Below are 72,089 nucleotides of genomic sequence, written 5' to 3' on the forward strand. Positions count from 1 at the left end.
TTATTGTATATTTGATGTCATAACGCACTTAAGCTCATTAAATGACACTGCCCTTATACATTTTATCTGCTCTTTAGGTAGAATATATCGACATCATATACACCGAAAACTGATAATAATGTCCTGATGGTTTGGTTGCATTTTGAATGAAATTCAGTTAAAGGTAGATTCCAGTAATATTCTCTAAATAATAGAACATATTATTGTCACGCCTTGCTATGATTCATACTACATGTAGTCGATAAATTCAGTCAGCGGTATATATATTATCTGCAAGCTGTCTCGCGTCTATGACACGAGCTTCAACATTTTTGCTATATATATGCATGCAATATTAAACAGCGGCTGCAGCGCTGCCGAGTGCACACTGCTGTAGAATGCGAGCAGTGTGTGTATTTACTAGACTGTAACCATCACTGGTCCATGCAGACATGTACGTTCTTTAGAATCATGTACTTGGTAGGGTTTGTGAAACCAGTGTGTGTGTTGATCTGCTCGTTGAAACTAATACAGACATAGTTCTCAATGAGTTCATGCCTCAGTTATAGGTACTTTTGATAAAAACTTTAAATGCACACCCAACCCTTCCCTGGCTGGATAAACCAAAATTACAAGAAATATTTTTTGCAATTTTCCCAGTCTAAAAACAAACCCGTTTGTAATCTGATCTTACACGGACTCTTTACAAGGTGTCTTCAGTTCGTGTTGAAACATATTATCTGACAAGGGCATGCCTTTGACGAGGCCAAACATTTACTTTGAGATTATAACAATATTCTTTTCATAATCCCTGTACATGCCACGGAGTGGGTCGGGTAGCAATCTATAGCACCTTATTTGGTTAATGCAAGTCGTGTTTTAAAACTATACCCTGTCACAGCCATCCCTTGTAACCAGTTCACTCTGTATAGTGTAAGTATTCATCCGGAAGGGTATATTGCTTTTGTTTCATGTTCGCCAGACTTCTGTGTCAAATCCAAGGTTTGAAAAACGATTAGGTATGATTAAGATATCACCCAAGTTTGGCGTATGGTTTGGGGAAGATACATTTTAAAAACATGTATTTCTTACTGAAAAAAAGTTTAACAAATGGTTTTAGCGATAAGATCTATTGAGACACAAATCATTTTATTTCAAAGATAAAAAAATGCGGAAATTACAAGTCTGTGGAAGAGCTGTTTTTAAAAAAGAAAGAAAATTAATTAATTGGTGTTCATATTTGCAGTGACAGGAAATCCAAGCTCTTTGAGTGGTTCTTTCCGTCCTTGGATGAAATGGTACAGAGCTCGTCATTCAACTTCCTCCTTCTTGCATTACACGGACGTAATTAATCTTGTGTGTTTGTTTTGTTACTATGGTGTACTATGACGACCTATGTAGATAACTTTTATACCTATGTCGTGATAATATAACAAGGAAGTTCACTCGTACCAGGAACATACCAAGAACCAGACTTTGCATACTGACTGTAACCAACACATGAAAGGGTGGCAGTGACGTGATGATAAGATTATACTTATTACCATGTGAAGTAATATGTTCAGCGGGAAACTGTTGTGGACGTTGTTTCAGTCACGTGTAACACGTAGCGCCTGAACCGTGAACACCCCCAGATATCACTGTTAATGTGTAACGGTCACTATGATAAGTAGGTGTAAACTAGATTTGTTTGTTCGGATCTGTTTATGAGCCACGACATCACATTGTGTGCCCTTGATTTATGTGAAGGGCGTGACAATGGATACAAATGAGTAAAGATTAAATTATATATTTCATGTGTACTGTGGGGGATGTGTAATACTAACCAACTGAAGTCTGCATATATTTTGATTTAACTCTACAGTGCCTATCTACCAACGCCCATGTAGAATCCTTTGAATCCAGCAAACCATATCTTCACTGACGTAGTGCATTCAAAAATATTTGCTGATAAATGTCACACATTCAATAGATCAATGAATTATTTATTTCAAACAAGGAAGTTTTCCGTGTCCACTGAAACATGAATTTCAGTCGATAAATATAAATTGTTTGACAAGGAAGCGGATGATATTTGTAACAAGAAGATAAGTGTCATGTAAATATATATGAATGCATTTCTATTGGCCTGTTAGCTAACAAGGAACCGAATACCTAGGAAATGAGCTGCACAGTTGTGACTGAAATGGCGTGATATGACGGAAGACAAGTATCATCCACTTAACATGCTTAGGATGCTTCCAGCATGTTCATGTAAGCGAGGTCTACAGATACACACATCAACACTGTTCTGTACACATGCTGTTTTTGGTTGTTGTTGTTGTTTAACGCCGCACTCAGCAATATCCCAGTTATATGGCGGCGGTTTGTAAATTATCAAGTCTAGACCATATAATCCAGTGATTGACATCATGAACATCGATCCACGCAATTGGGGCACGATGACATGCAATTAACCATGTCACCGAGCCTGATCACCCGATACATTTAGTCGCCGTTTACGACGAGCATGGGTTGCTGGGGGCCGCTGTACCCCACGGGTTTGTACACAACCAGACACCGACCACCGGCTGCATATTGCACTACGGGCGTGGCATGTGTATCCATAGTGATAATGTTTGCACGTGGCGTATTTAGAGACTTGGGGAGGCTTCTAGTACACGAAAGACACTTGTTAAAAATCATCAGAAAATAATACAGACGTTCGACTGCATGTGACTGTAATTTGACCACTATAATACTTATAATCCCCAATACCTTGTCAAACACCGATACTAGTACTATACATGCATGTGGACACTGGTATCTTAAGTACATTTTGACTTGTCAGTATACTTGGAAGGAGACAATACCATTGCACATATTTATTGGATATTTATGTATAAACCAGTCTTTTCTGATGCTTACATTGATACGGAACAAGTAAAATAATTACTCTAACGGACCCCTCTTACCAACCCTCAATATCAGCTGGCAGGCACCTGCATAACCGACTGTGTGCATAGGCCGCTGATTAAACATTGTAATCTTATCAGAACTAGAGTAATATTGGTGTTGGTGATTCAGCCATGCATGGTGGGGGGTATTGTATCAGTTCGGATGGTCTAGATATGATTCTGCATATCACCTCATTTCAAAAGGTACCTAAGAACCGTTATTTTTTCAAACACTGTTTTAAAAAAATAGTAAATATAACCAAAGTCGAAAGTAACTTAATGTAACTGTATTGATAACTGCAGACTAGATGGAATTAAGTTGATATGGACTGTATGTCTATATGTTGTCCAATAGTGTAACTCTGTACACACAAGACCTTGGCACTAGAGGCCATGGTAGCTAGGGTAGTGAAGAATCACAAGATGATTAGATATGTATTAAGACAAATATTACTGCCTTCAGCAGCTTCGAATCTGTATCCCCAGTAGTGCATATAAACACAGACAGAACGGGAAACACGTTCTGTGCACATGCATTAAATACGAGCAATATCACATCGGCATGGGAACGAAACAAATCTGGGTCATGCCAACCAGTGGGTGACAGCATGACCAACGATTGAGACACGTTGACACGAATTGGTTCAGTCACACATTGTAGCCATATATATGTTGGTACTTGCTGTTACCCTGCCTGGCGCTCGACATTAAGGGAATAAGACAATGACTGGTTAGTATATATATATGGCAGGGTAACATCAATACCAACATATATTGCAAGTCACGCAAGCCACTTTCACCTTGCAATGTAACTCGCTTGAAATGTATTTAATTATCATAACTCTGGTTATTCATAGATAGTTTGAGGAATATATGCCACTTCGGCAATAACACTCAGATAACACGCATAATTTTCAGACAACTATCAATCCAAACTTAGGGAAATATTTACTCAGTTAAAGGAAATATTTCTCAACAATGATTTAATAACAATCAGGAAAAGGTATTGTTGAGGATATAAATGTAATCTTCTGTATCATAACACCATCTAGATTTACAGCCTACACATGTTAAGTGGGTTTGGACGGATGTGTGTGTGGTGGTAGAGGAATGTCGAGTGTCTATGGGTAGAGACGATATTAAATTACGAAAACTACTGTGTGGGGTATTGGGTTTCGGAAACAAATCACAAACCACAGAATTGACGTGTATTCATCGTCACCATTGTGGGACAATATATTCACTCCTCGTGTATAGATTATACCATGAAGACGATGCTCCGTGTGGGGCGTACGCAGCTCGCATATCACCTCCTTTCAGGGTATCATCTTAATTCGTACATCGATTCGTGACATGATTGTGCCATAGAACGGGCTGTGAAGGCTTGTAGGCGTGCTTTTATTCTTCCAACGTACATGAATTGTCTGGCCGAAGGAAGGGGATTCCCCTTCTCATCCATTAAAAGAATCAATTTACGTTACTGTTGCATGCACACATTACGACCTGGCATCGGGATCCAGCAGAATATATATCGACTTCTTTGGCACAGTTCTGCTACATTGCCATAGCTACGGTCAGCTAAACACGACGTCTACAGACTGATTGACTGTTGCCAAGGTGACGAGTAAACAAGGTTACGCCCTGCACATGACGCAATAATGAACACACCACGAATAGAATCGATGCATGCTGTTGATATATCAGACTAAGCGAGCAGTGTTTCCACCATTCCAGTCGGACATATTTTGTCCTGGCTGATCAGTACAAGATAGGTTCTTTTCACAGGCCCACAATCATTTTAGTATACATCTCTACATCATCCTTTTATGTTTTCATTCTCCTGGGATGTAGTTTATTTTTTGCAGTCTGCTACCTCACCATAGCAACTACATGTATGTGTATACATGCATACAAAAGATAGTATATCATTTATGATATGTCCCAGGTAGGGCAACCACGCCATGTCAAATGAAATTGAATTGTCCAGAATTGTGGTAAATCTGTTTTTAGCCGACACAGCAACATGCTTACTTAACCTGATGTGTATGAATGTAGAGCAGAAAAAGGCCATCACAAATTCATACACACAACATGCTAATATCGCATGATTATAGTTATTGTCTGTTGTTGTGTAACTGGACACCAATATTCCATCTATAGGAGTGCAGCCTCTAAATGATCCAGTCTTGACCAGACAAACCAGTCACTGATATTACGAGCAATGATCCACGCTGTCAGTATACCGACCAAACCATGAATTCACCGATCTGTGACAAGCCTTGTTTGCTGGGGACCAGTTATAACCCCACAGGACTAAACACAGATCGATTCATGGCAAACCAGTGGTTGACAGTGTGAGCACCAATCTACAACAGAGACCTTGACCTTCCAAACCCCCTCTATCACATTGTAATCTACATTAGTCAACATTAATACCTACAACCCCATGACATTCGTCTCCGACAGCTGTTGCACCTCAACTTATTGACAAGTTATTCCATGAACATGAAACTCAGCCTCAGGAATTCATCATTTTGGAAAGTTCCATTATGTTTTAATGATCTGTTATCTTAATCATTTAAGATAAAAATATGTTTTTCATATCATGTTTAAAATGTGGATGTATAATAACAATCCACATCTACACAGACAACACCTGAAGTGCTCAACATACCCTGTACCTCTTCAGTCTTTGTACACAATCCACATCTACACAGACAACACCTGAAGTGCTCAACATACCCTGTACCTCTTCAGTCTCTGTACACAATCCACATCTACACAGACAACACCTGAAGTGCTCAACATACCCTGTACCTCTTCAGTCTTTGTACACAATCCACATCTATACAGACAACACCTGAAGTGCTCAACATACCCTGTACCTCTTCAGTCTTTGTACACAATCCACATCTACACAGACAACACCTGAAGTGCTCAACATACCCTGTACCTCTTCAGTCTTTGTACACAATCCACATCTACACAGACAACACCTGAAGTGCTCAACATACCCTGTACCTCTTCAGTCTTTGTACACAATCCACATCTACACAGACAACACCTGAAGTGCTCAACATACCCTGTACCTCTTCAGTCTTTGTACACAATCCACATCTACACAGACAACACCTGAAGTGCTCAACATACCCTGTACCTCTTCAGTCTCTGTACACAATCCACATCTACACAGACAACACCTGAAGTGCTCAACATACCCTGAACCTCTTCAGTCTTTGTACACAATCCACATCTACACAGACAACACCTGAAGTGCTCAACATACCCTGTACCTCTTCAGTCTTTGTACACAATCCACATCTACACAGACAACACCTGAAGTGCTCAACATACTGTGTACCTCTTCAGTCTTTGTACATAATCCTCATATACACTACCCAAAAGAAGTTTAAGAACCCCTGATTCTTTCACATGACTATATTAAAGTTTGCAGACTAAACATGTGATGAATATTTTCATACATTGCAATGAAGTGAAATAAGCAAAAGAAAACAAAATAACAGTAACAATGATGTGTAATTTATTAAGCAAATATATAGCAGCAGCATAGGAATATAAAAATAATGTCAATAATGATACACTATAAAGTGTAATATTCGTTACATTTCCAAATACTATAAGAATGGTTTGAACAAAGGATTTCTTTTCAAAGTCTTTTCATAGTCTTTATCAGATGTATCACAGCATTTCTTTAACAGCAAACTAATGGAAGAATAAAAATAAAATAATAAAACAATAAAATATGTGTACATGAATAAGATCATAATTTTCTAAGATATAATAATATGTTACAGATCTCTATACATGTCTCTTCCTCACCCATTTATCTATTTTTTGAATGTTTTTTGAATAAATTGAAATCAAGAATAAATCCTTTTTGTCATTTGTCATTTTCCTGTCTGAACTCAGTTTGAGGATAACAGTTTGTCAATGGTATAAAAATCACTGTTATTCCCTTAAAACTTTTATTTTCCTTGAATAATTTAAATATACATTTATAAAAAAAAAAAAATAAATTCTTCAACCTGAAAATCGTAGATACTGCATAACTTGCAAATGGTCCTCAGGCCAGATGTTTTTTTCTTATAGTTGAGCCATTGACAACATAACAAAACAAATGCTGTATTCAGTGGAATCTTTTCTTATGAAGTTTTACTTCAAATTAATAATTTAGTTAAAAACCATTTCTTGAAAAAGAAAACAATTAGCATAGAAACACATTATTAGAAACACAAACTTTCCAAATGATGTTCTGAGCTCTTGTCATCAGGTTGACGAAGGGAGAGAGAGAGACATATATATATATACACAGGCATAAAAACAACACCCTGATATACTAGTCCTCTAAATGTCATAATGAGACCAACCACTTAATATATGAGGGGAGTGGTGAAATCTTTTGTCAGAATAATTTGTCACTGCTTCAAAACATAGAATATGTTTCTCTGATAGGAGCTGAATAATGACTTTTTGCACAACACAACTGATTTTTGTCAAACCTGAGGCGAAATTATTTCATAGATTGTTTTCTGGAACAAATTACTTTTTAAAACGCAATCCCAGTCACCCCAGAATATTTACTGGTCACCCCTAGTGTAGTTCACCAAAAAATAATCGTTATGTACTATACCTGGCCAATATTGACACACTTAATAACAAAAACACTCTTTATCAATGATATGCTTATCAATAGAATATGCACTGGAGGAATAAAAACATCCAATGTATCACCATATTATAATATATATATATATATATTTACATACACACAGAACTATATCTTAACACCGGGATAGAAACTCCATGGAGTGAAGCAAGACATGTAATTATGGCCAAGTTATACACAGATATTGACACAACACAATATTATAACACCACGTTAGAATAATGTCTTCATTCAGAGAAGCAAAACACCTATATTTATAAGGGAACACACATAGACACTTCATGATATATTTTTAATTCACAGAGAGTAAATATAGTAAGTAAATTATTAGTTCCATTTAAATATGAAAACCTGGACAAGTAAAAGGCTTTGGGACTGATCATTGATGTTTAGGGGGGGGGGGGGGGGGAAACTTAGCTACATCTGCAAAACCAAATATTTTTTATTTCTTATTTTTTTCAAAAGGACAATTATTTTATTTCAAAGCACATTCTGGAACAATTAATTTTTTTCTCTCAAATCCCAGGTCCCTCCCGTACAGTTCCCAAGTTTTTCAAATAAAAGGTCTCAGGACAGAACTTAACCACCATTCTATGGCCGGATGAGTGAAAGGCCTGTGACTTTTAAAGTCTTCAAATAAACGATCTCAGGACAGAACTTAACCACCATTCTATGGCCGGACGAGTGAAAGGTCTGTAACTTTTTAAGTCTTCAAATAAAAGGTCTCAGGACAGAACTTAACCACCATTCTATGGCCGGACGAGTGAAAGGCCTGTAACTTTTTAAGTCTTCAAATAAAAGGTCTCAGGACAGAACTTAACCACCATTCTATGGCCGGACGAGTGAAAGGCCTGTAACTTTTTAAGTCTTCAAATAAAAGGTCTCAGGACAGAACTTAACAACCATTCTATGGCCGGACGAGTGAAAGGCCTGAAACTTTTTAAGTCTTCAAATAAAAGGTTTCATCCAAATGTCATCAAAACAGAATTTTATGTGCTTTTGGTAAAATCCTGTGTTCAGCAGCATTTCAGCAATGTCACAGTCGTTACGTCCAACAGGGATGATGGCACAAATGAGTTATAAAGCCAAATGATGACCAGAATCCTTGCACACAGCTCATAGAGAGATAGCTACCGGTATATATATGCAAATCTGCAATAAAATATCTGGAATACATAACCATCTGCTTATGAACAGATACTGATCTTTGACTGAGCCTGATTCAATACTGACCAATTCAAAATAGACTCTATGGATATAGTAACATTGTATGTAGCAAATTATGTCATATGAAAGCCACTTCCAATCCATATGTATGTATGTACGTATGTCATACATAGTTTGTCAATTATTTCAAATTCAACAGCAATTGTGAAGGTTGTGTGGCAATAGAGAAAATGTATTCATTGTACAAATGGTAAGATGGTGATAACGTAAACCAATGTTTGAGCAAATATAAAATGTATAACATATGACTAAATGACTAAAAGTATCAAGAAATAATAATATGCATACATATAAAATCATATATTTATACCCCATCATGGATCTTATCTTTCCATTTGGATCTATTCTAATTCTCTCTGTAGAATATGCATGGTAGGTACAAAAATACAAATAAGGAATGGACGGATATCAGCTACATGCATGACCTAAGATGTGATGGATTTCCATTCCAACTGAGTTGGCCGATATTATGTCTTACATCACAATGATGCAACAGGTACCCTGACAGACTATTGAGAAAAATGGAGGTCATCATCAATCAGAGTTCATGTTCTGCATCAATGACCTAAAATATTTTATTCCACTTTATTCATAATATTTGCTGAGCAGTCATGACATATAACAATAACATATAAATATTCTAAAAATAACAAGACAAAAAATAAATCAATGAAGTAAAAAAATCTGAACATGTTCAACAAAGTTATCTCTGACCCCCACCATTTGAAACATGATTGTAAGATCACAAAATTATGTCATATACCTATCATACCAAACACGATTAATTCCCAAACTTGTGAGTACAACTGACATTATGACTGATGACTAGACCAAATAGCTCCCTCTGTTCCGTGAATGCTTTCAATAACTTCGTGAATTGATAATGGCACTTTTCAATTGACGCAGCTTTTCGTTTGATAGCAACATTGTGTATGAAATAAAAATATATAGCATAGATCTGGTTCCTTACAAATCTCTCAGCCTCAAGAATTCATCATGCACTAAATTTCATAGCAGCCTCATGCATTAATATCATATTATAACCCCTCAAAATCAAAGGCATATCTCTGATAGAAAGAAAACAAAAAAAAGTTATCTAAATATTATCAAGAAGAGATTCTTCAAAAGCTACAAATGTTTGTTTTTGTTTCATAAACTGTTCCTGTACTTGAATTATCAAGTCAAAAAGCCTTTTGGTGTTTGAACTAAATTTGACAAAAATAAAATGTCCTATTAAATCATGTTGTAACAGTTCATCATGATGTAGTACAGCCTCTCACTCATCACTGTCTCCTGTTGGATTCATCGGTTGATCGCTTGATTCTCCTCCTGCCTCATTTATATTTTTCCTTTTCTTTCTTTTCTTCTTCTTTTTCTTTGGTTCTTCAACACTTAGTGGTTCCAGATGAACTGTTGGGTTAACAGCGCTGTCACTAGCAGGGTCAGATGTGGGGCTGGGTAGAGCTCTCGGTGTAGTGGAGCTTGGGGGGACAGGTTTTCTTGGGGAGGCCATGCTGGGACGGATTGGTTGAAGAGACCTTGGAGCTGGAGTTCTGTGAGGAAGATGTTGTAAACAAACCAATGACATCTTAACTTAATTACCCCTTCAAACAAATAAGGTAAACCAGATAACCAAATGCCATAATAAGAGAAGCTCACTATATTTAGGAACTATTTTATGAACTATTGCAGAACTATGAGTGTAAAAACTGACCTCAAAATTCAAACATAATACAGTCAGTCCTCATTTGTTTATAAAGACAGGTGGAATTTTGGGGAGGGTAGTAAAACATTGTACAAGCATTTAAGTGTTTCAAAACATATAGTTTTATAACAAATGGTCACAAGAATCCATAAAAAGGAAAAGGACAAACATGTATTTGTTTGGCAACATTTCAATAAATAATTTTGATTTTGAGCCAAAAAATTTGGCCCCTCTTCCTATAAATTTCAATTAGAAAATCTAGGTAGTCAATTTCTTTATACACGAAAAGGGTGCAAACTTCAAAAGTTCCTCCTGTTTATTTTCCAACCCTTGAAAGGTAATGGCAATACAAAATGTAAGTGTTTGCATAACCTTAAATGTGACAAAACAGTGGGGAAAAGGCATATACCGTTATATACACAAGCTTAAAACATAGGAAATACGATCTGTAATGTAGGCTGTAGTTAATTCATGTTGGTATGACATGATTCATCACTCTGATAAATCCACTGAAACAAATCACCAAAATACTTCATGTACAATAAAAGCAAATAAAACACTTTCCAATTATAGTAAATCTCTGCTAAAAGCTTAGTTCATTAAATTTCAGATACTATCATAGGTAATGAATCACTATGTTAATGAATCACTATGTTAATGAATCACTATGTTAATAAATCACTATGTTAATGAATCACTATTAAACAGTGATGATGCCAGGTGTTCATGAAAAGGGGAGCGTATCCTGCCCTACCGTTGGCACCCATCACAAACACATGCAAAAGGAAGTAAATTTTTCACCTGAAAAAAACATGGGAACATATAGAGGATCTCACCGGAGTGTGTTTTCATATGAAACATATCAACATGAGTCACTACAAGTTTCCATCTCCGAGGCTTGCAGCGATACCTGTTAGGAGATAATGCCTGATCTCATCCAAGCAATATCTCCTGTGGAAGCCAGAATTGGATGATAAATGGTACAAGTCAAAATAGGGAATTACATCAGACATCATTTTCGTGACTGATACTTCAAATTTGGAAGTGTCCTCCACATGTCTACCATAGAACTTTTTGAAAGCTCTACTAAGGCCTTGATGTTGTAGTTCTGAACAAACAAATTTTGAACAAGAGACGTTTGGCGCTCTTTGAAATCTTTGTAGAAAGAGCATGGTCCAAAGCAGGGGTCCGGAAACGGTCATATGCGCCGGACATGTCTGATTGGGAATCTAAAATGTCCATTTTAAAATATTGCTTACCGGACATGTAAATTTTTCTGTCTGGACATTTTAAAAAACAAACGGGGTCCAAATAATTGATGAGCGTTATCATATCCCTTCAGTGAATTCAGGTGAATAAACAGGTATAACAAACTTGGTCAATAAAAGTATGAAATTTGATATAAAACATCCCTAGACATGATGATTTACCATATAAAATGTATTTCCTGCTCTCCAAGGCATTGTTTTATATGCAGAGATTAAGATTACCGTGTATATTTTCTCGTAAAATAAGCCGGAAATAGCAATCAGCTTTGCACATTATCCTCCCAATCTGTGATTCAGTTAAAACATACCCAATAACACAACTTCAAAGAATTTTGATGCAATGGTCGGAAGAAATTTTATCTGAAATTATTATTTTATCAGGAATAATATATTCTAATATCGTGATATTTTAGTTGTAGCTTCCACCATATATACTTAAAATTATAAGAACCATAAGCGTTGCACTATATGGAAAACACACAACAAAACATGTTTTTGAGACTACCTATTACTTATATGATATCAAATATTTCATTTATACAGGGAATCTTGATAAATGTCTTTTTGTGATGGGCAATACAACATACATCAAATTTCACAATAATACATACATGCAGAAACAGCTTAGTGACAGTCCATAATGGCAATTTCAATATGGCTGCCACGATGGCCATACTTCGTATCTTATCTCAATTCTGTAATCACAATTTTGAGACACTACTACTGCGATCATCCATGCAAAGTTTATATGAGGCCTTATGGGTTTTAAAAAGAGATCTTGAAATTGTAAACAATTACAACTGATGGGGGCATTACAGTCAGACAACACACCATGATATAAGCTTATTCAAACTTTCAGTTCAATTGAGCTAAAATTCTAGCTATCATGCATATGAATTCTCTAATGATTGTATTCTACTTTTCTCCAAATATGAAATACAATGTGTGCCCTGTCCATGGTAACACAAACAAATTATAAACTCAAATACTGTAAATCTTGAAATTAACGAGAGCGTGAATTAAATGAGAAAAATGCAAGTGGTCTTTGTTTGCATTAATTAACTTCGCATTTATGTCTCCAAAATGACTATCAACAATAAGACGGCCTCACTGCACACTTTGGATAGCGGAAATACCAACTTGAATATAAACATATACAAATGTATATGGTTTATTGAGTAGCATTGATACCTAGTCGCATTTTTGGCTAGGGGTCAGCAGTCGTATCAATTTGGAGACGCATTTATTTCCAGATTTACAGCATATCAGTTGTAAACACTGAAACAGTTTGACCAATGTGACCCTTTCTTGTTGGCCTTATATATTCTTTTCTATCTACGAAGATTCAGCTGTTGAAGCATGATGACATTATCTACCTCTCTCCAACTGGATGTCTGAAAAAGCAAAAAAACCCACGTCAATGCAACAGAATACAAGTAAAAATGGCAAAAAAACCCCAATTACCCTGTTTGTCTGTATTGAGTATGATGAGTGAAACTGTAATGTATACAGTACATAACAAGTGGGTTAACATAATCTATTAAAGATCAAAACAATGGACACAAATTCTATGTCAGATTAGCTTAATAAACCCTATTTAAGCTGAATACTGTTTTTAACAAACTCATACACATACAGTATAGACAGTATAATTCCATATGGAATTGTCTGTAAACATTTTTCCAAGCTTACTAATCAATGGTACATTGTAATACATCTTTAATCAAATGTTTTCAACAATAATCATCAGGGTTTACAGACCAGTGGGGTCCGAACCAACAACACAGTACTTCAAAACTTTCCAGAGTTTGGAATTAAAAAAAATAAAAATTGACAGCTTGATATATTGACAAGACATCTACAACTATTTGAAGAGAGACAAAGCAAAAAAGAGCAATGTAATGACAATTAATGAAATTCCTACACAGTTCCACGACAGCAGCAGCATAACCATGGAGAAGGATCATCAGGCTTTGCACACATCCCAGATGTCCCAGGATCAGAGGACTGAGGACAACAGCAGCAACCTGTTTATATGAAATGAACTCAACAAGTTAAACTGCAATATAAGCGATCTGCACTCAGTAAAAGTAACAATAACCAGATCAACTAACACATGTGTAAACTCTGACACAATTTAGATATACATAGCCCAACTAAAGGTAGTGTAGCTCCTCTAACTAGTTGTGTACCCTCTGGAATGGTTCAGTTCCTCCCAATCTACCGTGATTCAGTTAAAACATACCCAATGATACAACTTCAAAGAATTTTAATGCAATGGTCGGAAGAAATTGTATCTGAAATTATTATTTTATCAGGAATAATATATTCCAATATCGTGTTATTTTAGTTGCAGCTTCCACCATATATACTTAAAATTATATGACCCATAAGCATAGCACTTTGGTACAGATGGTATGCAGGATATATTTTGACGTATGGAACGATTTTGACCAGTCATCGTAGGGACTTCCTGTGCTACATGTATTTTGATTGCGAAAACGTTATGTTGACATTTGATAGACAAACTGCCTCAAATATGACATATAGCGTGTCATAGTACAGCATTTATGATATGTGTATCCATTCTCTTGCAACTTAAGTTTGTTTCAAGGCATCAATAGCGGTAATCTGAGTGTGGTTGCTGTAAATAACGGTGAGTTGTGCGATCTACTGATCAATTTCGCCTAAATTATTGTAAACATTATTATAATTATTGAATGAAATTTTGAATATAATTAAGAAAATATATTGCAAACATTAGTCCAGATAAACAATGAACAAGGTATTATAAAAATAGGGTTAGATTGCGTACTTCAGTTCGGATTTGTTGACTGGTATTTCCGGTGTTACGTGATTGCAATTTCTGAGATGGGGGAAAACATTGTGTCATTGGAAAAGTTGAGTTTATTTTAGGAGCCATGCTTTATCGCACATTATAAACGAGTTAGCGCTATATTGAAGCGCTCAATAACGAGGGAAAGCTGTACGTAACAACTTGTAATGTGTGTGAAAAATCGTACTAAGGGTACTCTATTTGAAGGGGACGTGGCCTAAATGCAAATGTCTGATTGGGATTTTAAATTTTCCGGACCTCTGGTCTAAGCTACCATAATATGTGCACCTACACACACAAGCCTAAAGAGATGCAGGTCTTAGATGTCTATCACTTTGGTGAAACCCACAAGCACAGGTATGGTGCTGACAAACATAGAAACATGACCAGGGTGAATTTGGAATTTGAACCCAGTATCATAGGTACTCATCAATTGCAGCGCTTTAGACAACAGTGCCACCCATGGACCCCCTGCATTAAAACTGAAATAGCAAATCATTCTTAATTGCCCAACTGGAGGGCCCAGATATGAGCAGGTTCGTCTTGGGTTTGCTTACAAATGAAGTAATCTCACACAATAGCAGTGACAGTATTCACTTTGGATCAAAGTATATTACTAGGTGAATGAGCAAAAATTACATTTTCAAAGTCAGAATGAATAACGGACAATGCATGAAAATTGATATGACCAATGCATGCATGTTTGCAGATACTCACAGTTTTGTATAATGCATGTTTAAATAATATTTCTGCATTTATGTTACCTTCTCTGTCACTTCACTTTACAGAAAGATTTGCTATAAAATAAGGAACTGCACACAAATTTGAACCATATTAATTTTGTAGACATAATTACAATTGTCATTTGTTAGGATAAACAGTGGTCCACAAAGAAATAACTTTAGGGACCGAATTTCGTTCAGATGACCAGTAGCACTTCACTTCATGACACTCTTGCAATCAATTTAGAAATCTAAAGTGCAAGTTTGCAATGTCAAAATTGTGTATTTGTCTTCAGCAATAACAATACATGGATATTTACCATCTTGCTCCACATTCCCTTTAACCTCCCTCCACATCAACATTAACTGTTGATTCCTCAACATGCATATCCCTAATGTATCAACCATACATCACTGATATCCACTCATTTAGCCCCCTAGTGTTGTACTTGGACCTTACCATTGTCAGCTACTGGTACAACACACTTGGTGGAATGTCATGGAATTGTAACAGACTGGGTCAGCAATCCCCCATATCAGCAACAGATCCATGACATCAACATTTAGTCAGTATGCACTGATACATCATTTAGAAATGTTTGTAATGTCAGCTGTCGACATATTGTTGGCGCCCAAAAGTAATTGTTACCCAACCTTAAAGAATAGAAAATGAAAGCAGTCAAATATCAAGCATACCTCGTCTCCATTTATTTTTACAGACAAACTATACTTACACAAACACATAACAATGTTAATAACTCCAGTAATCAGGACGATGATGCAGAGCACAAGAACTGCAATAGGAAGACACGCTTCCAGGCCTGGATTGGTAAAAAGACAAAGAATGAAAATCATTTTCTTAGAAACTAAGTGCATCAAGTGATAAGTAAATGCAACAGGGACGGGGTACTCAGACTATCCTATTTAATTCATGTTCACAATACAAATATACAACATCATTTGTGACTAAGTAGAAACCTCATTCCTAAAAGTGATCTTATCATCCCACGTTGTCTACCTCCCACGCTTAAACATGGAAACACGATAGTCTTAGTGCAAAGATCAATTCTTGGCAAATGATTCTGGTCAGGAACATTATATTTGTTATCAATTAATTGTATAGCTGCAAAAGAAATTATATATTTTCTTAAATACGAACGCTTTCCATGTTATCCATGAGGGATTATGTCCAATGATGTGATGGAATTGGTAAGTTCAGTAGATTAGGAGAATAATTCCTCAACTTCAGTTATTAGAGAGATGGAAGGAAGGCAATGGACAAGGACCACTCACACTCATGATGTTAGAGTGAGTGAAGTATCTAGTTGTGAACAGAAGGATTTTGTGAATAAACATTGAAAGATTTTAGTTATGTTACAAAACTCTTCCCTGGAACATAAATAATTTATGCATAATTTTTGCAAGACACATACAATGATACCAACTAACAAAAGCCACTTCACCACTACAGTCATGGTATACTTACATTTAGGGTAGGCTAAACATATGACAATAAAGAATGTCACTCCACAGATGGAATTGATGATCCCTTGTACGAAGCATATCCAATACAAAATGTGCCTCTCTGAAAAGGAACAGCTGCAAAATGACTTTTCAATTGAGACAGTAATAATGATGCTAAGTAACATGAGGATCATGTGTGTACTGTAGGCCCTGTCTCAAACATCATTTAAGTGCATAAATCCAATCATATTGAATTGTATCTTCCAGAAATGGGAAACATCTTCACTGGAAATTTATTATTTCCTATGTCAAATCAGAGTGTGCATGCGTGCGTGTCCGAGTGCGCATAGATGTACTAGTCTGGACTAATGCAGTTTTTATAGTGCTAGCCCACTGAACTGAGATACGATGCCACATTGTAACATGAACACCCCACTCAGACATAGTATTCTGACTCTAAGCTGATCAGTCCTTATCTTATCCCCTTAATGCTGAGCGTCAGGCAGGGTTAAATCTTTTAACATTTGTTGGTATGACGCCTCCAGGGATTGATCCAAGGAACTTCCGCTTTGCAGGTAGATGCCCTATTCACTAATCCACTAGGGCTAGGACAAGTCCAAATTTATTACCCGGGTACCCACCCACCTATTACCTGACCCTACCCGGATACCCACTGTAGGTCTCAAGAGATAGGTACAAAATGTCTGATTGGGAATAGTTTGACTGTATAAAACGATCTGGTCATGCATACACTGAAGTTGACTGAAGTTTCATCTTTATTCAAACATATAAAAGTCTGGGTTCAGAGCCAGAAAGAAATGCAAACATTAGTGACTTGTAGTGTAACCATCTAGTTCAAGATCATTTTTGTCATTAAACAATATATCACATGACCAACCACAGGTCCGGGTAGTTCTGTGGGTACCCGGGTTCTTCTCAGTACCCACCCGACCCGAGTACCCGAGTTACCCGTCCCAGCCCTATAATCCACGGAGGCGGTCCACATAATGTGATAATTGCACCCAACTGATAATGTCTAATTTGACTAGCTGCTGTTACACTTGCTTCTTGAATTTTCTTAAAAAACCCATCAGGAAGTCTTCACCCATATGAGAATCTTATGCAGATCAAAATATCAAGTAATGTAAAATTGTTCTACTTACGTCTGTCACTATCAGTGATCTGTTTGCATGAAAAGATTATGCCTGAAACATATAATCATACGTCAGTCAGCTAAACAATGTATAGAAGTTAATATTTCATACTAACGGCAACAAAACTGGTTTCTCAAAGGTTGATTAAAGTGAAAAACATTGACTGCGATTTTGTTGTGATTATCAATTTTCTGAGATACAAAGAGGATATTTCATGTGTTGAGTGAAATATCATCTTTCTCTCATCAAATGATGGGGTAAAGGAGAGAGACACTCATGAAAATATCTCCTTTTCTCATTCGATGAGAGAAACATGATATTTCACTCAACACATGGAATATCCTATTTATCATTCACTTTTTGTGTAGTTGTCTACCGGAAAATTAAATTATTTCCTTACAAATGTAAAAGCTTGGAACATTAATTTTCCCTACCCAACACACAGGGACGGGCCACTACCCCTTGTATTTGTGACTTCAAAAGTAGTTTCATGTTGGCAAAATCTTAGAAACTATATACAAAAGTAACAAAATATTTAGGGTCATGAAAATTCTGTATCATACATGATTATATACAAAATCAACTTTAACAAAAAAATATTTTTGAAAACCTAAGAGACCCCACTCATGTATGCAATTGTTGTTACTGTTAATCCTCTACTGTTAGTCCTCCACCTACTATATATATTCTGTACTATGTCCCTCATTCAGTCTTGCGTGACAACGGTATAAGGATTTATACCGAAACGTAGCTTTTCACAGTATTAAAGAAGTTGTTATCCATAAAATTGTGTCTACCATGTTCAATCATTCTTGTTCTTGTATGTACAGATTGTTATGTTCTTTGGGCATGTAGTCTGTAACTAACTGAATAAAGGTCTTACACATATGTATAGATAAGAAAACAAAGTAACCTGTTGTGATTGCATTAATGTGTTACAATCATTGTAATAATTTGTATTTTTCTACAAACGACAACATTACAATTTACAGTGTGTCAAGGCCCATGATGATCCAGGGGAGAATATGTCTTCAGCAACCCATGCGTGCCTTAAAAGGTGACTTTCAAATCGGGTGGTCAGGCTCGCTGACTTGGTCGATGCATGTCATTGTATCCCAATTGCATGTATTTTTGTTTGTGATATCAATCACTGGATTGTCTGAACTCAATTATTCAAAGGCTGCTTGAATATTGTTGAGTGCTGCTCTAAACAACAAACAAACAAATACAGTGTGACAAATTTGTGATATATTTCTTCTCTGGTACATTTAAACTATGATCAGTGACCTTCGTGTAATACACAATCTAGCATTAGTCTGAAATGATACATTGTTACAACTTCATCAGTGATCTCATTCCACAAGTCTAGTAAAATCTAAATATTTTTTACATTTGTATACTTATCCTGCATTACTCCGTATTGCATTTACTGCTGTCTTTGACAGAGAGACGAACTGTGTGAGATCCAGCTGCTGAAGAAAGTTGTCCCAACCAGTACAGGAAGCAGTGCCCTCTCACAGTTGGCATGTGACCAAGAAGTCATGACGTCACACCAAAACACATAACTGCTTTAAACATAACATCTGAAACTTCGAGGGGAGGCAGTGTAGCGAAGGGAGGGCACTTCGTAATGGAGGATAAGTATACAAATGTAAGAAATATTTAGATTTTACTATTTATTTTAACTTATCCTGCATTACTCCGTAGTGCATCTTTATCAGACGGCATGGCGGGTGGGCATACCTTCAGATGTGATCCATACAAGTGATGACTGGAACATCTACGACCATTCCTGTCTTCAGGAAACAAGAGTCGTAGCAAAAACGAAACACCCGATAAGGTAAACGAAATAGAATGAGCCAAAAACTAGAACTTACCCTCTAATGTGAGGTGATAAACACCAGAGAGTTAGATGGGCCCCCGCTTGGGGTATCAAAGAATCAGCGGCGGCGGCAGCAATATCCACGACCATTCCCAAGAGCGAATGCGAAACGCAGGAGAGCCCTTTAGTCGAGGAACACCGGTGAGGTCAACGGGCACCGCTCAGGGTATCGCAGAATCAACGGTGTTGGCGTCGGTACTGGTGTCAACATCTACTACCATTCCTGTCGTCAGGAAACGAGAGTTGATGCAAAATGTAAAACCAGGATAGGTGACAGAAATAGAATGAGGCGGGTAGCCAAAAACTAAAACTGACCTAAGAGCGAATGCGGAATGCAAGAGAGCCGTCTTGTCTGGGGTGATAAACACCAGAGAGGTCGACGGGCCCCGCTCAGGGTATCGGAGAATCAGTGGCGTCGGTGATAGATGACCTGTTGCGCTACAACCAGGGACCAAAACTATGAATGCCGGCGACATCTTCCATGGCTACATCACGGAGGTAGTGGTTTGTGAAGGCAGTGTCCGATTGCCAAGAACCGGCTTCCATGAGTGACTGGATGGAACAGTTACACTGTGAAGAGCCATGGTAAATGCGATCATCCTGATCTCATGTGGGTTTATAATAGCCTTGGGGGGAGGGCGTGGAGCTCATTGACCCGAGCGGCAGTAGCCCAAACCAGTAGTCTTCTTCCTTAGGTCGTAGAAGGAAGACGAGTGGAGTGGTTCGAAGGGAGCTGTCCGTAGGGCGTTTAACACAACATTCAGATCCAACGCAGACGGTCTGAAGTTGGCCTTCTGGTCTTCAAGACAAAACGAGTGCAGCCCGGCCTGTAGTTCGGAATTTTCGTCATTCTCAGATCATCCAGGCTGGCAAGAACAGAGTTGATGGCGACCAGGTATGTGGAGATGGCAGAGCCTTTAAACCGGTGGGTGCTGCGTAAGTACAGAAGGAACTGAGCCAGGAACTGTGGTGATGCTGTCATTGGATCCTGGTGTATGTCTGAACAAAATGCAGTCCCCGTGTAGATGGAGAGTGGGCTGAAGCAATAGCCTTGGCCGCTCTAGCCGAATAGCCCTTGGCTCATGGGGCTTTCTGCAGATGTGCCAGGCCTGCAGACCAAACCCCGTGGGTTTTAGGGAGTGGCAACCGACTGTGTGGATGGAGCAGAAGGTTGGGCCACACTGGATGTTCAAGGGGTTCAAGGGGTTTCGGAGGTTGATAAACCAACTTCTGGCCAGCCACCAAGGCCCGACCAAAATCAGTGTCAGGTGCCGAGTGGCCTGGATTTTTGAAGAACTGTGGGAGGGAGAACCGGAGGCGGAAAAGCTTACATGTGTAGGCAGCGGCCGGATCCGCCATCAGTGAAATGTAGCTCAGAGATGTGGCGAACAGATCAATGTTTGGGGTGTCGGTCGTTTGACATAGTCTGTCGAAGACCTCTGGATGGAGCTTCCATTCGGCTGGAGCCACCTAGTTAGGCCTGAACAGAACCTGTGACAGATCATGTTCTCAACCTGGTGAGTGCAAGAAAAGTTTCTTTTTTCTTAAAGTACAGGTCCAGGAAGCGGAAGGTCTGGTTTAGCAGGGATGGAGAGTGGAGAGTACCCTGGTTCACACTATGGTGATGTTGTCAGTGGACATGATCAACAGGGCCTGACCGAGAATTCTCTGCCAGTAAGTAACGTCCTGGATAAGCAGCTTTTATCTCAAGGCTGTTGCTGTGCCAATGGTGTTGATCTCTGGATCACAGTCGGTCACAACGTGGGCTGGGGTGGGCAATCCCAGAACACTAGACACTGACAAGGTGGAAGTGGAAGAGCAGAAAGTCATGGTAAATGAGGTCGTCTTCAAGACCTCAAAGTTGAAAAGTCAGCAACAGGGGTCTCCAATTGTGTACTGTCGGGACGATACGTGGGGAGGTGTGCTCACCTGCGAACCAAACCCCATGTAGATGAAATAAACAATCGACCACCAAGGCATCGACATAACCGGGTAGTAGGAAGTCGAGGCAATATGTTGAGAAGAGAATGAGGAAATCTGTAAAACTGTGTTTCGGGTAGACCGCACTGTACTGCATAAAGCGTATTAGAGCTCCTGTTCAAGGTGACGATGAAGGACAACATGATACTAGGCAAGTAGTCAACAGGGGTTGATGGAACGGTCGTGGGACGTAGTATAAAATCAAGGCTGAAGATATGAAAGTGTGGCAGTGGAATAAAAGATCAGAAGGAAGGCGATCTTTACCATCCCTTGAACGCCGTATACGCACTATCGCTATAGCGAGGCACTAGAGCAGGGTAGAGAAGCGTTGGATGTTGTCGTCAAATGGTGGGGCCAGTGCAGAGCGATATGATACACCCTGATATGCGAGACCAGTCAACCATGATCCCAAGAAGTGCGTACCCGGTAGCCTATGACAAAGGGGTCAAGCAGGCTTAATGAGCCTGAACAGTGAAGATCTGCCAGTTCTGATATAGACATTGTCAACTAGAAGCTCTGTTTCGATGGAAACCCGCATGTCATCTCTCTGAAAGCATGGCGGTTTAAACAACAGGGTTAAGGAGAACGTCACCAGTGGGCAAGTATTACACCAAATGTCTATTGGTTGAAAAGATTCCTCCAAGGAAGTTGAGTGATAGTCATGATCCCAAAGACCTACGGGGGAGCAGCAAGACAATTGTTTCACTTTGCTTCTCCGTGTGACGATCTGTGAGATGTCAGTAATAGAAGCAGATGTCAATGGCGCTGGAGAGGCAATTGCTGATGGTGCCCCTTATGCCGAAGCAGAAGATCGGTTGAGATACTAAGCTTGTTGATCTGAGCGCCGGGGCCGCTGGAGAGCTTGAGGCGCCGGAAGCTCGGCTGAGCACAGCTGGTGTCAACATAGATGGCCGAGGAGACGGAAGGTACGATGCTGTCGATAAAGGTGACGACAAGAGCGGTGTAGAAAGACCGCAGTCTCCGAGTTGAAAGCCATATCAGGGGGTCAACGAACACGTTGAGTGAGGTGTTTCCTGGATACTCGTATCGAGTTGAAGGAGCACAGCGACGAAGGACTGCAACATCGGCACTGCGTTGTGAAAGTACAGGGCGTTGTACAATCACGGCAAAAGCAGCCCCGACCAGATTTGTTCCCGGGGCAACAAGTGCAGCAAGGAAGAAAATCTGGAATTTAAGCAAAACATAACTTTGTGGCAAAACCACTAAGAGCTGGAAGCATAATGTAACTCAAATTTTTTGTATTTTATTGAAGTTTATGAGAGCAAACAATTACACTGAAAGGTAGCGAAAAGGCAAGGCTTTAAGCCAACAAAACCAAATACATAAATGTAATGTATTACCCAAGATAAAGGAAAGAAATCAAATGCAGAACATGAAATTACATGGCCACGTGGTGAATGGCCAAAATGGCGGGAACAACATTGTGCCCGGAAATTACTGGACTAGAGCCACAAACGTTACAGATTATGAATGGGAAAACTCTGAAGGTCACAGCCAATAAACAGGTAACAAACGATGAATGTAGAAACACGCAAAATATAGAAACAATAAGTTTTAATTTCCACAAGGGATACAAAGTATGTCCGTCCGTGGAGGTGACAAAGCAGTTATGTGTTTTGATGTGACGTCATGACTTCCGGGTCACATGCCAACTGTGAGAGGGCACTGCTTCCTGTACTGGTTGGGACAACTTTCTTCAGCAGCTGGATCTCACACAGTTTGTCTGTCTGTCAAAGACAGCAGTAAATGCTATATGGAGTAATGCAGGATAAGTTAAAAAAATTAGGAAGTAGATTGGTGATTATCATATTGAGGATATATCAGCATGAGGCACCATGTTGATCTTCATTGTTGTACTTAGAATGTTAAAGTTTTTCAGTCTTTCAATGGCCCTCTTGACTAGTATCCTTACTCTTGACAATCTCCGTCCAGTTTCAATCTCTTTTGGGCTAAGCCTTCCCTTTGGTAAATGCTGGAATAGCAAGGTGCGCTCCATGTGCTGACAGATCAACAGATATAAGAAATCCACGGTCCGCTCAAACCAAATCCCCATGTTCCAATAGTTGCAAAAATCCAGATCGTTGTGTGATGACCTTGTCAAATACCCTGCCACCAAATGCTCTTGACACAAAAGTTATTGATCCATTTGGACATATGCCCACAAGAACCTTAACAGTGTTGTGACTTTTGTAGTTTGACCAGGTCATTGCCCGAGCTGTAAAACTACCGGGTTTCTCGAAAAAAACTTCAAAACAGTCAATAATAACTCTGCATTGTTTGTAACAGTTCTTAATGACCTTGGGTATATACCTGACAACGTTTTCTTTCTCAGGCCAGTGAATGAAACAGGACAGCTGCTGTGCTAATGGGGGCAGGGCATTGTTCAACAGACGGCTCATATGTTGTTTGAAACTCCAAATCTGTATCCCAAGTCCTGATTGACTAATCCTAATCTAAGCTTCATTAAGACAAGCATCAGAACACTGGCAGGACGGAGTTGCATCGATGTAGGTAAAACAGACGCACAGAACTGAACCAGGAACAAAAACATTGCATGTGACATTGTTTTCATTTTTGTACATAGGTTCTGCAAGCTCTGAACACAATCATCCGGAGACAAAACTAGTCTTCAAGAAAACACCTTTCATTTGATGAAACATTTGTGAAGAGTATTGATTCATAATCCAGATAACAGGCTTCTTTTAAATCTAAATTCTAAATCTGAAATGTGTTTTGAACAGGGAAGTAATACAAAAACGGCAAGTGACACACATTGCAATAGGTCCATGACCCTTTCTTTTTGCAAACCAAAAACAAACAAAAGATGTACGAAGGCATATTTCTTATATTTCCTTCAACACATTGTCAAACAAGACAATGCATGATTCAATATATAATCCCTCACATCCTCTTTTCTTACTTACACATTATCACATGCAATGTTTTTGTTCCAAAACACTGTCATCACGACGGCTTTTCCTAAAACGTTTGTTTTGTTCGGATGACCAGTAGCACTTCACTTCACGACACTCTTGCAATCAATCAATTTAGTAATCTAAAGTGCAAGTTTGCAATGTCTAAACTGTGTATTTGTCTTCAGCAATAACAATATAATACCATTATTATGTACCATGCTTTACAGGGAACAGATCAGCAACAGCAGGACAGCAACAGACCCATGACAACAACGATTGGTCAGTATGCACTAATACATCATTTAGAAATGTTTGTAATGTCAGCTGTCGACATATTGTTGGCGCCGAAAAGTAATTGTCACCCGATCTCAAAGAATAGAAAATGAAAGCAGTCAAATATCAGGCGTACCTCCTCTATATATATTTTTACCGACAAACTATACTTACACAAAAACATAACAATGTAAATAAGTCCAGTAATCAGGACGATGATGCTGATCACAAGAGCTGCAATAGCTAGAGCCTCTTCCAGGCCTGGAATGTTAAAGACACAGAATGAAAATCATTTTCTTTGAAACTGAGTGCATCAAGTGATAAGTAAATACAACAGGGACGAGGTACTCAGACTATCCTATTTAATTCATGTTCACAATACAAATATAGATATGCAACACCATTTATCTAACATATGTGAATAAGTAGAAACCTCATTCCTAACACATCATTCCTAATAGTGATCTTATCCCACACTTAAACATGGAAACACGATAGTCTTAGTGCTAAGATCAATTCTTGGCAAATGATTCTGGTCAGGAACATTATATTTGTTATCGCTTAATTGTATAGCCGCAAAATAAATTATTTATCTACTCAAACATGAACGCTTTCCATGTTATCCATGAGGGATTATTTCAGTAGATTAGGAGAATAATTCCTCAACTTCAGAGCTATTTGAAGGAAGGAAGGCAATTGACAAGGGCCACTCACGCTCATGATGTTAGAGCGAGTGAAGTATCTAGTTTTGAACAGAAGGATTTCGTGAATATACATTGAAAGATTTTAGTTATGTTACAAAACTCTTCCCTGGAACATAAATAATTTTTGCATAATTTTTGCAAAACTCATACAATGATACCAACTAACAAAAGCCACTTCACCACTACAGTCATGGTATACTTACATTTAGGGTAGGCTAAACATATGATTATAATGAATACCACTCCACAGATGGAATTGATGATCCCTTGTACGAAGCATATCCAATACAAAATGTGCCTCTCTGAAAAGGAACAGCTGCAAAATGACTTTTCAGTTGAGACAGTAATAATGATGCTAAGTAACATGAGGATCATGTGTGTACTGTAGGCCCTGTCTCAAACATCATCTAAGTGCATAAATCCAATCATATTGAATTGTATCTTCCAGAAATGGGAGACATCTTCACTGGAAATTAATTATTTCCTATGTCAAATCAGAGTGTGCATGCGTGCGTGTCCGAGTGCGCATAGATGTACTAGTCTGGACTAATGCAGTTTTTATAGTGCTAGCCCACTGAACTGAGATACGATGCCACATTGTAACATGAACACCCCACTCAGACATAGTATTCTGACTCTAAGCTGATCAGTCCTTATTTTATCCTCTTAATGCTGAGCGTCAGGCAGAGCGACAACAAGTTCAATCTTTTGTTGGTATGACGCCTCCAGGGATTGATCCACTGAACTTCCACTTTGCGGGTAGATGCCCTATTCACTAATCCACTAGGGCTAGGACAAGTCCAAATTTATTACCCGGGTACCCACCCACCTATTACCTGACCCTACCCGGATACCCGCTGTAGGTCTCAAGAGATAGGTACAAAATGTCCGATTGGGAATAGTTTGACTGTAGCCCTAGACAAAATGTATGTAGATACTCATATAAAACGATCTTGTCATGCATACACTGAAGTTGACCGAAGTTTTATCTTTATTCAAACATATAAAAGTCTGGGTTCAGAGCCAGAAAGAAATGCAAACATTGGTAACTAGTAGTGTAACCATATAGTTCAAGATCATTTTTGTCATTAAACAATATATCACATGACCAACCACAGGTCCGGGTAGTGCTGTGGGTTAGGGCTTCAACGAGTACTCGAGTTCTCGGGGCTGGGTCGGTTTTACTGGGACTCGAGTCTGTTATCAAGGACTCGAGTACTCAATAAAGGGGGATCACTCTGTTTCAATGTTCAATTGTTCATCAATATATTTATTAAAGCTTCAAAAAATATTGTTTGAATAATGTACTCTTTGTAGAAACTAGATGTACATTAGAACAATTGGGAATGTCACATAAAATAGACGTAATTATTGTTTTTCCTTCCCGAAATTGAATGTATCAAGGTGATTATTGCTTCTTTGCTCCGACTCAAAATTAATGCCAAGTGTATTCCCTTACACAGATTAACAACTGATTAGCTGGTATGTATGTGTTATTTCAGTGCTTACAAATCAAGAAACAGGTCGACAGTTTGGTACAGTTTAAAAACGTGACCAACTCATGAATGAATTAACTTATAGTACTTCATTTCCATATATATTTAGCAGCCTTAGTCTTGCAGCCCAGCAGCTGTGTATACGTGTATGTCACGTGATGCACATTATCGATTTTCTTCCTGCGAATTTTTGTTCATGCTTGTTGGCAGGTGTCGAATGAAACGCTGATCGTCAGAAAAAAACTTGGTTTGTGTTCAATATGTATTGTAGTATTTGTAGATGTGACGTAATGTTTTTGAAGGTGATGATTAAGATTAGTGCAGTTACAAGTAAACATTAACACTGAACACTTTGACAGATAAACAAGTTCCGTGGACGCTCTCTATTTACATTTCAGTGCAGTTCAATTATACTTATTACATGTTTTAATACTTTTAGATGGCAATTTTGATCTAATGAACCAATATTCTTAAAGGATGTCCTATTTTCGGGTACTCGAGTACGAGTCGAGTTTCACCCCTTGGGTACTCGAGTCCAAAAATTTGGACTCGTGCAAGCCCGACTGTGGGTACCCAGGTCCTTCTCAGTACCCACCCGACCCGAGTACCCGAGTTACCCGTCCCAGCCCTATAATCCACGGAGGCGGTCCACATAATATAATAATTGTAACCAACTGATAATGTCTAATTTTACTAGCTGCTGTTACACTTGCTTCTTGAATTTTCTTAAAAAAACATCAGGAGGTCTTCACCCATATGAGAATCATATGCAGATCAAAATATCAAGTATTGTAAAATTGTTCTACTTACTTTTGTCAATGATCTGTTTGCCTGAAAAGTATGACAAAGAAATTACCAGCTAAGTATGAATAAGATTATGCCTGAAACATATAATGATACTTCAGTCAGCTAAACAATGTATAGGAGTTAATATTTCATACTAACGGCAACAAAGCTGGTTTTTCAAAGGTTGAGTAAAGTGAAAAAAATTGACTGCGATTTTGTTGTGATTATCATTTTTCTCTCATCAAATGATGGGGTAAAGGAGAGAGACACTCATGAAAATATCTCCTTTTCTCATTCGATGAGAGAAACATGATATTTCACTCAACACATGAAATATCCTTTTTATCATTTACTTTTTGTGTAGTTGTCTACCGGAAAATTAAATTATTTCATTACAAATGTAAAAGCTTGGAACATAAATACGATCTTCCTAACACACAGGGATGGGCCACTGACCCTTGTATTTGTGACTTCAAAAGTAGTTTCATGTTGGCAAAATCTTAGAAACTATATACAAAAGTAACAGAAAATATTTAGGGTCATGAAATTTCTTTATCATACATATAGACATGATTATATACAAAATCAACTTAAACAAAACAAAATTCTTGAAAACCTAAGAGACTGCTAGTCAAGTAAAAAAAATGGTGCTTTGTGAAACAAACATTCTCGATTGACACGTTCCATCAGAAATTAACAGTTTATAATGAAACATTTTCAAGAGAACAACAATTGGCATGAAGCGATATTAACTCCAAAAATTACCATCTGTCATTATATAGCCTTGTCAATGTGGAACTTAAGTAAAACAGTGAACAGTTTGTGTACGAGCCAGACTTAAGATAAAGGGAGACAATTTGAGGGGAGGTTACTCTTGTGTGACAACAATTTCGTCAAAGTGTTATGTTCACAGCAGTGAAATATCAAGTATTATGTTCACTGCAGTGAAATACCAAGTATTATGTTCACTGCAGTGAAATATCAAGTATTATGTTCACTGCAGTGAAATATCAAGTGTTATGTTCACTGCAGTGAAGTATCTCTTTTCTTGGTTGCAGCATCTATCTACGTTTTAATCTCTCTTATGATTCTTAGTAGATATAACTAATAGTGAGAAAGCGGTCAAACAAGAGAAAATCTAAAAGTGTGGCTATTTCTGTTAATCATTGTTGAGTGTGTGAAACGACCTTTGACATTGATATCATTATGTCTGTAATTAGCTTTTTAGGACAACAGAGATGCCTAATTGAATTAAGCTTTGGAGTAATCAGAGGGGTATAAAAGTATAACTTCACGTGAAAAAGGGTATTGTTAATGGTACTATGATGAGGGTTTTCGCTTCGACATTTTCGTTAGACCAAACGTGAAACAAGGGGTACATATACATTTTACCAGGTTCCTGGAAATTTACCCTGATTTATTATGTTTGCTTCCTTTCACAGTTGGAGTTCCAACGCCATTTTTTGTCGCCTCACTAAAATAACAGGGAGTTTGGGGTACTTGTCCCCAACACAACGGCTTGAATTAAATGCTTTCATAAATGAATGTAATTTTAATTACCAATGTTATACAAAATACTACATGTTTGTTGAAATGTGGCACCGATGGATGTCACTGATGAGGTAGCACGCTGTTATGGAACTTCTAGTTTTGAGTACTTTTACAATGTTTATGGTTTGATTTGATATTCAATTTCAAGGTTTAATTATTCATTTTTTCTTCTTACTTTGAGCATTATCGGTATCACCACACAAACATGGCAGATAGGTGTGTGGTAAAATATAAGCCGTTGAAAGTGGCGTTAAACCCAACTCACTCACTCACACTAATGCACAGGTGTGTCTACAGCCAAGAGGCTTCTATATATATACACAGCTGTGAGACAGGATACACACTGCGCTGTTGCAGGAACCTGTACTGTTGGTCTTGTCATATTGACATAAAAACTAGAGAAAGTCGTAGGGTGACACCAATAAGCTGTTTTCAGACTGGTGTTTACTGACACCCAGAAAGAGCTTTAATCTTACAAATGAATCCCTTTGAAAGCTGGAGCATGAAGCGATCTTCTGTGCTTAGCCTCAGCAAAGGCAACTGCACAACATTAGTCCTGATCACCATGGCCAAGGGAACAGGTGCCTGTCTGCTTGTTGGCCAGAACAAACTGAAGCTCTCATTTTCCTAGCTTGGCCCATGGCAGTATCCATGAAAAGGACTAAGACTGACCCAACAGACACTTCAATTGTTAATGGGTTGCGGACAAAGGTTGCAGACAATTGATGGTGGTAGGAGCCAAGGTGGCATTGGAAAGTGTACTGTTGTACCAAGACTAGTTCAAACTTCTTGAGGTCACTTCCAAACCAGTGAATTATCCAAGCAAGAGTGAAAATGCATAAGATAGTGGATATGTGCTACAATCACAGACTTGTTATCTCTGTGACTCGAATGAAGATCATTGGGGCTTATGTTTTTCGAACATCAGTGCTCAAAATGAAACACATTTGGTATGTTTCAGTGGATTCAGGGCCTAATTCCTCCAAACTTTTAAGGCTAAATATGTGAATAAAACCTTTGACCGACCAGGAAAGAACTTTTCTTGAGCAGTGCCCAACTTTAGAGTATATACCGGTATTTCATATTCTTTGCTAAAAAAACTTATACAAACTGTGATGTTTCAAATAACTTAATCAACACATTTATCACTTACATGCCATTGTCTCATCACTAGATGGTAGTGACCTATTTCTAACAGCATGGACAGAAAAGTTACTTAAATGTTTCATTAATTTGATTGATTTTCTGCTGAAAAGAAACCTAAAACATACAGAGATGGTTTGAAAAAAGACAAGAGTTTGCCACTAACGTGTCTATATCCCCCGCCCCTGTTGCAGAATTTATGACATAATTAAATCTAACCAAACCCTAACCTTTTTTAACCGAGGTGGAACTTGTCATGGAAATTGTAAAAAAAAGAAGAGTTTGGAACCTAAGTCCATCTTGTTGCCATGGAAACGTAAAAAAACAAGTGCAAAAGTGAGCGTGGCTCACTAATACCCCCGACCCGTCTAGTGTGTCAGTAGTTACAAATTAAATATCTAGGATAGGGTTAGGCAGGGTTCGCCATAGACTCCAATACACGTGTATCTGAGAGTCACCTTGAATTTTTGGGAGTCAAAAATATTTCTTGAGAGTCAAATGTTTTATTGTATGATTAATTAAATTTAAAGTGTTCACAGTTAACGTTACACTTAAAGTAAAGTATCTTTTAAATATTATATGTCTTTAGTTTAAGTTAACAAGTGCTAATTAATGTTCTCAGCTGATTGTACTACAGAGAAATAAAGGATATACATGTATGAATGAAAAACAAAGTTGTTGGTTTTATTTTTTCACAATCTTTAATTACTTCACAGCTCATGAAACAATTTACAGTAACACTAATACAGGATGAATAAATAACATCAGTCTCAACTGTGAGACATAATTTTTAATCATGGATGGATATTAAAATACATCTCATGTCAGATTATAATTTAATACCACTAACACATTTACATCTTTTAACTAGTTATCTTGTATTATCTATCTACAGTGAAGTTGAACTGAAGAATTGTGAACACTTGTAATATTTTCTGGTTGAATACAGTTTATTAGCAACAACAAACACGCCCAGAGCTTTACATTTCATATATACCATATTTATTTGTGTATAATACACACTCGTGTATAATAAGCACCCCTAATTATGGGCAATTAAAACCTGAAAAAAATATCTCTCGTGTATAATACGCACAGACTTTTCTTCAGTGTCATTTCAGGCTGTCATGATCCGTCATCGGAAATAGCATAACAAATCTGAATTGAATTACGCAAGTTAATCCTGTTGTTACACTATCTGGTAATAAAAATGTGTTCTCTGTATATCTGACCTTATGTTTGTCATCTATTTTATTAATTTTATTCAAAATTTCATTCCATAATGTCTACCTAAATTTTGGCAAAAACGTGGCCCTCGGATTCTTACAACTTTCGTTTACCCCGTTCCATAAGGTTCCGTTTAACCACATACCGTGACCGCGCCAAATCACATTATTCACAGCAACAATAATAATATTTTCTTCTGTTTTATTTTTTACCAGTCTACACATCTAGATAAACATATGTCATGGTTAACTTTTAGTGAGAAAATATGCCGAAACGTGAAAAACTTTGTCCATTTGCGGAGTTTTCCTTTGTTTACATCACATCCTGTCATTGAAGCCACACAGAGTGTGAGAAATACGTTCACTTTGATGAATAAATATATTTTGCCGTGTACGTCACAGTCGCACAGTTTTAGTAGCATATCTATATAATTATGCAAAACAATATGTTCTGATTTAAGCATTTGTTTTAAAACGAGAGAAAAGTCTGGTCATGTGACAGGCTATGCAAATTAGCCCGTGGCAGTGGTGTTATGCGAACTTATGTTACTTCTAAAAACGACAATTAATTAAAAACTAGACGTAAATTTTAAGACGTTTGCATATATTGTCTTCGGAAAATGTTTATAAATTAAGTTCAGGTGAGTAGTTGTAATATTTTCATTCCAAAGCTGGTAAACAACAACATAGATATTTTGAAATTGCATCAGTCATGACGCAGTCATTTATTTCTGGACGTATGTTTCCTTAATTGAGAGTCACATACACAAAGAATCCTGCATCAGGGGAAATCCTGGTTAGGGTTTGAAAAATTCATAAAAAAATGAAAAATTAATAAAAACAATTTTTTTCTTTGGACTGCACCCCTCCATATGGCACAAAATATATGTACTTAGTTTGAGATGAATCCACTGAATAGTTTAAGAGAAATCGCACGGACATAGTTTTCGGACGGACATAACGGGTTGAAAATTCCATAAAAAAATGGAAAATTAATAAAAACAATTTATTTCTTCGATTGCACCCCTCCATATGAAACAGATTATATGTACTAAGTTTGAGATGAATCCACAGAATAGTTTAAGAGAAATCGCGAGGACAAAGTTTTCAGACGGACGTTAGGATTTGAAAAATTCATTAAAAAAATGGAAAATTAATAAAAACAATTTATTTCTTTTGACTGCACCCCTCCATATGACACAGATTATATGTACTTAGTTTGAGATGAATCCACAGAATAGTTTAAGAGAAATCGTGAGGACAAAGTTTTCAGACGGACGTTAGGGTTTGAAAAATTCATAAAAAAATGGAAAATTAATAAAAACAATTTTTTTCTTTTGACTGCACCCTTCCATATGACACAGATTATATGTAGTAAGTTTAAGATGAATCCCCTGAATAGTTTAAGAGAAGTCGCGCGAACAAAGTTTTCGGATGGACCGACGGAACCTTGGTATAACTATATACCCCCGACATTTTGTCGGGTGTATAATAAAAATGTCTAAAATTTCTAAATAGCAAAAGGCACCAGTTCAGCGTGTACTTGACAGACCTGCAAAGTTTGATGAACAATTATTGAACGGCTTATGAGTTATGCTCTGGAAACGAACCCTACCCTCACAGAACCTAAGTCCATCTTGTTGCCATGGAAACGGAAAAAATATAAATGTCTAAAATTTCTAAATAGCAAAAGGCACCAGTTCAGCATGTACCTGACAGACCTGCAAACGGTTTATGAGTTATGTTCCGGAAATGAAACGTGACGGACGGACGGAGCCCGTTTCTATATCCCCCGCCACTTTTGTTGGGCGGGGGATAAAAATGATTAACACACAATGTTGCATTTATCATGTGAACCACAATATTAAACATGAGAACAAAAAATGTTGTGGTTTGTTAACAAAAAATTGAATTTGATAGATTTTGTCCTTCCTGTTAATGTCACCTCTTTCTGTCCTGCTTCCAAGAACAAATGTTTGTGATAAACAAAAGTTAAATACTCCATTTCTTTTCATCTTAAACATTAGAATAATTGAGGGTTGTTTGTTTTATATGTAATACTTGGTAAATGCTATTTGACATTTCATTCACCAAACATTTAATGTTATATACACAATGCAAATTCAAATCATGACTTTAGTCTACATATTTAAAATTTTCAAAAAGAAATGAATAATATCTTATGTTCATCAAACATATTTCAACACATCATCACTTCGTAATAATTATATTAACATTTTTCTGTGATAACAGGAAGGACATTCTAATAATGGATACCTTTCTACAATGTGTAAAAGTAAAGCACCAATAAGGATTAAAGTGTGAATTTCAGTTTTTTTAATGCTAAAATCTGCTTTCAAATTCAAACTGTACTGAGAAAATCTGACATTTTTCAATGTTGATTAACCCGATGATATTTACCATAAACAAAAATAGTGAGTGAATAACCAATATTTGGTGAATATCATACTTACATTTGTCTCCCCATCTGTATCCAACTGTGGAATGCAAAAAATGGTTTGATACAGTCAATCACTTACAGAAGTTAAACACTATTTTTCAGAGTTTTATCAATTTAGAATGAATTAATATTTTAAGTTGCATCAGCAAATTTTCAGCCCTAAAGGAACAGAAATGTAGGTGACATATATTTACATCTTTCATAGCAATGGTATTTCTTAAAACAATGCAAAATTTGTTTGGCTTTTTACCTTTTGTCAAATGGCCATATTATTGTCTTTCTAACAAGGTCTGACTTTGAATAACTAAATCAGATGCAAAAAGAGATGATTAACAGAGAGTGAGATAAATATTTGTACTCTTGCAGAATAGGGCTTTTGAACACTAGGGCTTTTATAATTCAAATTTTCGATACTTTGTGATATCAGCCACAATGAAGTTTGGTGTCCTGTGTGGGTTGGTATCCGAAAAATCTCATCTGAGTTCCTTGCATCAAGTTCAACAGAAAAAGCTCACAACTATTCATGCACAAGTAGGTGTTACAACTTCAAACCTTGCAAGAGTAACATAGACTTGATGACCTTGCATCATTCATACATGTGATGAGGCTGTGTGATCTTCACGGGGCTGGTAAACCAGAACAACCTCATCAGACTCTCCAATATTGTCTTAAAACCAGTAACATTTAAATCACACAACTGATTTGTTTAATGTTGGTCAAATGGGAATGTTTTCAAGCACCCTCCAGCACTGGTCTTCATTGTTACACTGCAGTAGAGGAGGTCAACATAGTTGAAAACCATGTGTACCGGGGTATTGTTTATTCAGTACAGTCATAACTGGGGTTATCTGAGTTGTAAATGTGAAAGTGCTGATAGTTGCTCTCTTGTGATTGGGTCAGAATAAAATGCTATAGCTACTTACCGAAGATGCCATCTGTGACTATTTTCACGACCAGCAAAACAACCAAAATAATTACTGCATACCATGCACAATCACTATCACATGGATCTGGAGTAGGAGCAGCTGAAAAACACAACAATGATTATCAACATATTAGTGACTTGGATTCCTCTGGGACTGTAAACTAACATGTTCCAAAGCGATATATCAACTTATCAGAGATTGAAAGAAGTGTGTGTGGCTGCACTAGTTACCTGGTAATACAATACAGCCACAAGTAAACAAGTCCAGAATGAGCAAAATCAAACACAATCAGCAGAGTCCAGAAAGAAAGATGAAAGAACAGATGTCAGAGCTTACACTATTTAAATTTGAATGGAAACAAATCTGTAAGTCTATGTTCTTTTCTTAAAAAAATACCTGAATTTGTATGTTTGGCCACCAGTTTGAAACAGGTAGCTCCTTGTTTGGTCAAGTGACTTTTTCAATTTAAATGAAGTGAATCTCAAACAGAGATTGTATCCAACAAATTGATATACAAATCAAACCATGTCATTTTACTTACCATGGTTTCAAGCTTTGACACTGGTCATTTCCCTCCACATAATGATGTCAGGGTGAGCCATAGAACTCCATATAATACTGAGTGTTTCTTAGATAGTCACATAAGTTGATAAAACAACATACATCAGCTAACACACAAAAGACAGCACTGCTTGGATCATCTAGGACAAGTAAATTTTCTGTAGTGTCGTGTCGCTGATATTTTTTGTTTACTGATTGGCATACATAAAAGGTAACCAACAGAACTTTAGTATAGTGCACTGGATACGCATTAGACACATGAATAGCATCAATATTTGTGCCACCTAGTCACAATAGCCTTGCAAAGACAGGAAAGATTTGCCTTCAATTGACCAAGTTGTGACCCATCCATAAATCGTCTTGTTAAAATTCATATGTTCACAACAACATCAGTGATAACTGTACGCATGTCTTTCACTCCACTTGTAAGAAAATATGTTAAATAAGATTGTACCAGTAGCAGAACACTGTTTGTGGTCATGATACACTACAATCATTTTTTAGTCCGAGGCTAATTCTTCCTCATCCTTTGACACAACAGTTTGAATTGAGGTCAGCACCATACTCAAACTTGTGGCATCACCGCTAAGGGGGGAAAATATTGCTTGGAGGGTGAAAGTCTGGCCTGGTACTAGGGCTGAAACAGTTACCCAGGTACTTGAGTACGAGTTGAATACAATAACTACTCGAGTAGTAAACTATTACTCAATACCTCCCTTGTTTATTTCAGAGACTCCTGACCAAACCACATGGTACGACATCGACCTAGTGTAGTGATTAGAGTGAAGTTTCAACTTGGTGAGGTTCTATATAACCTCAACTGCCTGTTATACCATAGAATGTTTGCATTCACAAAAGCATCTCATCTAATATCATTTCAATCTGCTTCAATTGCATGCTGTAAATTATCCAAAAGCATAATAGTGTAACAAGGTTGTCTTCTGTGGTCGGCAACATTTTAGCCCTATCCTCATGGTCAGTGGCTGATGGTGTGAGTAATGACCAATGTTGTTTGAATAAAATGATGACCAACTGATATTTGTATAAGACGATGACCCACTGATGCACCCCAATAGCTGAGAACAGATCTTCCTGGGCAAACAGCATCTGCATCTTTGGTAAGGAAACTGGAGCCCTATGCCATCTCCCCGTGGAGATTAAACAGTATTTATACAATCTGAACACTGGTTATTTAGGATTTGTGTTGCATGGAATGTTAATCAAAATCACACAGATTTTGGTTAAATATAATCAGTCAAAACAATCATGTTGAATGCATTAGCTTAAAGCCTTTATTCAAGTTTTACTTGAGATAATATTAGCAATAAATCAAAGTGATATACCAACAAAAATCACCAAAATAAATATTACAAGGTTGGAGCCGAGTCTTTTAGTCCATACAATGATCTAACTCGGTCTTTAAACCTGCACCAAAGAATACTAAAATCATGATGAATCTGTTCCCTGTCTCTATCAGTATGTTACAGAGCTGCTTAATATACTTTCTGCTACTTCCATTCATCTGACAACTGGAAATCTCACTCAAAGCTAAAAAATAAAATAAGGCCACACCAACTTAATTACTTCTTGTACTTATCAGTGTGTCACTCTGTAGCCATTTCTTCCCTAAAACTAAAGATGGGGAAAGGTCTCTTGTCTCACAATGTACACTAAAGGTTGGTTCACTCAAGCTTGCTCCACCTATAGCAAAACGACAGCATTTCAATCCAAACAAAAAACACCCCCCATAAGGTGTATTACACAGAACAAAATATGGAAAAGGAACAATTTTGACTTTTTTAAAATCTTAAAAACAGATTTTTATCTTATCCCCCCTTCCCCAGTCTTCAGTTATTCAATTTGAACCTTTGAAAAATTGTCTTTGTCCAATGTGCAAGTATTTTTACAATGTAGAGACATTCAGTTTCATTGGACACTTCATAAGAAAGCCACCCCAACACTGTCCCTTTTTCCTATATTCTTTACGTTGATTTTGACAGTAAACATATCATGACAGTGGATCCAACCTTGTGTACTGGAACAACAGGTTCCTGCTTGAAGCTATAGATATATATATATATATAAGGAATAGAAAATGTGTTGCACAGTATTGACATATCTGGGTAAGGCAATTTACATTAAATACAAAATGACATCACCTAACATAAATATCCAGTAAATTACAGACATAACAAACTCGGACAAAGTGAATGATTAGTAATAGTTCACACTACACAAGTAACAACCTGACACTGTCTTGATAAACTAAATCTCATGATAGAAACATTCAATATTATCACATTAATATAGCTAATTGTTTACTGAAGAATTTGAACACGAATAAGCAGTTTATCATATACCTCTAACTGCAATGTATACTGGACATTTTGATTATAAACAATGATCTCATATTGACTGAAAGTTGTATTATGTCCATATTTTATTTTTATTTAACATGACAAAGCAAACACATTCACAAGAGTCACTTTATGTGGGGAATATACTGTAAATCAGAAATGTGATACCCAAACAGTGTTATTTAATGATGAAAAATAGGATAGAAAATGGCAAGGATACTTGGGCATTGAGGCCTTGCTGCATCTTTTTCAATGACACAAGAATTATCACTCACATGAAGCAGTTGGGCACATGGCTTTTTATCAAATTTAATATAAATAATACCTCAACAAGAATGATTTTATGACAATAACATTCATCAAAGATTGCTATCCGCATGTTGGAAAAACAACAACATGGTGATGGTGTCAAGCATTTAAAGACACAATTGAGTTTTATAGGTACATGTAGGTTGGGCAGGACATGCTGTCATCACTGATTTTCAGTGATCCATTCTTAAAAATGTCATAGCTATTTTGCGTTTTACGCCCAATGGAATCTATTTGGGAGGATAATCGAGACTGGTTCTTCCCTGGCGTTGATATTTCTGTTTACCGAAACAAAGTATGGAAACAGACTATGAATCTTGCTCTGGAAAGTCAATGGGATACTGTCCCATTCATGAATTTGTAAATCAGCAAACCAAATGTCATGTAACATAGCGAGCTGACAACAGCTCTGCTGTCACGAACAGCGAAACACGACTAACTTTTTCTTTGGTAGCTTTCTGACCGAAGAAGTTAACGACCTTTGAATGTGTATGAAGTATTCAGTCACAGGATCATTTGTAAAATCTTCCGAACAAGCACCCTGACACGCCATGCTGAGAGTTAGGCTCACCAAGTACTTTGTGGCCCCCCTTTTTTTCTTGAAAATTACCCCTTCTTTTTTGTCATCTTCAATGAACACTGCTTGGGCATAAAGATCTAGGGATATAACATATCAATGCGGTGAACTCAAGAAGTAGATGATGTAAACATGTCAGGCACAGAATATTGTAAATCATGAAAATAATGCAAAAAATGTGAGTGTCCCTTGCACACATTAAGAAAGTGATGCATTTTTATCTGACATATTGAAGTAGACTGTCATGTCTATGTTCAAAGGATTGCGCAAAATCATGTAACACCACTTGGAACTTGTACAGTCTTCATCAGTCATCAAACCTATCTCATTTGCATATGTGTAATTTGGAATTTCCTGCTTTTGATTTCATGGATGTTAGATCAGATGTCAAATGATATTATTCATTCAAACTGCTATCATCCCATACATTATCATGGAATTCTAAGCTTACAGCCTTGGTGTTACAGTTCAAAGGTAGGGCATTAATTTCATGATGCATATTAGGCCAGGGATTGACACCCGCATTATTTTGATGATTCACAGCAATCAAGCTAACAACCATATATGCATACATTTAAGTGAGTGAGTGAGTGAGTATGGTTTTACGCCGCTTTTAGCAATATTCCAGCACACCAGAAATGGGCTTCACACTTTGTACCCATGTCGGAAATTGAACCTGGGTCTTCGGTGTGACGAGCCAATGCTTTAACCACTAGGCTACACGACTGCCCGCATACATTTAACATAATGTTGGTTATGTCAACACTCGCAAATCAATATACATGTCCACATATACATGTCTATACTCACCAACAGAAGAAATGCGAATACCATACATACTGGTTATTATATGAAGAATTACGCACATTCAAGAGATATTGAACGCATCACATGTGACATCATCGATCCATGACTCAAGATGCACCATTTGTCTGCCAGGATCAGCGTGAAAGGTTTGACTTATCGCGATAAGAAGAAAGACACTCTGATTGTTAGTTTTGACATTATTTGGTACACACTGGAAGCTTCTCTTCTTAACATACATATTTCTCTCTATGTTTCTATGGTTCGCGTTTCCTTTGGCAGTGAGTATAAAAATGTAACAAAGACCAAAAAGTAATAACATACAAATACACTAGACAATAAAACTGGTTATTAGGAATACCATTGAGCACTGTATAGATATGCTTTCTGGGGGTAAAATGCATCAGACCACATGTAGTTATTTCTCGTGATCAGGCATTATCTAAAGCTGGGTACATATATTATGATTAACATATTGCACATATTGTGATATTGATTGTATCCCATTATACTTGAGCAGGCTGTAATCTTATACATGTATCATCACATTACAAAATGGGAACTTTCATGGTTTTCCAATCTAGGGAGAGTGATATTGTTTTATTCACATAATGCTAAAAAAAACAAGAAAGATAAAAAAAACAAAAGTAACATAAACTGTGGAATTGCTATTGTAAATTAATACACTATTATCTTATAGTGCACATAATGCATGTCTTCATTTACTAGTAAAATGACAACTGGTTTCTGACTTGATTATGTACTTGCAGTGAATGTTCAATAACGACCTATGTTGGTGACTTAATTATTTATCTGCATTAGCATCAATATGCAAGTATAGAATGTAACATGTCATAGGAATACAACACTATTATTCTTTTTAAAAGTGAAAAATAACAAAGTAAAAAAAAAGTAAAAGTGCATAAAAATCCTACTACCCAGTGAAAAAGGTTACATGTCAGGATACTCCGAGTGACTGTGTAAATCAAGTGAGGTATTACACATCAGTTTCTACATCAGGCCATACTACACCTAACAAACAATCTTGCAAGATCAGCAATAAGGAATCTAAGTTGCAGGATACTCCAAGTGACCGTGTAAATCAAGTGAGGTATTACACATCAGTTTCTACATCAGGCCATACTACACCTAACAAACAATCTTGCAAGATCAGCAATAAGGAATCTAAGTTGCAGGATACTCCGAGTGACCGTGTAAATCAAGTGAGGTATTACACATCAGTTTCTACATCAGGCCATACTACACCTAACAAACAATCTTGCAAGATCAGCAATAAGGAATCTAAGTTGCATCAACATAATTTAATTGTTACAGTGACTCATAATGCATATTTACCCTTTTGGAGAATGAATAATCCCCAGTATCTGTTAATATTTCTTAAATTAATGATTAGCAAATAAAAGACAAATTTTGTTCTAGTATTACATTCACTGTTGAGAATCTCTTCAGGTTCTGAATTTGAGACAAAAATTCAAAAGCAAATATTAGCCTGTATAATTTTCTTTACACATTAAATAGTTAACAAATTCTAAAAACCAATAACAATGAAATAAACAGTGGCAATTCCTTATAAGAATGTTGATGCAGGCACAAACTGCTTGACATTATACACAACATTTACATAAACAATAAGAAAAAACCCAGTGAAGAATATGGGGATGTCACAAAATCATTATGAGCAAAAGGTTTGACTCATTTTGCTTTACATCACTTTCTGTTGAAATGAACCGCATAACAATTCTTCAATATTGAAAACTATATCAATGCTTCAGTGTATTAACTCTAAATTAGAGGTATTACAATTCAAGAGGCTAAGCAAATATTCAATATATAAACTCAAACACAATCATGGCTAACTGAAAAACATCTTGAAAAGAGTTTTCAAGTCAAATGTGAGTCATGCAAACTAAGCCAATCCCATTATTTTTAATTATATTATCAAGCTCAATAACATACAAAAACAGTCCAATACTTTATCTCAACTAATGCAATTTGCTTGACAAATCCTTCTTCACTCTGTGATGATATAAGTGAGGTTCTGGGACTTCTATATTTGACAATGACATTCCCACATTGATAAAATGAAAATTCAAATTAACAAATGAAAACAACTTCCCCATCACTTCGTAAATCTGTGTACATGGTTTCATGATCATGCATATCTTCCGGAACCCCCCAAATAATTACTACAAGGGATCACAATGTAGTATAGATTCTTGCAGTTCACAAGCGATATAAACTGCCAAATTCCCTTTTCACAATATTAAACACGGTTAGGGACCTAACATGAAACCTTAGGAGTTTCAGGATTCAGGTCTTTTCAAGTGTTCTGTTTACAAGATTCCTGTTTAATATGAAAATTTACAAGGTTATCTTCCACTCATATTTGGCAGGAGGAACTATCCACCCTAGATACCTGGATAAGAAAAGGTTATACCATTACCCCAGAAAAGTAGTGAGTGAGTGAGTTGGGTTTAACACCGCTTTTAACAGTATTCCAGTTATATCACGGCGTGTCAGCTTGATGTGGGAGGAAAGCCTGAAGTGATGCAGGTCTCAGACGTTTACCACTTTGGTGTAACCCACGAGCATAGGTATGGTGCTGACAAACCTAGAAACATAATCGGGGCAAACTGTGATTCGAACCCACAATCATAGGTTTCTGGTGTGTCTAGGGGACACAACTCTGCACAGCGAATTGCGGCGCCTTAGGCGACTGGGCCACCCGTACCCCCCCCTAAGAAAAGTAAAGATTGCAGATGTACATGAAACAAAAAGAACAAAACATAACTTTTAAACAAAAGACATATCTGTTTGTTGTTTATCGCAATATCAAAAAATATTCTATCAATATGATGGTCTGTAAATTATCGAGTCTCGACCAAGACAATCCAGTAATTGACATCATGAGCATCGATCTAAGCAATTGGGACAGAGCTCCAGTAACTTTTTGAGCAATTGAGTTCAAAGCTTAAATCACTAGGCTACTCTCCTCATAAATTTGCACTGGATATTTTTTCTTTTTTTCCCCATTTTATCAAAAGATGTAGTAATGATAAAAAAAACATCATAAGTGACTCTCACAGCTGAAGAAAAGTTTAATTTAATACTAAAAACTTAACCAACCTTTCACAACAGCAATTATCAAGTGAAATGGAAACCACTCAGCCATCAAGTCTTATACAAAGTCATTACATACATTTAGGGTTTATCAGATACGTTTCAGTATATGCTACAGTTACAAAGACATCAGGAGTGTCCTCAATACAGACTACCTTCTGCTACTTATTCATGCTGTGTACCCATGGTTGGTACTCTAGGGGAGAGTAGGTCTATAGAACCCTGTACTTGTTGTAGAAGTTAGTGGTTACACTGTATGTCCTGGCTGCTTGTGTGTCACCTTATAATGGTTTGGATCATAGCTCATACTATCAGCCCTCATTCCTGCTGTATACCCATGGTTGGTACTCTAGGGGAGAGTAGGTCTATAGAACCCTGTACTTGTTGTAGAAGTTAGTGGTTACACTGTATGTCCTGGCTGCTTGTGTGTCACCTTATAATGGTTTGGATCATAGCTCATACTATCAGCCCTCATTCCTGCTGTATACCCATGGTTGGTACTCTAGGGGAGAGTAGGTCTATAGAACCCTGTACTTGTTGTAGAAGTTAGTGGTTACACTGTATGTCCTGGCTGCTTGTGTGTCACCTTATAATGGTTTGGATCATAGCTCATACTATCAGCCACTGGTTTGCCTGGGGCAGACTTGATTATTGACACTGACATTATATAACCATCATGCTGATGACTGCTGTACAGCTCAACGTTCACTCAAGTAATAAACACTGTCATAATTATGCCAAATAACACTTCCATATTGGGCAAAAAATTCATATGATACTTTATGTTTGTCTAGTTGACAAGTGTCCCAACCTGGAAAGCACTCCCCACGACAAAAGACATTAAGCCTTCAGTGGTACAACACAACCAATGTAGTCTCAAGTCAATGACAAAAGCATCTTTTTGGCAAAAGAATATTTGTACATTCAACAGATGCCCTCGCCCTGTAATTTACATTATCACCAAAGCACCTTTCGGATTGAGTACAGTATAAAGTATCATACTAACTAATAATGACTTCTATATGATTACTGCACTTTGCAACAACATTTGCATTGTATGACCATCAAACATACACCTATTTGTTGATATCCACAACAGTATGTATATGATTCACAAAACATGCATGACAAGAGAAAATTAATAAGAATAACCCTGGTATTACATGAACCTTACAAAGATCTAAAGTTCAGACAATTAAAGAAGAGTCCAAATTATCAAGCTTTCAAACAAACTTATTGTTCTCTGTCTTATGGTAATTTGTCCTGTACACATACATATGATACATTTGATACTGGTCAATATTGATTGTATAGTCTGTGATTGATAGATATTAATTTGTTCAGAAAACCAAATTGAACTGGTATCATCAGTCTCATAACTTCATACATTTAGTTTATTGAATAAACTTTAATCATAAACTTTATTCGAAGATCATTGAAATGTATTTACATCAAGCTTCATGTATGATCTGTAACAGTGACAAGCTGATTGACTTGAAACTGCTACATGTATTTGTGTCTTTGGCTTAGACCCTAGACACATGTTTGGCTTGTAATAGAAGGCCTTGTTATCCTCTGGTCTAACACAACATCCAGAGGCCAATGTGAACCAAGGTGTCATTCTACAAAACAACATGAGCACTACGACAGTTGTAAGTCTATGTTTAGGTATGGAATTTACGATCACCTTAGGGCTGAGATCGCTTTGTACAATGGCACCCAGGAGAATATGTTCACAAAGAAGACTACAAGGGTAGCAGACATATACATGGATACATTTATAAGCGCATCTGATCTGACGTGTCATTATTAACCTTATCTTCAGGAGACATAGACTCATTTTGCTCTCCAATACGGTTCATTGCATTGGTATTGGTATGTGAAGTTCGCTTCTTCTTTTTTCTACAACAACTACAACAACAACAACAAACAACCACTGCAATGATTGGTATCAGGAGGAGGAGGAAGAACAAATAACACAAATGATTTTTACATATTCCAGGTGTTGGGGTTCTTGGTACGGTTACCGTGGATCCTTCTGGTGTTGAAGTTGGATTATCTAAACAGACAGAAAAAAAAAACTCTAAGAGAGAAATGATGGAGGCTGAAAGATTCTAATCTCTGAACAATGCTAAAAGCCACAAAATGATACAAGACATGCTGCACTCTGTATCAATTCACAATATTCTCGCATTATCTACATATGAAATATTTAACCAATGTCCCGACTGACAAAAGCTGAATCATATGCAGTCTATTCTTTTGACCATGTAATTAACCAAATAAAATGAACATTTGACATCAACTTTTGGAGAAATCTACAGTCTAATTTTCCTCTGTTATATCAATTACTCACAGTTGTACTGTGACATAGTACATAGTGGCATGTATCATATTGTGAACAAAGTATTGCCGCACTTTCACATTGTGCTTACTTCAGTGTATTGTTTCAGCCCTGGACAAAATACCTCACAGGATCTACCCTCAAGTTGGGTATGACCAATTTGTATTCAAACATGAACATAATTCACCAATTGAAAAAGACACAAAAGAATATCTTCAGAAATGAATCATCCTAGGGTGTTTGTAAAAAATTGCAATGAAAAAACTTCTGGCAAGAAAACAGCAGGAAATAAAAGCAAGTAAGTATTTAGAGAAACAACAGTACTGTATCCTCCCAAAACTAACTTCCACATGCTAAAACTTGTACAGATTGCTGACAACAACAAACTGCATGGTCCATTGCTATTTCTGTATTTATGTAGAAGCATGACATGTGGTGAAGTTTGGGAGATAGCTGAAACAACACCTGTAAACAACACAACATGACTTCCCCAATACCAGGCTTTACTGAATCACTAACCAGTGCAGTTGAACATGTCCCACAGAACAAGCTCACACAATCGACAACTTAACATCACTTTTTTGTTGTAAATATGTACATCTTATGACATTTACTGAGACAACATAATTGCTTTACAGACACACTCACTTTCCTGTATATATCACCAGAACATGCATTACTAGAACCACAAACCACATCAGGCCAAGTGATGGTAATATGTCCAAAGGTAAACACTTGACATTCCATGCATCATGCATATCTTTTACAAGCATATAAAAATATCTGTCCAGTCATAGAAACCTCAACCTGTTTTTTCAAGATAATTTCTTTTATTTGAAACGACTCCATATCTTTTTTTACATGCATTGCCATCTGACTCTCTATCATATAAATATATATATATATGTGTGTATGGTTCACTTGGATCTAGGGCAATATTACTTTACCACTATGACAGGTGCAAGATAAAAGTGACAGGGTATTTTATTCTCTATCTAAATTGTATTTGATTTTGGAGTACAACTACACAAGACAAGGTGACACTCCCAGAACAGGAGTAATTAAACTGGAGCTATCCATCCCAACGAAATTGCATTTGGGATTTTAAAATCTGATTTTGTCAAGGACATTGCCTATTTGAAAATGGTTATGTGAAATACACAAGAATATTATGATGGGGTAGTGTTGCAGTTGGGTGGCTCTTAAAAAAATTCATACATGTATTAAAATATACGGTAGCACACATACGAGAGTCAAACTGTATTTCCTAAGCTTACCCAGCATCCTTTGCCTTATTTGTAAATTTGCACTCTTTATTGAATTCCCATCAGGCATACCATGCAGGTTCAGCATGTCCCTCCCTCCAACCCCTTTAATAAACTCATAATTTCTAATTTCGCTTCAGCTGGTAAAATGTCCATAAATGATTTTCAAAATATATAATAACAACATTGCTAAAGCTCACATCCTTTATTAATTTTCTAACCTCCATGTCCATATAAATTTTAATATACCTTACTCCCATAATGTATTTCTTAACATTTATAATATTTTTACCAAAACACTTACCCTGATCATTGCCCCCAATGTTTTAACTTTTACTTCAGATACTTTTGCAGTTGTAGCTCTTATAAAAACTTTTTATTTAGCCAACTTTTGATTAAACTTGCCTGCATGTGTTGTGTATTTTAATTAAGCATTTAATATGCATAATCATCAGTATCATAACATCTGAAGGACTTGCCAGCACCATGTGTATTATGTGATATATAGATGCAATCTATGGCACATAAATAACAATAAATATGCTTAATTTTTTTTCCTGCTACGAACACACACAAAGATGACTGCAGTGATAAGAATTCCAACAGTGATGAACACTGCAATGAAAGTGATATAAACTATTGATAAAGTAGTATGCTTAGAAGTTGCAGTTGTTGGAGAAAGGCTTGTTGCAGTGGATGGGCTAGTTGCAGTGGATGGGCTAGTTGTAGGGGATGGGCTAGATGCACTTGATGAGCTAGATGTAGTCGTATCTGCACCTGGACAGAGAAAATACTTTCATAGAAGGAAATTAATCTGATAAAGATCACATATGAAGTGTGCTCAGTTGGTTTACAGACACTAGTATGTGTTTATTTACACATTAAGTTACTGACTTTGAACTGACTCATTGTTAATTTAGTACATGTTTTCTGTTTTTCGGAAATCTAAGCCTAATCTAATCCTACACTTGTCACACACAAGGTACATCAAATCATTAAACATCCTGGCATGATGCTACATGCAGTGAAAGGTACTTGACACACTCACAGCTAGCTAGTGTTAGTATCTGAGATTCAGGATTCTAATATTGGTTAACACTAGGACTTAGTGAAACTGTCCTGAATTGTGTGTAGATCATCTAGAAATCTAACAATAAAAAATGTACCCGGTAATTCATATGTTAATACAATTTTTGTAGCAGATGAAATGTTAATAATCCATATCATGTTCTAACTAAATTACAGAATGTGGAAAAATGATTTGGGGACTGCACACTATCCAAGTGAGAAAGTGTACAAAAACACCACCTCCAAATGAAATATTCATGTGCATCTATAAAACATTCTTCATATCTACTTTTGTAGAAGTACATACTTTTATTATGATATGTACATCATGATTGACATATGTGGTTTCTTAACGTTACAGTTGTTCCTACCCAGGAGGAAACACTACTATCTGACAATGAAACCACATGACCTAAAACATTTTCATATTGAAGAGAAAGCCTGAGGTGTTATGGCACACTTGGCTAAAATTGCATTTACATAGTGCAGAAGGAAGATGCTAGAAAAACGTGCTCTCCTGTACATGCTTTCCATTTCCCAAACATACTTTGTACTACACTGTTCTTCAAAGACAAATATCGAAGAGTCAGAGTAGGTGAATGAAGGAACAGGCTAACTTGGAGTTCAAATGCTCTGATCTTGCCCCAGATTGAGTCACATATTGTATAACCTGTTGCGTCTCCTACAGACATTTGTGTTATTAAGAAGTGCCTCTGTTCACCATGCAGTGACTGGATACCTGGTAGGATGAGATGCAATTGTGAATGCAAAACTTTCAGGCAACAAACATGCAGCTTGATTGTATAGTCACAAGGGAGCTGAGACTGCAATATGAATGCACACAGTGACCTGGGACATACACGTGCACATTGAGCATGCAGCCATCAACAGTTGGATCAATCAAATCACCTACATCATCAAATATTCAGCATAAATGGTGGAATAATGGCCTTCTTGGATATGGTTGCCACAGAAACCTATTAAGTGGACCAATAAAGAAAGACTAGGGGAGTCATCATGAAAACTTGCAATTAAAAAATGTCTTCTTTGTCTTCAGTCAAAAAGTAGAAAATATCACAAGTTAAAGGAGGATGGGAGGAGACAATAATGAAACAATCTTGATCAGACATTACCTCTTTCCTCTCGGCAGAAAGGTGGTTTGAGACCAATGTGCTGACAGTTTGTACCAACATGCTACAGTTCACTGCAGTACATGCAACATACTTGACCACACATGTGTACGCAACATGGAAGTGATGGGACTCGACCAAACATGCAGATGCCACTGTTAAATGATGCATGCATATTATATGTAAACGACAGACCATGATAAACAGAGCCATGTGATCACTATGAGAGCAATCTCCAGTGACCAAAGTGGAACAGGCACATTCCCAGAGCTTCCTGCAACCAGAAACAGCTTACATACACATTGATACATTAATCACAATAAATAGTGGCATTTTTTGTGTTTTCTTTTTTGTTTCATGCCTCACCAAGCAACATTTCAGCTATATGAAGGCTGTCAGTAAATAATCAAGTCAGAAACAAACAATCCAGTGATTGACATCATGAGCATAAGTCTAAGCAATTGGGATACGATGACCATCAGTGAGTCTGACTACCCGATCACATTAATCAGCACTTGGCCAATTCTAACACGGGAAACTAATAACAAATTACTTTGCAACATCAAGAAAATGACTTTCAAAACACTTGAACTATGAATGAAACAATGATGAAGCATGTCTCTCCCTTCATGGGGTTGCCCTCATAGTCCTGAAGGTCCTTGGGTAAATTCCATGTGGGAAACCAGGGAAGTCCCCCAGTTACTGCTGGATCAATGATTACTTCTCAATGGGGGACTGTTCTAACCCTGGAATCTATTGCAATCAAGTGGGCAACATCAACAATTGTATAAGAATGGTATGATAAGTTTGTTTTTATGATTTATCCAATTGCAGAACCATGCAATTGATTGTAAACCAGGGGTCCGGAAACCGTCATATGCGCCGGACATGTCCGATTGGGAATCTCAAATGTCCGGTCTTAAATATTGCTTACCGGACATTTAAATTTTTCTGTCAGGACATTTTAAAAAGTATTGTCCGGACATTCTTAAATTTTGACCGGACATGATCAACAGTTAGGACTGAGCAATTTCTGTCTGCAGTTGTAACACAATGAAGATTATCTACACTGACAAGCTTTGTTTGTTTTGATTGCTGTAAATACATCGTACCTAGAATGATAGTCCAATCGGTCAATCACTGTAATAGGCAATAAACTGAGTTGACACTGATTAATCGAGGATTTATTACTGAGAACATCTTGTTAATTTGAGTAAAATGTGTTTACAACTGTACATAAATACCTTGCATCATCGATGTACCTCATTATCCTCAAATTCCATCCACAGAACTTTGCTAGTTGCTGATAATTTACAATGTAAACTATCAGCAACTAGCAAAGTTCTGTGGATGGAATTTTCACAGCACATGTTAGACATGGCTGCTTAGAAAGTTTAGTTTTCATCCACAAAGTATATATCCTTTATGTCTGGGTTCTTATTTTGACATACTCATACAAACTTCTGTCCAAAGACAAGGTTGTTCTCAACAATATACTCGTGGATCACTGTCAGTTGACTGGTAATTCCTTAAGTATACGTACATGTTTGAGAACTTTGACACACACAGTAAAAGTCCATCCTTATATTTATACACAAAAGAGTAAGGAGGAATTGAATGCCAACAATGCCATCAGTATTTCAGTTCTTTCATGTTGTGTCAGTTCTTAGGAAATCAAACATTTAAAGTCAAAATGCTGTAGGCATCTCCTGCTATGGTGAAATCCATGGGCATAATGTTGACAATATAACAGGAGCCAATCTGTGATTCTAATCCAAGACAAGTGGTACCTCATAGTAGCAAGTTCTGTCATGTGTGAATGTATCCTAATCTTCAAATCTCACAGCAAAACAGATGACAGCGAGAGATCAATGAAATTCTTATCAAATATCACCCAGGCCTTGTGGTGTGAAGTTCTAAATGTATAAGAGTCAAATTCTAAGAAGGCTTAACTAAATTAAACTACACATTTGGGTAGAAAAAAATTGTAAATGTAAATGTGTAAGTAAAGTATTTATCCATGACATAAAACATGTATGTCATACCCTAATGATGAGTATACCTGGAACATAAAAAAGTGTTAATACAAATAATGGAACAACATAGATTCTTTTGGTCATGTTGATGTTGGAGACAATGTTTTATAACTAAAAGATTAAAGGGGAGTGATACAGTGCTGGCAGTGAAGCCAAATTGCTATGATCAATCTCTTGATGAATGATGAAGAGCTGTTTAACAACGGCACACTTTTGACATGCATAATTCTTGCAATCCAAGAAATTGTACTGAGAAAGTCAAATCATCTCGTTGTCATGATAAATATGTAAAGCGGCCAGACTCCAGACGTCAAAATGTACACCCACCTTGTGCAAAAGTAGAACGACAAAAAATTCCAGGAAAACTAAAATATTTGCAAGAACTATTCTGTGGATAATTACTGTCATAAAATCCTGATAAGCACAAACAAATATCAAAAATAATTTCAGGGAGCACTCCATCAAACACATTAAACACAGTAACAGCTTGATTTGTTCCTGAAACTCCTGTGCAAGGCTAAGTAAATACTGATTTAGGAAGACTCAATCAGATTACAAAAGCATCATAAATCCTCTATTGTCTATTGTTTTACATAAAATGAAACAAAAATAGCTATCACAAACATATTGACTTATAATCACCTAATCTATCAACTATCAATTTTCTTGCAGTCCCATAAATCCATGACATCTGTGATAATTACAACCTTAAACTATTAATCCTGCCTATCATTGATAAACTTACCTTGTTAACCTGCCACGTCACCTACCGCACATATACACAGGTTATTTGTGAACATTAGTTTCATTTTGTAGATTTGTAGATTTGTAGATGTGATGTCAAGGTGGAATAATACATGTAACTACACAAAATAACATTTATAAGATATTTGGCTGTCTATCAAAAGTCTGAATAACTCCAAAGATAATTAATACTGGCTCTCAATCAATACCATTAAGACACATACAGTCACTTGTTAGAGAGTGAGTGTGTTTGGTCTAATACCACATTGACCAGTATTTCATGGTGTTGCAGCTTATTGAGAGAATTAAGCTGCAGGTCGTCATAGATGTTTACCACTTTGGAGAAACCAGGCAGTGGTAAGGTGATGACAGACCAAGGTATTGATCTGAGACTTGAACCAATAACCTGCAGATCCTAGCACGACTAAGGGATGCAACTCTGCACAGAGAGATATCATGCCTTAGGCCACTACTCAGTCTGGTTAGAGTGGGTTGTTGCCTTTCACTTATGGAACATTGATGCCCTAAAGTTGTGAGTTGAGTTGAGTTTGGTTTAACGCCGATTTTAACAGTTTTCCAGTTATATCACGGCGTGTCAGCTTAATGTGGGAGGAAAGCCCGAAGTGATGCAGGTCTCAGACGTTTACCACTTCGGTGAAACCCACGAGCACGGGTATGGTGCTGACAAACCTAGAAACATAATTGGGGTGAACCGGGTTTCGAACCCACAATCATAGGTTTCTGGCGTGCCCAACTCTGCACAGAGAGATATTGTGCCTTAGGCCACTACTCAGTCTGGTTAGAGTGGGTTGTTGCCTTTCACTTATGGAACATTGATGCCCTAAAGTTGGGATGGTGGTGAGTCCATATCCAAGGTGTTCTTACAGCTGATTTAGTTTTTTTCTCATAATGTTCACACATATATTCATTACAAGAAGGCAGAATTCTGCTGTGCATTTGTTAAAGATATTAAGAAAATCAAGAACAATTCATCAATAATATAGTCCAGACACTGAACCATGAATAAAGAGTAATGTAAACAAAAGCTAAATAGCTGACATCAAGAGAAGAGAACAAAACGGTCAGAAAATGATGCTTTTACAACATTTGCAAATGTAATGATATTGATAAATAGATGTGCATCAACACCACAACACCGAGAGACTGAAGCAACATGCTAGATGAAACAAACTAGTAACCTAATACATGTATTGTATGACAAATGTTTGATATTATTATACAGCATGGGCGGATACAGCTTTTTTGAAAAGGGGGTGCACAATTAAGATCTATTTATTGTCTTTGGTGGTATTTTATACAGAAATAAAGATTTTTTTTAAAATAAAAAGGGGGATTCGCACCCCCGCACCCCCCCTCTGTATCCGCCTATGTACAGCATTTCTTCAGTTTGTGTCACTTGCCCTGATTCAGTAGCAACCTCACACTTAACTTTCCCTCATCCTACTTGAAAAGTCTTAGAGGGACACAGTAGACTTCACTTATTTTGTAATCTGTGAAAGTTTGATAATGTATGATGGATGAGTTGGCGTATTAAGCATTTTTCTTGTAGATCTGCTGTAAATGTACATACAATTGGGGAAAAGAGGAACACGATTTTAGATAAGCATCAAAATCCAGGATATCTGAGAACAAGCGTAAGGGGATATGACATAGTTCTGTTAAGAACAAAGAGAACTAAATATATTTGCAGAAACAAAAGCAGACACTTTAGTACCATTTCCTCAAAGCTACCAAAATCTTCCAGGCCCCAAATATTACTTTTAGCCAGTCAACCAGATCAAGACAACCTCTCAAGATCTAAAGTCTTAGGACTGTACACGTAAAAGTACACAAGTAACTGGTTTTCCTCAATAACCTCAAGATGACCTTGACCTTCAAGAGATTTGCCACCAATGATTCATGCGATTGCACGCATAGCAAACATAACGGTTCATGCATGCATAGGTAACAATATCTCAAAAGCTGACACAGATATAACTAAATCAGAAAAAAATGCATAAATTTGACTCATTTTCACCAAATGGTTTGAGCTTATCACAGCACGCACTAAAAGAATTTCCTTGGTCAATGTGGAATAAGTCCATTGTGAATATTCGTTAATGTCAATAACCTTTGTGCTATATTCAAGAGAAAGTAGGGTGCAACTACTTTTTATGATAACATCAAATGTGTCCCTGACCTTTCCCAGAAATGCAGTTGACATTTGCTGGGGTAAGAGTTGTTAAGAAACATATAAGAATAAAGTTCCCTGAAGAGGTAAGCATGCCCCAGAAACAAACAATGATGTTAGTATCTTTTACAAAACCTGAATGCTAGCTTTGAGCTTTGACTAATCTTGACCAAAACCATTTCAATGCAGGGCCCCTACCAAGTTTCATGATAAAAAAAAGTGTAAACAAATACTTAATTGTAATATTTTCTAACTCATACCATTCATTGGATTTGGACTGTTTCATGACATGTGGTAAAAGAATTCTACAGGACCATTTGGAAGAATAATTTTAACTGTCAATAATCTTTGTGCAGTAGACATGAGAAAAATCACTGACAGCAAATTTACAAAACCCTTTATATCAGTACTGTTTCATGGGGCTGCTTATAAAGAATTGTACTGTAGAGAGTTAGTAGGGTTCAACTTTGAAACAAGGGAAGTAGGAAGATACTTGTGGGAAGCAGCAGTGGGATGGACACATGGGTATACACAATATTTCCGAATATATTGATCAATACATTCTGGTATTATGATTTATGATCATTAGAATAGTTCATCTGTTCAGTCTTGCATAGGCGTTCTCTGTGAGAAGAACTAACGTAGGGTCCTGGTGTCCTTTAAAATCTATGACTTCCTTGATCTTAATTTTTTAACAGTAGATTTCTGACAAAGATTCTATGCCCTTCATGCCTGTGTACTGGTTTGTTGGAAAGTCATTTGAAAAATAACTCGGAGGTTTCTTATCACATCTAGCATTAGCAACCAAATGATGTCCAAAAATAACAGAACATTGGTGACAAAATCTTTGGATAAGATTTGATGCTGCTCATAGCTAATCCCTCTAAGTCTTCAAATTTTATACTACAAACGTTTGTACTTGCAAACTTCAACACACTGTTGATGCATAGTTAAAACATATCTGAATGATAAAATCTAAATTATTATGAGAGAAAAATCATCAAGTAAGCTTTGGATAGGGTAAAAGGAAAAACACATCCATTTTGTAACATACTTTTTTCTGAATATAGGTGTCTTTAGTCATATAAACTACACGTTAAAGGCAAGTGAATTAATTCAAGGATCTATTTTGGCACCAACTCTTTCAATGAAGCAATGCAGAGATACAAACATGGACTGAAGTGTTACCCAGGACAACATGGAGAAAGCCAATAGGGAAAACACACAAGTTAGATACACCTACCACTGGTGTTATCCCTTGTTGTTGGTGATATTGGCAATGTTGTTGTTGTTTCTGAAGTAGGAAATGCTTTTTCTCTACAGACTAAATAGGTTAATCCAGGTGTTTCAAGTAAAGTAATACACATGTGCATACCTCTTGTAGTGCAGGTCAAATGTACCCCACAATCTTCCAATGTAAATTACAAACATTATACACCTTTTACAGATGTCAATAATAATATGTAGAAAATAACTTCGGGTAGAATACAAATGTAGCTGACAATTAAGTCAAAGCCACAAACATATTACTCAATGTTTGCTAAATATCCCCACTTTGAAAGGTAATACATAAAATTGTGTGCATCTGTTGAAATAGCCAAAGACAATATTGAGATCAAGACATGTTTAATGAACAAAAGTCTGTTGTCATGTGCCGCAAAACAAACAACATGTAAACAATAACCTGTCAGATCACTCGTCAAAATGAGAGTATCTGACCAAGACTGAAACGTAAAAAAGTCACTAGAACAAATTCATTGTCCAAAAAACTAGAGGCTATCTGAACCGCCACTGCATTGAGTTTATGTGCAGTCTGTTAAGAAGATAAGCAACCCAGCAGAGTCCTTTGCTTGTATGAGGTCGGCTGGCCTGAAAAGTGAAACGGAAGGGTTTCTGTTTGCTGTTCAAGACATGTCACTTCCCAATCAAAACCGTCAATGTGTAATTTTGCATCAAAATGTAAATATGAAATGTAGATTATACAAGAATTTAATGACTGTCCAACACATTGTCAGTGGATGCCCAACTTTGGCACAAACATAGTATCTTAAACGACATGATGGTGTAGCTCGATCATTTTACTACCGTCTTTGCCATGCATGTGGTTTTGACAGACAGGTCCATCCATGGTACAACCCAGAATATGTAGAGGGCGTCATGGAAAATGATGAATACAAAATTCTTTGGAATAGGCCCATTTACAGCCTCAAATGTATCCAGGTCAGCAAACCTGCTTTTGTCCTTTTTCATAAATCCAATGAAATCATTTATATCACTGAATTTTCTGTCCCTTTTGACACTAATGTGATTGAAAGGATTCAGGAAAAACAAGGCAAATTACGGACCTCTTTATCGAAATGTCACGCTTGCATCCGAAGTACCAGGTTGTCCGATTCCCCACTGTTCTCGGTGCCTTAGGTTTGGTACCTCCCAATCTGTTGACTGACATTGGGAGAATACCCGGGTTTGCTACCAGGAATACAGCCCTTCTGACAATCTGGGTAATGCAGAAGGCTGCATAGTTGACAGTAAATCCTAGAAAACTCTTGTTATTCCTTCACATAAAGCCTGCTTCAAATCCTAAAAGAAGATAAATTCCATAGAATCACTCAAGAGGACTTGAAAATCAAGCAGTCAATAATTCAGTCAAATATGTGAAACCTTCTCTTGAATTACCATAATATTTTCTGATATTCCTGAAAATGATGTCATTAGCGATTCTAAATCATCATTTTGATCAATATCAATATAAGTTTCTAATGTCATTTCTGGTTGCCCTGACATAATTCATGATGAGGGGCTTAATATGGGAATGCTGTATTGTCTGTGACCCAAGGGATCAATGTCAGTAGATTAGTTCTGAGTGATGAATTCTGGAAGAGAGTATAAGGTAATGGAAGTACAGTTTTTATCATCAGTAAGGCTCGAATAGTCTGGAGCGTGAACCATGGCTGAGAGAATTTACAGGGTTTCATGATGTTGGGATAAAGGTAGCATTTTGTGAAAGGTACATATGGTTCTGCCAGGAGATCTAATAGAATGACTGATAATTCCATTTGGGAAATATCTGGTGAGTGCATCTTCTAAGAGAGTCTGTTAAGGATAGGATGATTCATGATTGACAATCCGTCATGTCGTGGGACAGAAAGAAGGGCAGACCTATAACCTTCAATTGTACTATGGCAGAATATTTTATCTTGCTGTAGATGTAGCCAAAATTGGCGCAACAAGATCATTGCAAGCCTCATATGATGTCCCTTAAGAGATATTCCCTTATCCATCCACACTGATAAAGTTGAACTGATCCACAGAGTCCTCAACACTATTGCCCATATGAAGGATCCCGTGCCCTCAGTAGGAGCATCCAAATTCAATGAAGGAATATCCAGACAGTTGTGAGGACCATGTGGTAACCGTGATGTTCAGATGTCCCATAGGGGTACGGCATGATTGCCACTAGCCTTCTGATTGGCTGAATTTGACATCTCATGATGTCCATCTCGTGGCTGTATGGCTGAAGGGCTTGCTGTGGAAGAGGCTCTAACAGCAATTCCATAGCTGATAGAAAAGTTGGTAACTGGTTCCAGAGTCAGATGCATCTTCGAGGCGGTAAGTAGTGGGATGACAGTAGTAGTAAATGTAGAGATATGGCTTCAATTTATTTCCTTTCAGCTTTATTACATTGGCTTTGGTGACTGCCATAAAATGCCCAACTATTACTCACTTACATAAGCCCGAAAACAATCAACCAACCGAAACGACTTCTAGTAGTAGCAAAAGCAACCATCTAACCGAAGATTACTAGAAATAGTGTGACTACATAACTAAGTGGTAGAGTGGGAGCACACAGAGGAATGTAAGGATCTTCCTGCCTTTGAGCACAGAAGAGCTGAATGCTATATGCCACAGTCTTGAATAAATGGCCGGTCAAGTGGCAGACATGTCTCCCTACTCCCGCATATGTTGTTTCTCCCTGAGAACCCAACATTTTGGCGACAAGGATGGGATCCAAGGTAGCTACATAAAGGAATTATGGTATGTTTATCTGGCTGTTTGGAGGTGTGTTCGTTGCAACGAGTGTGTTAGCCAAGAGCACGTGGTCTGCTGACCTTTGTTTTCACCCATCAGTGTGAAGTAGAAGCGGTATAGATGAGCATTGACTTTTGTTTCACTCTTCTTGAGATATTATAACCGTCACTATCTTCATCTCAGAGATAATGGCTACTACAGGTTTTGTTTGTGGATTGTTTGAATTTAATCCAAAGAAGTCAACATGGGAGGAATGGTGTGAGATATTGACACATGTTTTCGTGGCAAACAGAATTACAGACGAAGACAAACAGAAAAGCATAATGTTATTGTCATGTGGAACTAAGACTTACCAGTTGATAAGAGCATTGGTTCAGCCCGTGAAACCTAGTGAGAAAACGTTTGACCAGCTGGTGGTTTTATTAAAAGAACATTTCACGCCTAAACCATCAGAAATTGTTCAGATATATAAATTCCATTCACGGAAAGTGTAGCTGCTTATGTCGCCGAATTGACTGACGGGTGTGATTTTGGAACGTCTTTACAAGCCATGTTGAGAAACAGGTTAGTGTGTGGTATTTGTGATGACACTATTTAAAAAAAGTTGTTGTCAGAGACTGCTCTAACATTTAGTAGTGCAAAGGTTTGCATCCAGTGGAGAAAAAGATTGCTGCAATTCAGGAAGCTAAGGTGCCTGAAAATGTGAAAGAATTGAGAGCTCATCTTGGTATTCTGAATTACTACCATGGATTTCCTCCAAATCTGCCTGACACTCTCTCCCCCTTGTACAAGTTGCTACAAAAAGAAGTGAAATGGTCATGGAGTACATCTCAACAAAAAGTGTTTGAGAGGTCGAAGAACTTGCTTCAGTCTTCAGATGTCTTGATTCATTTTGACAGCTCCAAGAAACTTTTACTGCAACTGCCTGATGGTTCCGAGTTTTGCTTCAAGGACACTGACTAAGGCGGAGCAGAATTATTCTCAGCTTGATCGTGAAGTATGTTTTGGACATCATTTCAAGATCGTGACAGATCAAAAGCCGTTGGTGTCATTATTCAATGAGAATAATCCAGTGCCCCAGATGGTGTCTCCAAGAGTTCAGAGATGGTCAGTATTGTTGACTGCATATGACTATAAAATTGTACACAGGAAAGGTACACAGCATACCAATGCAGACGCATTGAGCAGGTTGCCAGTGCCTGACTCAGGGAAGGCTATGGAAGAGATGTCAGTCTTATGCTTCAGGAATTAGACACATGCTCTCTGAAGTCTACAGACATAAGTATTCAGAATGGCATTGTCTATTGTTCGAGAATTTGTGATCCGAGGTTGGCTGCAGCGTGACAAGTTGGATGACCACTATGAGCCATACTACAGAGTTCGTTCTGAACTCAGTGTGATGGACGGATGCTTATTGAGAGGTTCGAGGGTCATCATTCCATTGAAACTCAGATCTGTCATATTGTCAGAGTTGCATCAGTCCCACCCAGGAATCACCAGGATGAAAGGCTTGGCCCGAAGCTATGTGTGGTGGCCGCATCTAGATGCTGACATAGAAACAAAATTAAACAGTTGTGATTCCTGCCAGGAAGACAGGAATTGTCCAAGTGTAGCTCCTCTACACCCTTGGGAGTATCCTTCCCAACCTTGGCAAAGACTGCATTTGGATTATGCTGGTCCATTCATGGGTAGCATGTTTCTTATAGTGATTGACGCCTACTCCAAGTGGATCAAGTGTGAACATATGTCGTCGTCAAATGCAAAGGCTACCATAAACCAGCTGCGTCGGATGGCTTAAAGAAGACAACTGGTGACACAGTTGCAACTCAACTTCATAGGTTACTGTTTTCTTACCAATAACACCACAGTCTACAACTGGTGTATCACCTTCAATGTTGTTTCTTGGACGCAGATTGCATTCGCGATTGGACTTGATGTTTCCAAACCTTACCTCAAAGGTGAAAAAGAACCAGAGAAAACTTGTGGATCAGTCAGTTCTAACGAAATGTAGGGCATTCCAAGTGAATGACTCGGTGTGGGTTAAGAACTTTGCTTCAGGTCCAAAATGGATCAGTGGACAAGTTGATAGTGTAACTGGTCCATTGTCATACATCATCAAGTTAACGGATGGAAGATTGGTCAGAAGGCATGTGGATCATGTCAGACTCAGGATGTCTTTATCTTCACCCCCAAGGGACATGACTGAATGTTCAGATACTACGCTAGAATTGCAGTCTTCACGAAGAAAGGAGTATGAATCAGATTTATCTGACACATCACGGGTAGATTCTTATGAGGAAAGTATCCCCGGGGATGTTTCAAGTGTACCAGAACCGGGGGAGGAAATGCCAGTTGTGACATCGCCTGTAGTGCCCATGCTTCGTCGTTCAGTGGCAAAAGTGGAGCAGCATCCGTCTTATTTGAGTGAACTGTGACTGTCATTTGAAGTGAACTATGAGTCAAGGTGGCATTTGATTTAGCTGTGAATTACAGTGACTAGTATCAGGACTATAATACTTCAACAGGTTATCAGTATTATTATGTGTCTAAAAAACCAACTCAGTTTGGTTGAATTTCACTTTCTACTTTAACAATTTTCATTATGACTGTAACTTGTCAGGTTATCAGGGTTATTAGTACTTTACAAGGGCCAGTGTACATTGTTAAGTTACTTATACTTTATGAAGACCCGTGGACTGTTTATCAAAGGTTATTTTTTTGTTTCAAATAGGAGGGGTGGATGTAATATCTGTAATTGAAACACAGCAGTTTTGAACTAGCTAGTGTATAATATTATGATAGGCCAACAGATGTCCGGTCTTGTAATGTGATTAGTTGCAGGTAAGCGCAATCACGTGCTGTTTTGAAAGATGCGACAGTCTTGAATAAACGGCCGGTCAAGTGGCAGACTCGTCTCCCTACTCCCGCATATGTCGTTCCTATTTTTTTCAGGTTGGGGGAGTTTTCATAATACAACATAAATACACCACTCACGTATCGTTATAAGGTATTTGGTATTTAAATCACAGGCTCTAGAAAAATTCTTGACATGAGACAAGGGCCATACTCTGTTGACCAATCCAATGAAAATAAATCATTTAATGCTTGAGTGATCTAGATACTAAAATTTGAGTTAGTAACAGAGAAAAGAATTGCTTGAATGAACAGATTAAAACCTCCCTGGACTGCTTATGTGCCTAATCCTATAGTCCCTATTCCTGTAGTCCCTTATACAGTCTACAAAGGATTAAGCAGCAATCATGGAAAACTTGCTGAAATTCAGCTAAAATTCCAAAGAATTAGATGTTTTGTATAAAACAGCAAAATTTGCTTTGTCAGTGCTCAATAAAGAGTGTGGCATTGCAGTGTTGCCATGTCCGTTTCACTAATGATGCTGGAGTTGTCACCTACATGCGGCTGATGGGCATTCCAATTACGTCCAGTGGAATCTCTTCTATCGGATAATTGAGACAGGTTATTCTGTCTTGGAGGTTTTATATTTCCAAACCGAAATAATCTCATACCAACATCCATTATTTCATAAGACAAATATGCTTCAATGTGCATATATCACTTACCTGGGTTATATTTTAGAATATTGTGTAACATTATGAAACAAGCGCCATTGCAACACAGTACTGAAAATCTTGAAATTAACGCGAGAGTGAATTAAATGAGGAAAAAGCGAGTGGTCTTTGCTCACATTAAATAACTTCGCATTTATGCCTCCAAATGACAATCAACAATAAGACGGCCTCACTGCACACTTTGGATTACTTACTTACTTATATTGGAGATTTAACGTGCGCTTTCCGACTGCAAGTGTATGTCGCACACGGGCCCGGCCAGGCCATTTAATGTGTTTCCGAAAAGGGAAAAGTGAGTATGTGAAACCCAGGAGGGGGGCTTTAGGGGTTGCTTATATAGTAATTTTGAAATTTAGAGATTTGGAATGAATGCCAAGGTGCATCCCCTATTGGCCTACGTCCCATTTGGCCTACGTCCTATATGGCCTAAAGAAACAGAAATGACCTTTCTCATTTGGCCTACCACAGATTATTTTAAACAACGTACACCCCTATTGACAAAAATGGTTTGGTTTGAGCTTAATTAGCTCTTGTTATTTCACACAGGCTTCTTCTGTGAAGTTGATAAATGTAACAATTAATTAATCCTTTTCTTATGTTCATAAGGATTGTATATAACTGGCTTCTTTGCCTATTGTGTATTTAGTCAATAGGATTAACTATTATTGGTTTCATTACTTATGCTCATAAGAATTGTATATGACTGGCTTCTTTGCCTATTGTGTATTTAGTCAATAGGATTAACTATTATTGGTTTTATTTCTTTGATCACATACTATTGTATTAGGGTAATGATAATGAAGTTAATTTAATAACAAAATATTGTTCTTAGTATTCATAGTATAAAAGTACTAACGGTTATCAGTGCATCTACTTAGTCCTGTTTTAATTAGATATATGCCTAAGCCTTTTGAATTTTTCTAATTTATTTTGTGGATTTAGGATTGATTCTAGTGTAAGTGCGGTTTTATGATTTAGGGTGGTCTGTAGTGAGTGTGAGTGAGTTAGTTGGGTTTAACGCCGCTTTTAACAGTATTCTAGTTATATAGGCGTGAGGTGGTCTGTAGTGTTGTTCGGTGTGTTTGGTAGTATGTGCAGTGAATGAGTACGTGTTCTGGTGTTTCTTGTTGTTTGCAATGTAGGCAGTTTCTTGTTGTTTGTAGATTAGCTATTTTACGGTGATTATTTAGTTGGTGTGGCCTGTTTGTAATTTAGTAATTATTCTGTCGATTTTTTGGGATGGGTGTAGTGTTTTTAGCTTAGTTAGGTTTTTTTTTAGTACTTTCTTGATTTGGCTATTTGAGTTTTGGTATATATTTTGCCATTGTTTTGTAGATTTTTTGTTTAGTGATACTTTAGATTTCTGATTTTGAGGGATTTTGAGTATTTGATTTATTAGTTTGGGGCGGTTTATAGTGTTTTTTATTTTTGAGGGCTTGTAGTCCACGGAGGGAGTCGGTAAGGATGAGGATTTTTTGGTGTTTTTTAGATTGCTGATTGTGTAGTGCTGAGGCCGTACCCATGAGTTCGTCCGTGAATATGGATTGGTTGTTTGGGAGTCGGGAATATTGGGTTTTTTTGGTTGGTTGTACGATGTGCACTCCGTTCTGTATATGTGACACCAATTTGGCCAATTTTCATGTATGTATGCTAGTGTGGTGGTTTTAGCGATGTTAGGATTGGTCTGTTTATTTAGTGTATCGGCTAGTGTTGTGTCTATTTTTGTTATTTTAAGTTTTGGAGTGAAGATATTGGATGATTTATTGTTTTGTTTAAGATTATTTATTTTTTGTTCATTAAGGTAATTGGTTATTCTTTGGGAAATTGGAGTAAGCAGTGGAGTTTTTCCGGGCTAGGGCTTGGTTTCTAGGGCTAATATTGTTTTTTATTAAGTTTTTCGATAAGAGAGTTTGATTGGGACGCGGCCCAGAAGTTTAGGGTAAGTTGTTCCCTACGTAGTTTAAGTGGCATTTCTCCTGTTAAGGCCTGGAGTGAGGTGGAGGAGGTGCCATGTTGAGTTCGTCTGATATAGTTTTAGGGCCTGATACTGGATTGAGTCTAGTTTTTTAATGAGAAAGTTGTTTATGGTGTCGTAAACGAGCTGCCATAGTCTAGTTTGGATCTAATTAGTGATATATAGAGTGAGAGGAGGGTGTTTTTAGAGGCCTCCCAGTTGGAGCCGGTTAGGCATCTTAACGTGTTTAGGTCTTTGCTGCATCTGGTTACTAGGTTTTTAATGTGAGCATCCCAGTGAGATGTTTCATTGAAGATTAATCCTAAGAATTTGGTTTGTTTTTGAAATTTGATTGGTTTGTTGTTCAGTTGGAGGTTAAGGGTGGCGGATTGCATATTTTTGTGTTTAAATACTATTCCTGTTTTTTTTTCTGAGTTTAGGGAGAAGCCCCATGCATTTGTCAGACCATTTTTGTATTTTATTTAGAGATTTTTGTACTAAGTTTTGGGCCATTTTAATGCTTTTAGTGTGGATCCAGAGGGCCCCATCATCCACAAATTTTGATGTGTTTACTTTGGGGGATAATCCCACAAATAGATCGTTAATCATAATATTGAAGTGTGGGGCTTAGGATGCTGCCCTGGGGAGTGCCATTTTCTAGGGGACATTGGTCCGATAGCATTTGGTCTATGCCCACGGTGATTTTGCAGTTTGTTAGGAAACTTTGGATAGGGGAAATATCAATTTGAATATAAACACAAACACGGTTTATTGAGCAGCAGTTGTAACAAGTATTTACAATGTTATTCAAAGAATAGGAATTACACAATGGGCATCTGGTGAGTTATCACTGTTGGGGTCAAGAGTTGACACCTTCTCCACATACCAATTAGTGAGTGAACTGTTGTTGTTTCAATTATTTCATTACCTTAATTTGAACTTCTTAAATGCCAGTCAACAGAGTAAATATATAAACTGTGTGTTGTTTTTGGGAAAACACTACTCAGTGCTAATAAGTAGTGCTATTTGCTGTTTGGATAAGGATAGGGTAAGGATATGTATCATTCCACTGGGGATGGGTGGGGGGAGTTGCATTGATACTGAGTCACATTTTTGGCTATGGGTCAGCAGTCGTATTAATTTGGAGACACATTAATTTGCAGATTTACAGTATGTACACTGTCATTTCTACTCTAAAATATTGCTGTTAGGAGCCTAGGTGCATTAATTTTTGTCTTACGCTAACATGGAACCCCAATACATAGGAAGTTAGTAATGTGGAACATTATGAAGCATGCTCCATCACAATACACAGTACACTTGCATTTCAATCTCATATAATAGAAGAGCATGCTGTAAGGAGCTAAGTTGCAGTATCTGATAGGTAAAACATTTTTGTTTTGGTCTTGTATTGTTCTTATACATTGTTTCTATTGACGTATGCTCAACAACAAAGCAGTGGTGTCAAACATTTTTGAGTTCTTAATTGATAGTCACAAGAAAGAGAATGTCAACTAGATTGAAAGAATAAAATAAAAATAATGCAGATAAGTTTGGCAAAATAAATGATTCCAAACTTGCAAAACAAGATTTCCCCATAGACATAGAATCTTTAAATAACGGATGGGACAAATAGCCCTTTCCAATAAGTTTCCTCTAGTACATTTAACCACAACAACATACATGACATTTCATAAAAAGGTGGATTGTCACTTATGATTGTGAAACCTCAAAGCACATTTATTGGTGAACAAAACTTTTTTGGTCTAAATTAAAACAGAGAACTCAAGTCTCAGAATCTCAGAAAACATGTTGGAAGTTAAAGAATTTCAGTGTTGAATCCTTCAGTGACTTTTCTTCAAGGGAATATCCTTATCTTCTGACTTTACAGTTTTTGCAAGCTTCTTTTTCCTCATGGAAGCACAACACACAAAGATAATAACAATAACTAGAATTACAACAGCAGTAAATACTGTGATGATTACTATCCAAACAGGTGACAAAGTGCTTGTTTTATGAGTGTTTGTTGTTGATGAAACAGGGCTTGTTGTGGAAGTGGAGGTCGAGGAAGCCATCTCACCTGGACAGAGAAATCCCTCACATAACAACGCAAGTAAATGATAACAACTGATAACTTGCAAGCAGAACACCTTCCTTAACTACATTGTACACTCAACTGATTTTCAGTGAAAATATTTTAAGCATCATTCAAGTAACATATGATTAAGTTCATTTCAGTTGAGTTTTGTGCCGTACTTGGTGCAGTATTACCCATAACTGCAAATTTTAGGAAGGAAGGTTACTGCAAAAAGTGTCATGGCAAGAAAGTCACAGGAAAGTTACACACAATAATATTTTGTCTAACATTGTTATATGATTTGTGAAACACTATAACACATGTTGAATGGCATTTTGAATGCACGGGTGTTTGTTTCTACATTGTTGAGAGAGAGTATTTGTAATTAATCTTAGGGTTAGGATTAAATTATTAGAAAGTTGCTGACTTAGTTAATCAACTCATGCAAAATGTGATTTTAAGTGATAATACTGGAGATAACATGAGAAGAATCTAACCTAATCTGTGTCTAGACATTGCTGAAGGTTAAAAATCTGTAGCGAAATTCTGGAAGGAGTTGGATGGAATACAAGCAACAATGAACATTGAACTTTAAATTATGCGACTTTGACATACTGGGAATTTATAAATTTTACAATGAATTGAATATTTATAAATATCTGTCCTATCTCACACTTTGCATTTCTCCCTTCACAATTGATTCTTCAGTTAAAACGACCCCTAGAAATATTTGCAGCTTTTCCAAACACTTAACCCAAACACACATGCCACTTGCCCTTACAATGCACCTAGCTCAGTCAACTCATTCTCTTTCATAGCGTGTAGAAGACAGACTTGAGTGAAATATGCTCAAAGTTGTTATCAGCCAAAGGTTCGTAGTCCTCTGATGACAAATTGCTGAGTATGATATTCAAATCTTAAGCTGGTGGTCTGACTCTTGAAGATTGGTCCGCCAACTTGTAGGAACATAGCAAGGACTGCAGTTCCGCCACTGTGGAAACCTTGTTACCTGTGGTCATAGCAACAAAGTAAGTTGCAAGTGTAGAACCTTTCAACATCCTCGAAAACTTCAAGTGCTGAAGATATTCAGCTATCTGTTGTAGCGATGCTGAATAAGGGAATTGAAGTCTTGAGCCTTGCATTTATGATTGTTTGTTAAACGCAGGAGATATTCACATCGAGGTAGATGATGCCTTTGATCGCCGATATTTATGAGCGTGGTGAACCAGCTCCTTGCCAGCCAGAAGGGCACAACCAAAATGAGTTTTTGGGTGTCTCTTTGTGTCTGAGATCTTCTGAAGCACCCAAGAGATGGCCAGAACATTGTGATCCCACGCCCATAGGTATGGTGAGACAAACCTTGGCAGCTTTGCATTGTACCTGGTTGCGAACAGATCTACCTCCAGCTTCCCGTAAAGATGGGGGCTCATTGGCAAGAAGATCTTCAAATGGAGTATCAAACTCTGTTAGAGATGGTTGATCTGGTCATGATAGTGCATCTGCGATCACATTTCATTTCCCGTAAAGTGTGTGGCTCGAACTTGAATCTGAAGCAAATCTATCAGTTCAAAGAACTGGATCGTCGTATGAAGGAACAAAGCTGACTTCACTGATCCAATCTTGTTGATGTACCACACGATTGGACCATTGTTTGACTGGACCATCAGTTGTCACAAACAGAGTATCTCTGTACAGTGTGTCACAACACCGCTGCTCTGAATTCCAGATTGCTGATGTGCATGTTCTGTTCATCTGTGGACCATAGCCCGACCACTCAGAAATCAAATGGATGCACTCCCCATACCATTGTCGAAGGTCATGTAACGATGTCGGGAGCCAAATCTTGGTCTTGGAATTGTCTTTCTGCAGAAACCTCTGAAATGGCTTAAGATGTAGCTGATCTCTCTCTGTAAGAGCCTGGGCAGAATTAAGTTAGGAGGCCTCACACCTCTTGCCACTGACAAAGTGTCTGGGTGCCAACATTACTTGTCTCTGTATCTGTGAGATCAAAACCAATCGAAAGTGCGGTGGTGTCTCCAGAAACTCTGCGTTGAACTACCTCATTTTGAAAATCATGCTCTGCTGGCTGACATGTTTCTTTAGGATGAGGAGTGGTCGGGTAGCCTGGTGGTTAAAGCATTCGCTCGTCACGCCAAAGACCCGGGTTCGATTCCCGACATGGGTACAATGAGTGATGCCCATTTGTGGTGTCCCCTGACGTGATATTGCTGGAATATTGCTAAAAGTGGTGTAAAACCATACTCACTCACTCTTTGAGTAAATCCCAGGGAACCTAGGGCGTTAGGACCCAATGATTCTATTGCCTATCAATGTACCTGTCTCGTTGAGTTGTCACTTGCCTGGCAGGGTAGTCTTGTTGTATGGGATAACTTGTCACCAAATGTCCCGAGTCTTCTGCCTACCGGAGTACCGTACACTGGCATGACTGGGGTCTGAAGGTCACAGTCATGTTGCCGAGTGGACATGTGATTGACTGGAGGAATCAGCACTCCAGGCAGACTTTCCTCTGTTGTCCTGCCTTTGGTTAAAGGTGACGTTCCTGGGGACTGGTCGTAGGACCTCGGTTTCCCTGATATTGACACTTCCTTCCACGAAAGTTAGCCTTCGAAAAACGGAAGGTAGAACATCTTGCCTTCTTGGTGGTCAAAGGCCCATGTTTTCAAGCGAGGATTTTGTCACTCTCCCATCTGAAGGTGGTAACGGTGTCATCATCCAACCTATTACAGACCTCTCATCTGTTAGCTCAGGGACAAAGTCCTCTGCAGTCAGTACAGCTAATGTGTGGATCATAAGCAGACAAAATGCAACTATCACACACTTTCCTCTTATTCTTATCCATGACAGCAAACTTCCTAAATCATGACGTAAATATGTCTCTACTCTAGTTCAACATGAAGAGAATATGCTGGCTTAGCTAGTCATGTGGTCAAGTAGCATGAGGTCCATGCGTTGCTAGGGCAAGTGGTGATAGAATTTACCATTGTTACAGCTGGGGTGTGTTTGGGTGAGGTGTTTGGAAAAGCTGGTAACATTTCTAGGGCTCGTTTCCACTCCAGGTTGAATTTAGAAGGGAGAAAGATATAGTGTGAGATTGGATAAGATTTAAAAATAAAGATTTTACAAGTTTGGTGAATGTATGGTGCAGTAGGTCTTTGTATATAAAACATTGTGTATCCAATAAAATAAAATAAATTTTATTTTTTTAGTTTACTGTAACTTGTTTTCCTTCAACCTTTTTCCTGTAATTTATGCTCTGGTCACCAACTGCAATTTGATCGATGAAGTTGTCAGTTAGACGACCAAAGCACATGTCTGGGGATTGTTTCCTGTACACATCCATTAAGGGACATAACTTATAATTGACTCTGTTTTAAGATTGGTTACAATACTATCTTTCTGATTGTTAATAATCAGTTGTCATTTATATCAATGCAAGAGACTAATAAATGTTTGCACAATGATAAATGAAAAAGATTTCTGTGATTATATGATCTTAAAAAGTCTTATAACAATTTTTTTAAATATTTTAATGCAATCTTAATGGATTCATTTGTGGAGATTTTTTTTGGATAACTTATAATAAGCAGTCAGGACTTTATAAATAGTTTGTTATAACCGTTAGTATGTTGTATCTGTGGTTGTTATAACCATGTTCTACTGTAGAAAAACTTACCAATTCCTACATATCCCTCCCACTTCATGGTGGGAGAAAATAACAAAACTATTGCTTTAATTGGGAATTAAACTGATTCATACAGTTTGCACATCAGTTTTTCGATTCATACTTCAAAGAACTGAAAAAAATTCACAGTCAATCTTTAAATGCACACTTATAATACACCACCAACATGTTCTGTTGATGTTAAACCTTGTCCTTCCTTTTACTTATCCAATCATTACCATCACTTGATAACCTCATTGCATAATAATATGATATGTTCCAGTCACCCCTACACTTTTTGGGAGAGTATATTTCCCCCATGACATTATCAAAATTATTTATTTATTTTCCAAAACAAAAAACAGAAAAACACCAGAATAGATAGTTCAAGCTGTATGCCATATTCATGCTTCATGCAGTGAAGGACAAGATGGAATCACTGTTAGCCTAATGGCACTGAGAAGCTGAATTGTTTGTTTAGTTAACAAGTAAATAAATAATCAACCACTGTTTCCCAAATGTCACAAAACTTATCACATATTAACACATTTTAGTTCAATAGACTCTTAGACATTTAACATCACTCCAGAAATCTGATCTCACTGATATCTAATTATAATTCAAGTTTGAGCATGGTTAAAATTCAGAGCTATACTCAAACTTTTCATCTTATCAGATGGTAGTTTACTTCCTATTTTGGAAAACTCTTGCCAAAATGCAATATACCGTATTCAACGTAATAAGCGCCCAGGGCGCTCTCAAAATTAGAAATAGGGGGTTCTTATTAGAATAAAACTTTAGTGGAAAGATCGTAAATTTCGTGGTTTATGCTGACAGCCTGAAATGATACAAACGGAACGTCTGTGCATATTATATTTTTCCAGAATTTAATTGGCCATTATTAAGGATGCATATTACACACAAGTGCGTGTTATACACGAACAAATAAATCTTGTGTACATTGATCAATTGGAAGGGGTGCTAATTGGGATTGTTCACTAGTCAATATATTAGCAAATATCGCTGTTGGCGCTTATTAGAGTGGCGCGCTTATTACGTCGAATACGGTAACTTCAAATCCCATACCTCTAGCAAACCTAAACAGAAAAAAGTTTCAGACCTTGGACACTAGTTAGTAACAATTATGTCTAGCTTGCTCAACCTATCAAAGTCAAACATCTGTTGCAAATTATGCCAATAGACAGGTCAGGTTAGTAGTGATCAGTTATGTGAGCTTGAAAGTTTTATGACATCACTTCCTGTTTTGGAACCAAATATTCTGTATTTGCCACAATACAGTCAAGTCCCATTAATCCGACATGGTTGGTTGCATATGATTGTGTCGGATTAACAAATATGTCATATAAACAAAATTAAGTAGTATCAACGTTCGTGATCGAGAATCGGACAACTACACAATAGATAACGATACAAACAGTTAAAAAAAAATAAAAAAATGAAATATTCATATTGTTATGCTACATTGTTAGCGGAATGTTTTCTAATCATGCAGCCTCTAAAGCTCAATACAAAACAACTGTTACGGACTGTACGACTTATTCAAAATCCTTTAAAAAGCATAGCCTGGAATGGAAGTCGCCAGTTTGAAACTGGTGCCGCAACGATTAAGAAAGTTGCTCTCTAAGTGGCTAACGTTGACTTCCTGTTAGTCATTTCATTGACCTGTAATGGGATGTCCTCGGCGATAGTATCATGGTTAACATTTATACTAAGTTATCTTATAATAATTAGATCTACATCAAGTGCTTTTATGAGTTATCATGGTGTAATATTTATTCATCATTTCATATAATTATAGTTTAGCAAGTAATAATTATCATTAGGTAAAATGCATATATAAAATATCAGTAGCTTCAGTTATAGCTTTTTAGATGGTTGCTAGCCTAAGGTAATGGGAGCGCATCTTCTAGAGTTACGTCTACATAGTTTAATTGATTTGAAGCTTTTAGATAAATGCTAGCCTAAGGTATCAAGATTCCATCTCCCAGACAAAGGATATTTATTTAAGTATATCTGTCATCACCTACCGGGGTATATTAGAATAACATTACTTCAATTAAGACTCATTAAGGATTAGCCCCCATACAAGCTCGTCTATAGTGCATTAAGGATTAGCCCCCATACAAGCTCGTCTATAGGGCATTAAGGATTAGCCCCACACAAGCTCATCTATAGTGACACCCTAATCTCTTTCAAAGCATCCAGTAAATATGTCGACAAGATTAGTGCCAGTCCAACAGGATTAACAGGATTTAGTATTCCCCTCTGTCCAGCCATCCATTTAGCATAGGACTCAACCAATCGTGTATCAACCAATCACATTCCTTTCTATTGTTCAAACTTTCATTAAATACATACTGTAGCCAAGTTCTAGCAGAGAAGGGGTTTGACTCTCTTACCAAGCAGACCTCTCTCCCACAGCCCAGAGTGTGTACCGACTCTCTGTGGCACCCTCAGTTATTACTAAGTATATTGTAAATTGTTAATTGTTCTTGTAAATAAAATTGTGATTAGTCTCCTGTGACTCTGGCTCTTTGCTGACTAATTCCCCAAGAAAACCAGCACGTCATTTGGAAGGTATTGTTCACCTAGAACAGTTCCATGATAATTTGGCGGAGAATCATCGTTTTCGGAACCACGGAGTCCAGGAACTAACTACAACCAACTACAAGAACCCATTGGAGGACATGTCCAACCGTGATCATCTGATGGAATAACAAGCAAGCTGCATCTACCTCTGACCTCAACACTGGATTAAAGACAACCAACTCCTCCAAAGACACCAACAAAGGAAGAAAAAGTCTTCAAATATTGTAAGTACTACATTGTTGATTTCTTGTCTTCCTTTAATTTAGTACGGTACATACTAA

General features: G+C 37.4%; 1 long non-coding RNA gene across 1 annotated transcript; it reads right to left on the reverse strand.

Moving 5' to 3' along the window:
- Nucleotides 1–13,784: 13,784 nt before the first annotated feature.
- Nucleotides 13,785–35,511, reverse strand: LOC139457586 (uncharacterized). The gene is made up of 9 exons (XR_011652605.1): nt 35,340–35,511; nt 34,430–34,453; nt 28,060–28,080; nt 25,957–26,055; nt 25,224–25,310; nt 17,988–18,029; nt 16,847–16,945; nt 16,095–16,181; nt 13,785–13,829 (listed from the first exon to the last, which is right to left on the reverse strand). It is a non-coding gene; the product is annotated as an uncharacterized lncRNA (long non-coding RNA).
- Between the last annotated feature and the right edge of the window lie 36,578 nt (nt 35,512–72,089).

The sequence above is a fragment of the Haliotis cracherodii genome, unplaced genomic scaffold (genome assembly GCF_022045235.1).
Source record: "Haliotis cracherodii isolate W230 unplaced genomic scaffold, xgHalCrac1.p SCAF_12, whole genome shotgun sequence".
NCBI lineage: Eukaryota > Metazoa > Mollusca > Gastropoda > Lepetellida > Haliotidae > Haliotis > Haliotis cracherodii.